We start from the raw sequence: 71,630 nt of genomic DNA, 5'->3' as shown, positions 1-71,630 counted from the left end.
AGATCGGTCATGTCAATCAAATGGCCATTGGAACGATTCGTGACATCCAAACAAAAGCAATGCATCCTACGTGCAGAATTTGTTCTCGGTTGGAACGTTCGGTTGTTTGCTGGTGTGGTTCGAATTGTGGCTGGCCTAAAACCCATAGCCATGGTTCAAATCATTCCTTAGGATGTTTGTAAGAGGTTATGGTCGGTGGTTCAAGCCCCAATGACCATTAGCCTCGCAAACGACACAAGCAACCCAAGCGCAGCTGCTGGAATTTCTGGACAGCAGCTTGCTGCGTCGGTTCGGTGGCTCGTTCAAGTTCTTGGTTGGCTTTTAGCCTATGGCCCTGAACTGGACAGTGCCTCATTGAGTTGGAAAGGTCATGTTTTTTACCGTTTGTCATTCGGATCATTTTTTAGGTCGTACGAGAATTTACGGTGCGATGTGCCAAATTGACTCTCGAAAGAGCGTTTCATGTTTTGGCCTCCATTCACCTAGATTATGGCCCTCACCATTTTAGGAGCATTATTTTATCATTTTAGGCGTATTTTAATCATGACTACATGATGATTCAGTGTTGGTTCGGGTTGGTTCGGAGTTATGATTAAATACGAAGTCATTAGGCACATTTGTCTCAGTTTTTGGTTTTTAATTGCATGGTTTTGTCAAGTAAAAACTATTGCATATTTTTCATGGCATATTTAGGTTGCAGCGAGCCTGGGAGCGATCCAATCCATTCAGTAAAATTGTTACAGGATATTTATTTCAGTTATTTAATTATATTACGTGCAAAAATACAAATTTTGAGATTTATGCGATATGGCTTGTGGTCACTTTACAATCATGATTAAATCCGGTTGCCAGTTACCGGTTCGGTCGTCAGTTACCGGTTATGAGAGCATTACTAAGTCCTGTCGCCAGTTACAGGCCCGGTCGCCAGTTACCGGTCAGTTCAGTTCAGGGACCACATGCGTAGACCATAATCTCACCAGAAAATTATTACAGGCTATTTCAGTACAGGGCTCCAAGGAGCAAACGTTTTCACTATGATTTTTAGTTCAATTATGCACGTATTATAATTAATCATGACACAACATTTTTACGTTATGCCTCATGACATGATATTTTCACTTGCATGCAAGCTTATTATTTATTTATTTACTTGCTATTTACGATATATGCATGTTGATTCTTTAGACTCACTAGACTTGATTGTTGTAGGTGCTGATGATGTCAGGACCGAGGACGGGGACCAGTGAGCAGGCTCGAGTCGGCAGTAGTAGGACCCGAGGACCTCAGTTTCAGCACTTGCCATTTTATTTTTGATGCTCAAATATTTTATCAGTTGTTGAATACTTTAACTTGTTATTTTGGCAAGTAATAATTTCTTCCGCTGCAATTTTGAACGTTAAACATTTTATCAGTTCAGTTATGAATGAGGCAAATTTAATTATTTAAAAGAAAAATTTTAAATTTTCCGCAAATTTTCAAACAAGGATTTTCGGGCCTTTACAGCTGGTATCAGAGCAATGGTTCTGTATAGGGTTGTACTACTACTGATCTCGAGAAGCTCATGAAGTCACGTCTTCGGTCTTGAGTTTTACATTTACGCATTTCATTTAAAACATGAATTATTTTCAACAGCATGATTTCATGATATATTTTACGCCCAGATTTTTATTGCTAAGTATTTAAATTTAAATTAATGATGGAATTATGCATGTTAGTTACGTATGGGTTATGTATGGAACAGTGTGCCCCCTAGGCGCATCCTCGAGCGCAATAGAGATGAGGAACCTCGCCAGGAGGACAGGGAGGAGCAGAGACAGGAGAGAGACCTACCACCTCCACCACCGCCTCCACCGGACATGAATGCCCAGATGCTGGCTGGGATGACTCAGTTCTTCGCACAGTTTGCGGGGAACAATGCGGTGGCGACCAGGCCGACAGGGCCCGAGGCTGTTTACGAGAGATTTATGAAGATGCGTCCGAAGGAGTTTTCAGGGACGTCGGACCCCATGATTGCCGAGGGCTGGATCAAGTCCCTCGAGGTTATCTTCGAGTTTATGGAGCTTGGAGATTCAGATCGAGTTCGTTGTGCCTCTTATCTGTTCGGAGGAGATGCCCGCTTATGGTGGGAAGGAGCTTCAGTAGCCCTTAACTTGGCTACGCTGTCTTGGGCACGCTTCACGGAGGTATTCTACTCCAAATATTTTACAGAGGAGGTGCGCACCAGGTTGACCACTGAGTTCATGAGCCTGAGACAGGGAGATTCGACTGTTACGGAGTTCATCCGTAAGTTTGAGAGGGGTTGCCATTTTGTGCCCCTGATCGGGAATGATGCCAGAGCTAAGTTGATGCATTTCTTGGTGGGTCTACGGCCGATCTTGCACCGTGATGTTAGGGTGTCTGACCCTACTTCTTTTGAGGTCGCTGTCTCCAAAGCCTTAGCCGCATAGCAGGATCAGCGGGACATCGAGAGAGACCGTCAGGGCAAGCGCCCAATCCAGGTACCACACCGCCCTCCTCCTTAGCAGCATCAACATCATAACAAGAGGTCGTATCACGGCCCGCCCAGAAACAGAGGAGGACCTCAGCAGCAGCAGCAGTAGGGACGTGCCGTCCCGAGGACCTTTGAGCATCCGGCTTGCCCTAAATGCTCACGCCGCCATGCCGGAGTATGTATGTTTGGCTCAGGGAAGTGTTACAAGTGTGGTAGCCCAGGCCACACGCTGCCGTATTGCCGATGCCAGAGTTTGACATCATCCTAGGGATGGACTGGCTATTGCGGAACAGAGTTTTGATTGACTTCCAGAGGAGATCTGTTTTAGTCCGACCGCCTGGAATGACGCAGTTCTTATTTGAGCCAGACAGGTACTTTCCTTTACCGCGCATTATTCCATATGTTCAGGCTAGGAAGCTCATGCATAGAGGGTGTCGGGCGTTTCTAGCGACATTTGTATCTGTCCCCGAGGCACCTAGTCAGTCAGCTTCAGATGTTCCGATTGTTAGAGACTTCTTAGACGTTTTTCCTGAGGACGTCTCTGGTATGCCACCTGAGAGGGAGGTGGAGTTTTCTATCGAGCTTATGCCAGGTACGGCTCCGATCTCAAAAGCACCGTACCGACTTGCACCGACAGAGATGGCAGAGCTTAAGAAGCAGATTCAGGAACTTTTTGACAAGGAGTTCATTCGCCCTAGTTTCTCATCGTGGGGCGCTCCAGTCTTGTTTGTTAAGAAGAAAGATGGCTCTATGAGACTTTGTATTGACTATCGGGAGTTGAACAGGGCTACAGTGAAGAATAAATACCCAGTTCCGAGGATTGAGGATCTGTTTGACCAGTTGCAGGGAGCTTCGATTTTCTCCCAGATAGATCTGCGTTCTGGTTATCACCAGTTGAGGGTGAGAGATGCTGATGTTTCAAAAACAGATTTCGGGACTCGTTATGGCCACTACGAGTTCCTTGTGATGCCGTTCGGTTTGACCAATGCGCCAGCAATCTTCATGGATCTCATGAACCGCGTATTTCAGCCGTACCTCGATCAGTTTGTGGTAGTGTTCATAGAAGACATTCTCGTCTACTCCAAGAATCGGGAGGATCACAGCAGGCATCTGACCATAGTGTTGCAGACATTTCAGAAGCACAAATTATTCGCAAAGTTCAGTAAATGCGATTTCTGGTTAGAGAAGGTGGCGTTCTTAGGCCACATTGTTTCCAGCAGTGGCATTGAGGTAGACCCCGCGAAAGTTGCAGCAGTCAGAGATTGGGTTGTGCCGCAGAATGCTTCAGAGATCCGCAGTTTTCTAGGCTTAGCAGGATATTATCGGAAGTTCATCAAGGGATTCTCCTCGATTGCAGTTCCACTCACAGCACTGACCAAGAAGAATGTGAAATTTGTTTGGAGCGAGGAGTGTCAGAAGAGCTTTGATACTTTGAAGCAAGCTCTTATATCAGCACCAGTTTTGGCCGTGCCGTCAGGGTCCGGTGAGTTTGTACTGTATACCGATGCTTCGAAGCTCGGTCTTGGCACCGTATTGATGCAGCATGGGAAGGTGATAGCATATGCTTCTAGACAGTTGAAGACTCATGAGAAGAATTACCCTACCCATGATCTAGAGTTGGCCGCCGTAGTTTTTGCACTGAAGATTTGGAGGCACTATCTGTATGGAGAGAAATGCCAAATCTTTACCGACCACAAGAGCCTCAAGTATTTCTTTACGCAGAAGGAACTGAACATGCGTTAGAGGCGTTAGTTGGAGCTGGTGAAGGATTATGATTGTGACATTAGCTACCACCCGGGTAAAGCTAATGTAGTTGCGGATGCACTGAGTAGGAAAGTTGCAGCGATGGCCCATTTGACAGTTTCGAGACCTCTTCAGTTTGAGATGCAGAGGTTTGATCTTGAGACTTATCTTCGAGGTAGAGTTCCTTGTCTATCTACCTTGACCATTCAGTCTTCCCTTATGGACCGTATTCGCAGTGGTCAGTCATCAGATGAGCAGTTGGCCAAGTGGAAGCAGAGAGATGAGGCCAAGGGCAGTCTCTTGTATTCAGTCAGTGATGGTATTGTGAGATACCGAGACAGGATATGGGTTCCTAGCAGTGATTCTGTCCGAGCAGATATTCTATCAGAAGCCCATATGTCGCCATACTCTATTCATCCAGGGAGTACGAAGATGTACAAAGATCTGCAGCTATTGTATTGGTGGCCTGGTATGAAGAAGGACATCAGATGATTTGTATCCGAGTGTCTGACCTGTCAGTTAGTGAAGGCCGAGCATCAGAGACCAGCAGGGTTACTCAAGCCTCTTCCTATTCCCGAGTGGAAGTGGGAGAATGTTACCATGGACTTTGTGACCGGATTGCCGAGGTCAGCCAGAGGATCGAATGCCATCTGGGTGATTGTAGATCGTCTTACCAAATCAGCGCACTTCTTGCCTATTAAGACGACTTTCACCATGGTTCAGTATGCGGAGTTGTATATTCGGGACGTAGTCCGACTCCATGGTATTCCAGTTTCTATCGTATCTCACAGAGTTCCCAGATTCACTTCCTTGTTTTGGAAGAGTTTACATTCGACTATGGGGACGAAGTTGCTGTTTAGCACAGCTTTCCATCCGCAGACAGATGGGCAGTCAGAGCGGGTTATTCAGATTTTGGAGGATCTTCTTCGTACTTGCGTCATTGATTTCTCAGGGAATTGGGAGTCAAACTTGCCATTGGTAGAGTTCACCTATAACAAGAGCTTTCAGTCGTCGATAGGAATGGCTCAGTATGAAGCTTTGTATGGTCGCAAGTGCAGATCTCCTGTTCACTGGGATGAAGTAGGAGAGAGAGCAGAGTTGGGTCCAGAGATTATTCAGCAGACTGTCGACGTAGTAGCCCGGATCCGTGACAGAATGAGGACTGCTCAGAGTCGGCAGAAGAGTTATGCAGATCAGAGGAGGAGAGATTTAGAGTTTGTTGTCGGCGACCATGTCTTTGGGAAGGTGGCACCTATGAAGGGTGTCATGCGATTTGGGAAGAAAAGGAAGCTTAGTCCGAGATTCATTGGACCATTTGAGATCCTCGACAGAGTTAGGACGCTAGCTTATCGTGTGGCTCTTTCGCCGAATCTGGCCGGAGTACACAATGTCTTTCACGTCTCTATGCTGAGGAAGTATATGGCGAATCCTTCGCATGTCTTGAACTTCGAGCCGTTGTAGCTTACTCCGAACCTATCTTATGAGGAGAGGCCAGTGCAGATCCTAGACAGCCAGGAGAAGAAGATTCGGAACAAGCTGGTTAGGCGAGTCAAAGTCAGATGGCTCAACCATTCAGAGGAGGAAGCTACATGGGAGTCTTAGCCGGAGATGAGAGATCGTTACCCCGAGTTATTCGGTGAGTCTTAATTTCGAGGACGAAATTTCTTTTAAGGGGGGAAGGATTGTAGAACCCGTAACTTAGACTACGTATAAGCCATGCATAATTCTAGTATTTAAATTAAAATGATTTTATTGCATGAGTATTTAAATTTAATTATTTTATGCAGTCGTTTAGATTTTTATCATTTCAGTTAATTCAGAGAGGCCGGACTGGAGTTGGAGTTTAGAAATAAATTTAAGATTTAGGAAAACATTCCCAGAACTTATTTTAGCTAATTAATAAGTTAATTTCAGTTAAATGGAAGTTTAAGGAATTATTTAAGTTACTTGAGGTGAGTAGAAAATAAATTCATTTAAGTTCCTTAAATGAGGAGTTAGTTACCTAAATTAATTAAAAGATAGGTGAGGCTTTTAAGGGTTATAAATTTAGTAAATAATCAACATTCTTCCCTTCATTTTATTCCAAGAATTCGGCCACCCCCTTAGTAGATTAAACAAGGACTTCCAAACTCACATTTGACCTATTCTTTGTTGAGTTAGCATACTAATCTTTTTAATTATTGATCAACCTTAATTAATTAATTAATGAGCATTATCCTAGTCTAGATTAGCAAGGAAAATTTCGGTCACCTCCTTCTAGATTCATCCAATGATCATTTGTTAGCAAACCAAATTCAAATTTCAAAAAGAGTAGACTTGGTCTTGATTTCTTTCCCTATATTTTGCACCCATTCTCCTCACCCTCTTAACCACCATTCCCCCTCCCTTAGTCTCGAAATTCAGAGTGATTTTGGAGAGAAAAATCGTGGCTAGCACTAGAGAAAACAAGAGAGAAAATCGAGAGCAAGAAAGGTAGAAAAGATAGCGCTCCACCTCCTCCGCGACGGATCGTTTCGTTCTTTCGTTTTTCTTTCAAACGAAACCAGGCATGCATATATTCTTCCTTGACTCTTCAATCAAGTCCTATTATCATTATTTTTACATTTCATGATCATTACTTTCATGCTAAAACCGAAATGTACCAACAATTTTCATAAAATTTAACATGCAGAATTTTCGGTTCCATGACAAGCTTCACGGTTTTTTTTGTTTCCATGGTTTCAGGTATTGGTTCGATTCTAGGCTCCTAAGGCGATATCTAGACATGTAATAGGATGCATTAGGACCATGTTGGTCCATTCATTTAACCCCATGCACGCTGGAAAACATGAAAACGACAGCAATTCCACCTCTTGACCAATTGAGCTTTTCGAAAATTCAGTTTCTGTCATTTGGGAAATGAAAATGATCATGGCTGCCACAAGGCCTATAGCCATGGTTAGATCACTTCCCTAGCATGTCTAAGACGTTACTAAGTCGCCCTTTTGGTGGCTTGGTCCATGGTGAATCGGTTTTCAAATGAAATAACAAGAACAGCCCCTTCCCCTTCGGCTTCTTCCTTTGTACATCATGTGTTTTTCGAAAATGGTGGAATGGTGTGGATCTTGGTTGGCCTATGGCCCTTAGCCACGGTTCATACCATACCCCTAGATGTCTAGATCGTGTCATGGTCAATCAAATGGCCATTGGAACGATTCGTGACATCCAAACAAAAGCAATGCATCCTACGTGCAGAATTTGTTCTCGGTTGGAACGTTCGGTTGTTTGTTGGTGTAGTTCGAATTGTGGCTGGCCTAAAGCCCATAGCCATGGTTCAAATCATTCCTTAGGATGTTGGTAAGAGGTTCTGGTTGGTGGCTCAAGCCCCAATGACCATTAGCCTCACAAACGACACAAGCAACCCAAGCGCATCTGCTGGAATTTCTGGACAGCAGCTTGCTGCGTCGGTTTGGTGGCTCGTTCGAGTTCTCGGTTGGCTTTTAGCCTATGGCCCTGGACTGGACAGTGCCTTATTGAGTTGGAAAGGTCATGTTTTTGACCGTTTGTCATTCGGATCATTTTTGAGGTCGTACGAGAATTTACGGTGCGATGTGCCAAATTGACTCTCGAAAGAGCGTTTCATGTTTTGGCCTCCATTCACCTAGATTTCGGCCCTCACCATTTTAGGAGCATTATTTTATCATTTTAGGTGTATTTTAATCATGACTACATGATGATTCAGTGTTGGTTCGGGTTGGTTCGGAGTCATGATTAAATACGAAGTCATTAGGCGCATTTGTCTCAGTTTTTGGTTTTTAATTGCATGGTTTGGTCAAGTAAAAACTATTGCATATTTTTCATGGCATATTTAGGTTGCAGCGAGCCTGGAAGCGATCCAATCCATTCTGTAAAATTTTTACAGGATATTTAATTCAGTTATTTAATTATATTACGTGCAAAAATACAAATTTTGAGATTTATGCGATATGGCTTGTGGTCACTTTACAATCATGATTAAATCCGGTCGCCAGTTACCGGTTCGGTCGTCAGTTACCGGTTATGAGAGCATTACTAAGTCCTGTCGCCAGTTACAGGCCCGGTCGCCAGTTACCGGTCAGTTCAGTTCAGGGACCACATGCGTAGACCATAATCTCACCAGAAAATTATTACAGGCTATTTCAGTACAGGGCTCCAAGGAGCAAACATTTTCACTATGATTTTCAGTTCAGTTATGCACGTATTATAATTAATCATGACACGACATTTTTACGTTATGCCTCATGACATGATATTTTCACTTGCATGCAAGCTTATTATTTATTTATTTACTTGCTATTTACGATATATGCATGTTGAGTCTTTAGACTCACTAGACTTGATTGTTGTAGGTGCTGATGATGTCAGGACCGAGGACGGGGACCAGTGAGCAGGCTCGAGTCGACAGTAGTAGGACCCGAGGACCTCAGTTTCAGCACTTGCCATTTTATTTTTGATGCTCAAATATTTTATCAGTTGTTGAATACTTTAACTTGTTATTTTGGCAAGTAATAATTTCTTCCGCTGCTATTTTGAACGTTAAACATTTTATCAGTTCAGTTATGAATGAGGCAATTTTAATTATTTAAAAGAAAAATTTTAAATTTTTCGCAAATTTTCAAGCAAGGATTTTCGGGCCTTTACGGAATATTTCATGAATATATCACATAACTACCTAATCTAATATGCAACCCTCGATGAACCAATGTTTGCAGATTCGATCGGGATATATGAGATGAAGGGACCTTACTGTACGTTAATCATAACTAATTGGTTCTTGCAGGCACTATCGGTGATACCTAGTGAATCATGAGGCGATTCTTCTAGGCGTTCTTACCAAGATTCAATGGGTTTAATAAGAAAATTATTTCTGACATTCTCATGATCAAATGTTAGTACTTGAGAAAGGAAAATTAGGGTTGGCACAAATAAAGGAAAATGTCCTAAATCACAAGGAGTTGTGAACCCACGGCTAGTTGTATCTCTGAACCATTGAGGGTCACACAAGTACTGGATATTTTTTTTCCCTTTGAGATAATAAATTCAAAGAGTTTATTTTATGTAAAAATCATAAGGTAATAAATTCAAAGAGTTGAAATATGATAATTAAATTTGGAGAGATTAAATTCAAGGAGTTGAATTTATGGAAAATTGATAGTTTAAAATATCAAACTCAAAGGTTGAGTTAACAAAAGATTAAATTAAATATAATGAGAGCGTGTCTAATAGGCTTGTAGAAGTATAAGTCCAACATGCTAATTAATTAAAGTTTTTCATAGAATTTGAAATATTAATTTATTAAATTAATTGGCCTAGTCAAATTAAATAACTAAGCCCATTAGCGTTTTATTTAATCATGGAGCCCTAAACCTTTAATTAAGAAAACTAACTTAAGGACTCATGTTTTAAAAGGCAACAAACCCTAGCCTCCACAAATTATTATTTTCGAAAATTTACTCTCAAATTCTTTCAAATTTTCGACCAACTCCAAAAATATTTTAGGGTTCGAGCTGTTGTTTTGTTTTGTTTTTTTATATCAACATTAAATTTCTTCTAAATTTTCTAGTGCAATTTAGAGGAGTAACAGAAATTTTGGTCATGGACTTGATTGAATATTGAAGAAATGATTCAAAAATATCGTTAGCAGGGAATACTTCAAGAGCTATCTACGTCAATCCTGGAATAGTTGGTGATAAGTGATTTAATCACTCAAGTTATATTCATAAACCCCCTATGAATGAAAATTATTGTTCAAACCATACGAATGTCCAAATACGTTATTTGAATGTCAAATTAAAATTTTCGCTGCGTTTTGAACATAAGTAAACCGATTTCTAACAATACATAATGGGGAAGGTGTACATCGATCTGCAGGGAAGAAAATGTGTGAGTCCTAATTGGAATTACACTTAGTGCTCGAGATAATGGGGGGAGAGTTTTTACTTTATTAAATAAATATTTCGAAATAAAATATCACTTAAAAATTTAAGTGAAACTCGTTTTTTTAATCGATCAAGTCGAAGTAAAAACTGACGAAATATTTTTCAAAAATCTACTATTATAATGGTTTTTATTCTCATATATATAAAAAAATGAATATGCATCGTCGAACTATATATGCGCACCATCGTTTTATAAATTATGAATCATCACCCAAAATCATATATAATTATAAAATGATCGTGTAATCTCTAGAACACCATAAATTACAAAAATAATAAAAAGTTATCCTACATAAATAACAGTTTAATTAGTTTATATATCAGAAAATTTTTTAAAATTCAATTTTTTTTTAAACTTATAAGAGTTGGTTAATGTTAAAAAATATTATAATAACACTAAATTTTTATTTTTTTAAAAAAACATAAACCTAATTTATTGGTGCATGCAAAAACGTTCTTGGTTTTACTATAATTTTAATATATCAAGTGAACGAACAATGAACACATAAAGATACAAATTTTTTTTAAAAAATGTATAAATATTAGTTTTTTTTTTTTACTATCAAGAAAATATTATGTGCTTTCAGATTTTTTGAAATCTAAAAATATTATTCAATCAAATATTTAATATTTAAAATTGAAATTCAACAAAAAAGTTAAATCAAATTTAGTTAGTTTTTTTATTTTTCATACTTAACGTAGTGAATCTTAAATTAAACATTTTTTTTTATTTTTTTCCCGCACATTTTAGAAACTCACCCTCTTGAGTTCTAAAAAATTCACTTATGGGATTTGGTTCCCGAGATCGCAAATTTGCCTAAAAGCGCATTTGGTCCTTCTCTATAGATAAATCGTGCGACTGACGAGGACGCTCGAGTGAATCTCAAATTTTCACTGATCGAAACTGCTCTCGCTGTGAACTTTCTGCAGGTAACTCTTGGCTTTATCATTTCGTTTCCCTGTCACTGGATTTGTTTTCCGTTTCCGTATTTTACTGGTTTGGATTGGGTTTTAACTAATGAATATCAGATTATGGATCTCTCTGTTTTTGCATCAAATTCGGTAGATTATGCTCAAATTTACTTGATTCAAATTGTGTTATTACGGTTATGCCTTGTTCTGAATGCCGATTTTTTCTCTTCTGCCGCTTGATTATTTTTTTTTGGTTGTATACTTGCTCTTGTGTAGAGATCCTCTCGTGATTCTATTTTGGGTCAGCAAGTTCGTTTTTTCCAATTACATCGGACTATCTAAATGTCAATTTACCCTTGAAATTTATTGTATAGTATGGTTTATGCTTATTTGGAATCGGAATTAAAAGATTGGGGAAGAAGTTTGAATCGTTTTTTTGTTTTTGAATTTTTTAATTGGCAGTTGGCTTCGCACAGTAATTTTACCTCGGTTGATTGTGTTCGAGGAGGGCATAACCGTAATAAGCATCGTGGTTCAGTTGTTTTATCCATGTCTTTGCTGAAAGAGAATGATGTTTCTTCTACCTCTGAGGTAATCAACTCTGAAGTCATTATTGTAGTTTAATAGAATTAAGGTGTTTGTGGGGTCAAAATATCTTATCTTTCCTATGTCCACATTTCGTGGATCTTTATCTCCTCCCATCAAAGCATAAGATGTTATTTTTGCCCTTATTAGGTGCCAGACTTTTGTTTACAAAGATGAACTGTTTCTGTTTTTTGTCCATCTACGGTTACTAATTTTTTAAAATGAATAAGGTGAAAATGTTGATCATTTGCGCATGTTATCCTAGAATAGAAGCCTTGCTAATCTTCTCCATATAATTTTAATTTTATCAGTTATCTCAAGTTGTACTTTGATCCAAGAGAATTGCTTTTTGGCCTCTGTTTTTGCCATGCATTCCCAACTTTAGAATCAGTATACCACTTGACCTGTTTCCTTAGCTACATCCTTTGATTTTTATGATTAACAATTTCATAGATGCCTCAAGTGTGTGGTTAAGATTGAATGTCAGTTGTTTCATTCTTTAGTAATTATATCTAGGTTTGATGAGGTGCCTTTCTTGTGGTTTTTGTTTACTATAATGAGCATGATTGGGATTTTCTTGTTATTTGGTTTGATTTGCAGTTGTGCTCTGACGTTTTCCGAGACCTTCTTGATTCCATCATCATTGATGTTGCATCGGAGTCGCACCGTATTGCCAGACTAGGACTTGATCGTAAGTTGGACCTAAAGGAAGAAGAATTAAGGTTGTCTGCCGAAGCACGAGCAAGGGCGTCTGATCCAAGTCATAGCGGCGAAGCCAATGGAAAATATGTTGTTGATATATTTGGGCAAACTCACCCTCCAATTGCAAATGAAATATTCGACTGCATGAACTGTGGGAGGTCTATTATGGCTGGAAGATTTGCGCCACACTTGGAGAAGTGCATGGGCAAGGTTAAACATTCTTTCCAACCATGCTAAATTATAGCTGCACTCTCCTTGAGCATGATAGAATTCGTTTTCACCCTTAATTAATTTGAAACCGTTAGTTTTGATAATATCCCAAGCACCCCACTCCCACACATACGCACAGAAATTGCAATCATTTTTCTACAGGTTGTAACAAGTCACAGCCTGAACTGCAAATTTTCGTACCACTTGACCACCCCTTCATTTTTTAAAAGGCAACATGAACTTTGTCCTCTAGTTCTCTTGTCCACTGTGGCAATTGATACAGCATGTCATCAGTTACATTACTTGGCAGACTGTGTTACCCATGACTCTTCAATCACTTGACGACAGGGTAGGAAGGCTCGTCTCAAGGCAACAAGAAGTACTGCAGCTTCACAGATCCGGCAGACACGAGGAAGCCCTCTTTCCGCTCAGCCAGCAAACATTAACGTCAGCCGTGTATCAAATGGAAGTTTTGGAATTGCAGGGGATGAATACTCTAATGGCACACTAGATGAGCCATGATGCCCGGCCTTCAAGATGAAATCAACTCCTTGAGCCCTAAGGCACACGTAGAGAGGAACAAGTTCATATTGTTAGAGTAGGTGTCCAGCGAGCCAACTTGTGGCTAAGGTTTTATGATTTTTATGTAAAAACAATATTTAATTTAATAATATTTTATGATTTTATCCAATTGTGACATTTATTTTGTCTGTATATTCATGCAAGCTGCATAGATAAATTCATTGAATATGCAAATTGTACCATGAGGTTTGTCTCTGAACGTAAGATCATGAAATTCCTTAGAAAGTATACCGTATATTCTAAACATGTTTCTAGTCGAATCAGCCTTCTAAAATTAGGATAAAGCTCGCTTGAACTTGAGATTAGCATATGTGATGTAAACGTATGTTTCATTGGTAAGGACATGAAGATGTTCATTCATACAGATTAATGATCATTTGATGAATATTGTTCTATATTCCCACAATGCATTAACCAATTTGCTGGCTCAAGAATTTTCTTAATCTCCATATTTGACACTTCTAGTTGACCACTAGTTTGAGGATGATAAGGTGTTGTCACCTTGTGAGTGACCACATACTTGGCCAAAAGAGATTCAAAATGATGATTACAAAAATGTGTTCTCTCATCGCTAATAATGGCTCTAGGTGTGCCAAATCTTGCAAGAATATTTTCTTTACAAATCGGATCACCACCTTAGTGTAACGTCTTCTTATTTTAAAATTGTACTGAACATTTTTTTTTTGCAATGGCCGAAACCATGCACACATAAATACATAAAATTCGAAATATGCATTTGTAAAATCAACACACTGCTGAATAAAATAACTACAGTTAAAATTATAAAAAGAGCAATCAACCTAAACAATTGCCGTTTAAAAATATAAAACCTCAAGCATATTAAAATCTGTCAAAACCCTCGAAAAAATAAAATTATCAACCATTTAAAAAACTGTTTAAATGTATTATCATAAAATCATATTCTTGCGAAAAAATACAAGGTCATCGGGTTAACATGCGCCACCATCTCCGTCCATTCAGTCATCATCACCTCCAGTCTCTTGATCAAAATTCTCACATGCATCATTCACACCTAGTGAGTCTAAAGACTCAGAATACCTGTAACATCAATAGCAAGTACATATACATAACATGCAACAGTGAAAAATACTGTAATCAACATACATTCCACAAGCATTAACGTAAACATGTTGTATAATAGCATAACGTGTCAAAACATGTCTCATCATATAATCATATACGTATACATTTTCTTTTATTGAATTCATTTCATTAGTTGTGACTTTTGTATCAGCTCTATTCGATGGATACATCTACGTATAACCATGGTATCGAGCGGTGGGGACATCAGCGACAATTTTACCCGTAAACTGATCCTCGGCCTATCGTATCATCATATCATGTCAATGGAAATACGATCGTAAGGCTCCCTCTGGAGCCTTCTCCCGTAAACGGGCTCCCTCTCGGGCCTTTTCTATCACGATATCTCCAATCATATCATCTTATACATATATCATCAGTCACAACCAACTCTCATCATGTTGGAAACTGAATTTCGGATGTTTGACAAACTGTGTGTCTAACTGATATAAAAAGAATGATAACTAATATAAAACATGTTCCCATTAACTGAAGAAAAACACGCAGGCTCTCAAAGGCAACTGAACCAGCAACTGAACTACGCAAACAACTGACTGATCAGTTGGAACTGATCAGTTACTACAAATAGTTGTGAACTTCTCAACTACATTCAATCAGCTGATCCCTCAACTATACACGTCATCAGTTAAGACATTCAACTGACAAAAGCTGACTACAACAAGTAGTGGGATCGTCGGATTACAGAAAGCTGCAGTGTACGACTATCAGAAGAATGTTGATGTGGCATGCAATGGATAGAAAGGTTCAAATTGTAATTAATATTACCGTTGGAGGGAAGCCTATAAATAACAGAGAAGAGCAATTGAAGAGAACTCTCGAACTACTGAATCATTGAACATTTGAATTCTTGAGCACTCAAAATCTATTCAGTTACTCTGCTGAAATTTTCGTAAACAGAAAAGCTCACGCTTATTGTATACATTCATAGCTGCTAGGCTATAATTCAAGCTTTCAACACAAACTGTATTACTCGATCTAGAAGAGATCAGTTGTGTTATATTTATTCAGTTCTATTGAGTTTTGAAAAATAGTTTGTAACTAAGAGTTTCAGCTTGGCATTGTTAAGTCCAACACTAAAGTGGGTCTGTACAAGTGTTTGTATCGATCAAAGTCTTTTAGTGTATATCATATCCTTGAGATAGAAGGGATGACGTAGGAGTGTTTGAAATTTTCGAACATCCATAAAATCATGTGTCTTATTATTTCATTTTTTATTATATCTATCGGTCAGTTTATTTCCGCACAACTATTTGTTAACTGATTGATATTGACTTACAAGATTCTCGAGTATCAGTTCGAAAAGGTTTTGAAAATTGTGAGTGATTATTCAACCCCCCTTCCAAACACTCTTTCACCCTTAACCGAACCTATCAAGTGGTATCAGAGCAGTTGAATCTTGTTCCAGAATAATTTCATATACAAACTGATCTATATGTCTTCTATAAGGTCCAAAATTAAGACGACGTAATTCAACTGCATGCAAATCTAAGAAATATGAAAAATGGTTAATTAATTTATTTTAATTTCTTAATTAATTATGTGACATGTTTACATGACTTTTTAGTAGTTTTATACTTACATGCATTAAAAAGGTATTTTTAAGGGTTATTCGAGTTGCGATCGAGGAACGGAGACCGATGGCTGAAAAAATAGAAAATGTATTTATTAAATGATTGTTTTTAATTATTTAAAATAAGATTGATGCTATTTCAAAGGTAATTTTATACGCCGGGACGTAAATTTTTATCGGTGTTGGTTTTTCAACAAAAATACAAACATTTTGGCAACTCGGCTAATAAATTCACAAACTTATTTAAACAAAATTATTTTCAATATTTTAATTAAGCACTAATGGGACTAATTAACAAGTTTAATGGGCCTAAACTTGGTTAGTACTTTATTAACTATTTAATATGTAATTTTGACCCCATAACCTACACATCGCATGCCCACCACCCTTTTTACAATTCAAACTCTCCCCACCACCATCTTACACGACACTCACACCTAAATATTCAAGATAAATTTCGAAAATTTCAAGGGAAACTCAGCATAGGGTTCTTGTCGCCGTTCTTCGCATCGCAACGGATTTTCGTGCGTTATAAATGCAATGGCATACATATTTCTTTCCTTCAAATATCTATCACACCATAATATGAATTTAATCAAGTTTTGTATGAAAAACAAATGAAGTTATTATTTATTCTCGTTTTTACATGAACATGAATTTTTAAAGCTTTGTTTTTGTTTCAAAATCATGTTTGTATGATGAAAAAGGGACTGCCATGAGTTAGGGATTGAAAAAGCATGCTTTTACACTAGTAAGGTCTTAAGAACGCCACCCATAGGTTGCACAACATGAAAAAAAAATGGAAGCTGGGACCAGGTTGCTGTCATGGTGTTTTGAGGGGTTCGATTTTGATCATGGGGGCTTGGCTTTGTCTTGGCTTGGGACCAGGGCTAGCAATGGTCGTGGTTGAGTCAAGGGAAGAGTCCTAGCCACGCTAGGACTCGTACACCAGGGTCTGGGAGGAGTCGAGAAGAAGCGAGCATCACGCGTTGGTTGCGCAGACTTGCAGGAAGTCAGGGACTTGGCCAGGGGGATCGAGCTGGGCTAGGTCAAGGGGTTAGGGTCCTAGGAGGGTGCTTGAAGTGATGTTTCATGGGCTGGCTCGGTGGGTAAGGTCCTAGGCGCACAAACAAGGGTCCTTGTCATAGGGGGTTCTCGGCCATGCAAGAGCTGGAGTTGGGGCTTCGGTTTCTGTGGCTGGGGTCAAGTCCATGGGTTCCCAGGGTCCAGGAGGGTGCCCAGAGGGGTTGGTCAGGGTTTGGTCCAGCATGGTTGGAGGGTGGCTCGTGAAAATCGGACCATGGCTCGGGGCTAACTTTTATGGGTCAAGTTAGGGTTTTAAATGAACAAATTAATCGAAACACGTCTCACGGGGGTCGAGTCGGGGTTCATGATGGCTAAAATAATATAAAAAGTCTAAGTTTTGAATTTAGGAATTTTATATTAAAGTTTGAAATTATTCGGGATTAAAACGCATTAAAAACGAATAATTAAAGATAAATTAAAAAGCCTAGTATTTAAGCTAAATAAAATTTTGGGAAATTTAATTTAAGCTTAAATAATTATTTGGGACATGTTAGAGTCCATGAAATTATGAAAAAGTCTAAAATGTGAAATTTTATGTTCAGGGGTAAAACAGTAATTTTACACCTAGAAATTTGTAAACGTCATAGCAGTGTCCTGAATGCTGTTTTATATGCTAATATGATTATTTCAAATTTTTATGAATTTTTATATGTTAAATTATAATTTTTACATGTTTATGGATTTTTATGATTTAATATGGACATTTAAAAGACACGTTGCATGCTTAGTTTAAAAGAAAAACGTTATATGCATGTTTAAATTTTATAAAGTGGTGATAATACGAAATGTTAAAGGAAGTGAAGTAATTGTGACTAATACGATGATATGTTTGAGATATCGTGAGGGTGAAGGTCCCAGTGGGAGCCCGACGATACGGATACGATGATAATACGTAAGGCCAAGGCTCAGTTGACGTGTGAGAGTGTCGTTGATGTCCCTGCCGCCCAGTACTATGGTTACATGTAGATGGATCCATCGACCAATACGTAGACAAACACGAAAGTAACAATTAACGATCTGAATTCAACTAAAGGAAAAAGGAATACGTATATGTTGATGAAAATATGTATATGAATATGTTGAGGATGATATAAAAATGTTCATGAAAATGTTTAGGTTTGCAGTTTATGCATGTCATGAAAAGGTTATTTTTACGTAAAAGTATTTTCACTGTTATTTTCAGTGTTGCTAGTACTTTTTAAGCAAAATGAATAGGAGACGTTTCAGTTGGAATCAGAGCAAAGGTTCTGTAAAGGGTTGTGCCACTATCAGCGCCGGAAAGGTCAGTTGTCAAGCCTCAATCTGTAAGTTTACATGCTTTATATGATGTATTATATGATGTTACCTGCATGATTACATGAATAATATGTTTATGTCACATGTATACTAGCTTTTTGAGTATATATGCTTTAATTGATAAAATGAATTAGGATATGTTACATGATTAGAGAACTTAGATTTAAATGCATATTGGTTTTGTTTGAATTTGGAAAACATTCAGATATAATGCCTCCCAGACGCCAACCTCTTGATAGACAGACAGAGACCACCGAGGATCAGAATGTTAATGCACCACTGCCTCCTAATGGGGATGCTGCTACTCGTGCCTTAGAGGGGATGTCTCGTTTCTTCGAGCAGCAGTTACAGCAGCAGTAGTTACAACAGGCACCTAGGCCACAACATGACGTGTATGATCAGTTTCGGAGGCTAGGGCCGAAGGAATTTTCTGGCACCACCGATCCCTTTGCTTTTGAAGCTTGGATTCGTGCACTCGAGGTACACTTTCGTTATTTGAATATGGGGGATGTTGACCGTGTGAGGTGTGCCACTTACCTGTTTAGGGATGATGCTTCTTTATGGTGGAAAGGAGTCGAGCATGGTGTTAATCTTGCTACAATTACTTGGGCTCGATTCAAGGAGATATTCTATGAGAAATATTTTACTACTGATGTTAGAGGGCGATTGAAGAGGGAATTTATGACTCTCCGTCAGGGAGACGCTTCTGTTGCTGAATTTGTGAAGAAATTTGATAGGGGTTGTCACTTTGTACCCCTTATTGCGAGGGATCCTGCAGAGAAGTTGAGGCACTTCATGGATGGTCTACGACCTACCATTAGAAATAATGTGATGATGATGCATCCTTTGGATTATGCTACTGCTATGACTTATGCATTTCAATTTGAGCAATCTTTGAAAGACATCGATTTTGAGATGCAGCGCAAGAGAGAGCAGCACCAAAATAATAATCAGCCGAATAAAAAGCCATATACAGGTCTTTTTCAAGGTCGATTTAGGGGTTTTGGTTAGTCGATGATTTATGATTTATTTTATGCACTTGAGATTTCATATGTTAATTTGTTATTGATTATTAGAAATGCTAAGTTATTTATTTTAAAATTTTCGAGTTTATGAATTATAATTTTAAAAAAAGTCGAGGTCGTTTCATAATGCCTCCTAGACGCGCACCTATTGTCGATGGGCAAGCCGAGAATGTTGAGGATCGTCATGTTAATGAACCCCCTCCTCCTAATGGGGATGTTGCTACGCGTGCACTGGAGGGCATGGAAATTTATTTGAGCGACAGTTTTAGCAGACTCCTAGGCCACAACACGACATTTATGATCAGTTCCGAAGGCTAGGTCCGAAGGAATTTTCTGGCACCACCGACCCATTTGTTGCTGAGGCTTGGATTCGAGCACTTGACGTGCACTTTCGCTACACTTACTTAGGAGCAATTCAAGAATATATTCTATGGGAAGTACTTCACTGCTGACGTCCGAGGACGATTGAAGAGGGAATTTATGACTTTCCGACGGGGAGACACTACTGTGGCTGAGTTTGTGAGGAAGTTTGATAGGGTTGTAACTTTGTACCCCTTATTGCTAGGGACTCTGCTGAGAAGATGAGACACATTCTAGATGGTCTACTACCTACTATATGTCGTGACGTGATGATGATGCGTCCCTTGGATTATGATACTGCCCACTGTCTATGCATTTCAAGCCGAGCAAGCTTTGAAAGAGATTGATTTTGAGATGCGGTGTAAAAGAAAGCAACACCAGCAGCACTCTCAGCCAAATAAGAAGCCTTATATGGGACCTCCTAGACATCAAGGGCAGCAAAAGCGCCAAGTTCAAACAAAGAAGTCAAGACCACCAAAGCCACAAGGAGGAAGGGTATAAAGTTGTTGATTGCTCGAAGAAGAATGCACCCACTGTGGGACGAGCTTATGTTATGCATGCTGAGGAGGCTGAAGAGGAGGCAGACACGACCCTTATCACCGGTAACCTAATTATTTAACGTTTTTATATTGTATTTATTTCATGAAATGTTAAACTGGTTTTCAAATTGATTTGGATTAAGGATAACCCAGTGAAAATTAGGTTGTATGCTCTATCTTAGTTGGAATTAAGGATTGATGTTAAAAACCATAGAAATTGGACTTGATTTTTGAGCCTTAATTTATGTAAAGAATGTAATAATTCCAAATGAAATTTTAGTGCTTAAATTAAGGAAGATTAGAAACCAAGGGCATGATTAGGAATTTTCAAAATTTTGGAAGGACTAATATGCAATTTCCCAAAATTTAAGGATCGAAATGCAAATTTTCAAAAATAAAATTACCGAAATATAATTAACCGAAATTTAGGGGATAAATTGTGATTACAGAAAGTTTGAGGAACAAATTGAAAATTTCGAAAACGTAAGTGGCTAAATCATAATTTCCGAAATTGTTAGGACCAAAAGTGAAATTTTCAAAATTTTAAGGATCAATGTGCAATTTCAGAAAAATTTATAGGGACTAAAATGTAAATTTTGAAGAATTGAAGGGTCAAAATGCAATTAATCAGAAATTATAAAGGGAGAATTATAAATTTTTCTAGGAATAATAGGATCCAATCAATCATCTTCATGAAATTTTTGGAAAATTAATTATACGAATTCCTTAAGCTTCAACACGAATAATCTAAAGCGTCTTCGCCGCAGGGAGGATATTCATGCTAAGTGTAGCTACATATGCATTGCTGGATTCGGAAGCTACACACTCTTTCATATCCGAGATTTTCGTTAAGCGGCTGAATATTACACCTGAGGATATGGGATTGGGTTTCAAAGTTTCTATTCCTTCCGGTGACCAAATGATCATGTCTAGTATTGTGAAGAATCTGGAGCTTCGTTTATTTAAAGATGTGGTTCGGCAGATCTTATCGTACTCCATATGCCTAAATTTGACATCATACTCGGTATGGATTGGTTATCAGCAAATGGAGCTTCGATAGATTTTCGTCAGAGATCGGTGTCTATTCGACCGCCTAGTGGGAAATCTTTTGTTTTTGAGGCGGTGAGGAACAAGCAAATGCCGCACATTATCTCTTGTCTGTGTGCGAGGAAGCTTGTGAGATGAGGATGCCAAGCTTTTCTAGCATGTGTCACTACCGCACATGCTCCTATCAGTCAAAAGTTGGAGGATATTGAGATTGTCATAGACTTTCCTAGTGTCTTTCCTGAGGGCGTTTCTGGCATTCCACATGACTGTGAGGTAGAATTTTCTATTGAGTTGATGTCGAGTACTGTACCCATTTCTAAAGCACCTTATCGTCTAGCACCCGCTAAAATGAAAGAATTTAAAGATCAAATCCAATAATTGCTAGACAAGGGTTTTATTCGCCCTAGTTACTCTCCGTGGGGCGACCGGTATTATTTGTGAAGAAGAAGGATGGTACTATGCGACTCTGTATTGATTATCGAGAGCTGAATAGAGTCAAAATCAAGAATAAGTATCCTCTACCAAGAATTGAAGATTTATTTTATCAATTGCAAGGAGCATCGATATTCTCGAAGATTGATCTTTGTTCTGAATACCATCAGTTGAAAGTGAAAGAGTCCGATTTTCATAAGAAAGCGTTTCCGAGTGCCAAGACAGTTTTGACAAGTTAAAGCAAGCCTTGATTTCAGCGCCAGTGTTATCTATGCCATCGGGGCAAAGAGAGTATGTTCTTTATACCGAAGCTTCTAAACTTGGTTTGTGAGCAGTTTTGATGCAAAATGACCGAGTTATAGCCTATGGGTCGAGACAGTTGAAAGTTCACGAGAAAAACTACCCCACTCATGATCTTGAGCTTGCGGCAGTAGTTTTTGCACTGAAGATTTGGAGACATTACTTATGTGGGGAGAAGTCCAAGATTTTCACCGACCATAAATTTTTGAAATATTTTTTCAACCAAAAAGAATTGAATATGCGGCAGCGAAGATGGCTTCAGTTGGCGAAAGACTACAACTATGAGATTACCTACCATCCGGGAAAAGCTAATGTAGTGACAGATGCATTGAGTCGAAAGGCGGCAGTTATTACTCATTTATCTCTTCAAAGACCACTGCAGCCCGAGGCAAGGCCCTTAACCTTGCCACATTGGCAGCACAGTAGACTTTGAGAGATAGAATCAGTGAGGTACAGTCTACTGATGAGCAATTGCGAAAGTGGAGAGTGAGAGATGAAGCCAAGGGCCGGAAGTTGTATTCTGAGGTGGATGGTGTAGTTCGATATCGAGACCGTTTATGGGTTCCTAGTGACGACTTTTTGAGAGAGCTGATTATGAATGAAGCTCATGACTCACCCTATTCCATTCATCATGGAAGCACGAAAATGTACAAAGATCTTCAGCTATTATATTGTTGCCCGGGCATAAAACGAGACATTCTGCGATTTGTGACCGAGTGTTTGACGTGTCAACAAGTTAAAGCAGTGCATCAGAGGCCAGCGGAGAAGCTTAAGCCACTTCCAATTACCAAGTGGAAATAAGAAAATATTACTATGGATTTTGTGGTGGGATTGCCGAGGACTATCAAGGTGTTTAATGCTATATGGGTGACAGTGGATCGTTTTACGAAATCAGCGCATTTTCTACCTATCAAGATGACATTCACCGTGACATAGTATGTTGATTTGTATATTCGAGAGATAGTTCGTCTGCATGGGATTCCTGTATCTATTGTTTCTGACAGAGATCCGAGATTTACATCATCTTTGTAGAGGAGTCTGCATGCAGCAATGGGGACTAAATTGTTATTTAGCACAACATTCCATCCTCAAACCAATTGTCGAGGCCCGAAAATTCTTACTTTGAAAATTTGCGGAAAATTAAAAATTTTTCTTTTAAAATAAATGGAGTGCCTCATCCATAAAATCAACTGATGAATCAAGTTCAATGTCAAAAAAAAAATTATAGCAGCGGAAGAAACTAAAGTTTGCCAAAAATAACAATTCAAAAAATGTCCAACAACTGGTAAAAATATTTGAGCATAAAATGACATGTGCTGAAACTGAGGTCCTCGGGTGCCACTACTGCCGACCCAAGCTGGCTCACTGGTCCCCGCCCTCGGCCCTGGCCTCATCAGTACCTACAACAATCAAGTCTAGTGAGCCTAAAGACTCAGCATGCAAATATCGTAGGTAACGAGAAAATGTAATTTGCATGGATAAAATATCATGTCATGAGGCATACTTAAAATAACTTGTACTGAGCAATTATAATACGTGCATAACTGAACTGAAAATCATAGTGAAAATGTTTGCTCCTTGGAGCCCTGTACTGAAATAACTGATAAAAATTTTTCTGTTGAGATTATGGTCTACGCCTGTGGCCCCTGCACTGGACTGAACTGATCGGTAACTGGCTACCGGGGAGTATCAAATTGAACTGAGCTGACCGGTCACTGGCGACCGGGTGGTACCAAACTGAACTGATCGGTCACTGGCGACCGTATAAAATAATGCTCCCATAATAGTGAATTGACCACAAGCAATATCGCATAAATCTCAAAAATAAGTATTTTCTATTTTCATGCACGTAATATAATTAAATGGCATAATGAAAATATCCTGTATATTTTACCAACTGGATTGGATCGTTCCCAGGCTCTATGCAATTAAGTTTGAAAATGCGACAATTACGTCTAACGACTTCGTATTTAATCATGACTCCGAACCAACCCGAACCGACACTGAACCGACGTATAGTCATGATTAAAATACGCTTAAAATTATGAACTAATGCCCCTAAAATGATGAGGGTCGAAATCTAGGTGAAATGGAGGCCAAAACAAGAAACGCTCTTTCGAGAGTCAATTTGGCACATTGCACCGTAAATTCTCGTACGACCTCAAAAATGATCCGAATCACAAACGGTCAAAAACACGACCTTCCTAACTCAAAGGGACACTGTCCAGTCTAAGTCCATAGGCTAAAAGCCGACCGATAACTCGAACGAGCCTCCGAACCGTCAGAGCAAGTTGCTGTCAAATTCCAGCAGCAGCAACTTCGCTTTGATCGCGTCGTTTGCGAGACTTTTGGCCATTGGGGCTTGAACCACCGACCATAGCCTCTCAACAACATCCCAAGGAATGATTTGAACCATGTCTAAGGGCCCTAGGCCAGCCACAATTCGCCTCATTCTAGCAACCACCCGAAAGTTCTTACCGAGGGCCCTCATGCGTGCGTGTGTGGTGTTGTGCTTCGCTTGCTGTCTCGACTCGTTCCAGTGGCCATTGGTTGACCATGGCACGATCTAGACATCTAGGGGCATGGTATGAACCGTGGCTAAGGGCCATAGGCCAAACAAGATCCACACCATTCCACCATTTTCGAAATGCACATGCTGTACCAAGAGAAAGCCGAAAGGGGGAAGGGCTGTTCTTGTTGTTTTATTAAAAACCGATTCACCATGGACCAAGCCACCAAAAGGCGACTTAGTCACGTCTTAGACCTGCTAGGGGAGTGATCCAACCATGGCTATAGGCCCCTAGGGCAGCCATGATCAGATCCTTACCCTTGGACAACAAAACTGAATTTTCGAACACAACTCTACACCTATGGGGAGCTTGCTGTGATTTCGGTTTTCCAGCAAGCATATGGTCCTAATGCATCCTATTACATGTCTAGGAGCCGCCTTGGGTGCCTGGAGTCGAGCCATCCACCTGAAACGTCAAAACAAGAGAACCCATGAAGCTTGTCATGGAAACCGAAAATCTGCATGTTATATTTTTCTGAAATTTCTTGGTGTGTTTCGGTTTATGGCCAAAGAAATCATGATCATGCAATGAAAATAATTGATAATAGGACTTGATTGAGGTTTGAAAGAATCTAGACATGCCTTGGTTTTCGTTTGAATGAAAAACGAAAGAATACGACGACTCGGCGCGGAGGAGGTGGAGCGTTTTATTATCTTGCTTCTTGCTCGATTTTTCTCTCTTGTTTCTAGCTATGAGGGTCACAATTTTTCTACTCTATAAGCTCTGATTTTCGGTCATGGGGGGAGGAAGAATGATGGTTAGGAGAGTGAGGGAAGTGGGTTCAAGATATAGGGGATAACTGAAGACCAAGTCTTCATCTTTTGAATTTTGAATTCTAGTTTGATATCAAATGATTTGTTGGTGCCTGTTGGGGTGAGGTGGCCGATCAATTACCATCTAGACTAGGTGAGGATAAGGTTGATCATTAATTAAATGGTGCTCCCAAAAATAAAAGAATTATCCTACTAATTAAATACAAAGAAAGGGTCAAAGTTGTTGAGTTGGCATATCAATGCTTAATCAACTAAAGGTGGCCGAAATTACACAATAAAAATGAAGAAAAAATGTTGTTTAGTTGATAAATTTTAATACCTTAAGAGCCTTACCTATCCCTTAAATAATTTAGTGAACTAACCCCTTAATTATGGAACTTAAATGAATTTATTTTCTACTCACCTCAAGTAGCTTAAATAATTCCTTAAACTTTTTTATTAACTTAAATTAACTTATTTGCTAGCTAAAATAAATCCTGGAAATATTTCCTAAATCTTAAATTTATCTCTAAACTCCAACTCCAGTCCGGCCTCACTGAAATAACTGAAAGAATAAAATTAAACTGCTGGCTAAAATAATTAACTTCAAAGAAAAACAATAAAATAATCATGCAATGAAGTCAATTAAATTTAAAATACTATAATTATGCATGACTTATATGTAGACTGATTTACGGGTTCTACAATCCTTCCCCCCTTAAAAGAAATTTCGTCCTCGAAATTAGAACTCACCGAATAACTCGGGGTATCGATCTCTCATCTCCGGCTCAGACTCCCACGTAGCTTCTTCCTCTGAATGATTGAGCCATTTGACTTTGACTCGCTTAACCAACTTGTTCCAAAGTTTCTTCTCCTGCCGGTCTAGGATCTGCACTGGCCTCTCCTCATAAGATAGGTTCGGAGTAAGCTGCAATGGCTCAAAGTTCAGCACATGCGAAGGATTCGCCATGTACTTTCTCAGCATGGAGACGTGGAACACATTGTGTACTCCGGCCAGATTCGGCGGAAGAGCAACACGATAAGCTAGCATCACAACTCTGTCAAGGATCTCAAAGGGTCCAATGAATCTCGGACTGAGCTTTCCTTTCTTCCCAAATCTCATGACACCCTTCATAGGTGCCACTTTCACAAAGACATGATCGCCCACTGCAAACTCTAACTCTCTCCTCCGCCGATCGGCATAACTCTTCTGTCGACTCTGAGCAGTCCTCATCCTATCACGGATCTTGACTACTACATCTGCCGCCTGCTGAACAATCTCTGGACCCAACTCTGCTCTCTCTCCTACTTCATCCCAATGAACAGGAGATCTACACTTGCGGCCATATAGTGCTTCATACGGAGCCATACCAATGGAAGACTGGAAGCTGTTGTTATAGGTGAACTCAACCAATGGCAAGTTCGACTCCCAACTCCCTGAGAAATCAATGACGCAAGCACGGAGAAGATCCTCTAAGATCTGAATAACTCGCTCTGACTGCCCATCTGTCTGCGGATGAAAAGCTGTGCTAAACAGCAACTTCGTACCCATAGTCGAATGCAAACTCTTCCAAAACGAGGAAGTGAATTTGGGATCTCTGTCGGATACGATCGAAACTGGAATACCATGGAGTCGGACTATCTCTCGGATATACAGCTCTGCATACTGAACCATGGTGAAAGTCGTCTTAATAGGCAAGAAGTGCGCTGATTTGGTAAGACGATCTACAATCACCCAGATAGCATTCGATCCTCTGGCTGACCTTGGCAATTCGGTCACAAAGTCCATGGTAACATTCTCCCACTTCCACTCGGGAATAGGGAGAGGCTTGAGCAAACCTGCTGGTCTCTGATGCTCGGCCTTCACTAACTGGCAGGTCAGACACTCGGACACAAATCGTCTGATGTCCTTCTTCATACCAGGCCACCAATACAATAGCTGCAGATCTTTGTACATCTTCGTACTCCCTGGATGAATAGAGTACGGCGACGTATGGGCTTCTGATAAGATATCTGCTCGGATAGAATCACTGCTAGGAACCCATATCCTGTCTCGGTATCTCACAATACCATCACTGACTGAATACAAGACACTGCCCTTGGCTTCATCTCTCTTCTTCCACTGTGCCAATTGCTCATCTGCTGACTGACCACTGCGAATACGGTCCATAAGGGAAGACTGAATGGTCAAGTAGACGAGGAACTCTACCTCGAGGATAAGTCTCGAGATCAAACCTCTGTATCTCAAACTTAAGAGGTTTCTGAATCGTCAAATGAGCCATCACTGCGACTTTTCTGCTCAATGCATCCGCAACTACATTAGCTTTACCCGGGTGGTAGCTAATGTCACAATCGTAGTCTTTCACAAGCTCCAACCAACGCCTCTGACGCATGTTCAGCTCCTTCTGTGTAAAGAAATACTTGAGGCTCTTGTGGTCGGTAAAGATCTGGCATTTCTCTCCACACAGATAGTGCCTCCAAATCTTCAAGGCAAAAACTACGGCGGCCAACTCTAGATCATGGGTAGGGTAGTTCTTCTCGTGGATTTTCAGCTGTCGAGAAGCATACGCTATCACTCTCTCATGCTGCATCAGAACTGAACCTAAACCGAGCTTCGAAGCATCGGTATAAAGGACAAACTTGCCGGGCCCTGATGGCATGGCCAAAACTGGTGCTGAGATAAGAGCTTGCTTCAAAGTATCAAAGCTCTTCTGACACTCCTCGCTCCAAACAAATTTCACATTTTTCTTGGTCAGTGCTGTGAGTGGAACGGCAATGGAGGAGAATCCCTGAATGAACTTCCGATAATATCCTGCTAAGCCAAGAAAACTGCGGATCTCTGATGCATTCTGAGGCACAACCCAATCTCTGACTGCTGCAACTTTTGCTGGGTCTACCTCAATACCACTGCTAGAAACGATGTGGCCTAAGAACGCCACCTTCTCTAACCAGAATTCGCATTTACTGAACTTTGCGAATAATTTGTGCTTCTGAATTGTCTGCAACACTGTGGTCAGATGTCTGCTGTGCTCCTCCCGACTCTTGGAGTAGACGAGAAATTCATCTATGAACACTATCACAAACTGGTCAAGATACGGTTGAAATACGCGATTCATGGGATCTATGAAGATCGCTGGCGCATTCGTCAGACCGAACGGCATCACAAGGAACTCGTAGTGGCCATAACGAGTCCTAAAAGCAGTATTGGAAACATCAGCATCTCTCAACCTCAACTGGTGATAACCAGAGCGCAGATCAATCTTGGAGAAAATAGAAGCTCCCTGCAACTGGTCAAACAGATCCTCAATCCTCGGAAGTGGGTATTTATTTTTCACTGTAACCCTGTTCAACTTCCGATAGTCAATACAAAGTCTCATAGAGCCATCCTTCTTCTTAACAAACAAGATTGGCGCGCCCCAAGGTGAGAAGCTAGGGCGAATGAACTCCTTGTCCAGAAGTTCCTGTATCTGCTTCTTAAGCTCTGCCATCTCTGTCGGTGCTAGTCGGTACGACGCTTTGGATATCGGAGCCGTACCTGGCATAAGCTCAATGGAAAACTCCACCTCTCTCTCGGGTGGCATACCAGAGACATCTTCGGGAAAAACGTCTAAGAAATCTCTGACAATCGGAACATCTGAGGCTGACTGGCTGGGTTCCTCGAGGACAGATAAAAAGGTCGCTAGAAATGCCCGACACCCTCTATGCATGAGCTTCCTGGCCTGAACATAAGGAATAATGCGCGGTAAAGGAAAGTACCTGTCCGGCTCAAATAAGAACTGCTCCATTCCAGGCGGTCGGACAAGAACAGATCTTTGCTGGAAGTCTATCAACACTTTGTTCCTCAATAGCCAATCCATCCCTAGGATGATGTCAAATTCTGGCATCGCTAGCACAATCAGATCCGCATAAACAAGATTACCGTGCAGCTCAAGGTCTATATCTCGTATAACATTGGTAGCTTCCATCTCCTCGCCTGACGGCAACACTACTGAAAAGGCTGTATCTAGCCCAATGGTCTGGATCTTGAGAAAGTTTGCAAAGACCTCCGAAATAAACGAGTGAGTGGCCCTTGAATCTATCAAGGCCTTGGTAGCGGAACCAGATATAAAATTTCTCCCTGAAAGAGCGGAGCTCTAAGTTGAATCCAGTAGTTACAAGAACTAAACTTATAGACATGCAATGGTCAAAGTTCTTCTAACTTAAATCCCCAAAATACTACTGAGTAGAGCATGCAATCCTATCACAGTTCTAAGTTCAATCTTAATCCTCATTCCCAAAATACGGAAATTCAAATAATAACTTAAAGTTTAAAGGTACCTGTCAACAACATAGTCTCCGGGTTGGTTTCCGCGGCATGGAGAGCAAAAACTCTGCCTTGGGTAGGCAGATTCCTCTGAGGGCACTGCAGCAACATGTGGTCTGGACTGCCACACTTAAAACACTTTCCTGAGCCAGACATACATGCTCCAGGATGGCGGCGTGAGCACCTGGGACAGACTGGGTGCTCATAAGTCCTAGGGGCTGGGCGTCCCCGCTGCTGCTGCTGTTGCTGGCCTCTGTTTCTAGGCGGTCCATGAAAAGGCCTCTTGTTCTGCTGCTGATGCTGATGAGGAGGAGGGCGGTGTGGTACCTGGACTGGGCGCTTGCCCTGGCAATCCCTCTCGATATCCCGCAGATCCTGCTCTGCGGCTAGGGCCTTGGAGACAGCAATCTCATAAGTAGCAGGGTCAGACACCCTAACATCCCGGCGCAAGATCGGCCGTAGACCCACCAGGAAATGCATCAACTTGGCTTTGGCATCATTCGCGATCAGGGGCACAAAATGACAGCCCCTCTCGAACTTACGGATGAACTCCGTCATATCTCCCTGTCTCAGGCTCATGAACTCAGTGGTCAACCTGGTGCGAACTTCCTCAGCAAAATATTTGGAGTAGAAAACCTCCGTGAAGCGTGTCCATGAAAGTGTAGCCAAGGTCAGGGCTACTGACGCTCCTTCCCACCGTAAGCGGGCATCTCCACTGAACAGACAGGTGGCACATCGAACTCGGTCTGCGTCTCTCAGCTCCATGAACTCGAAGATAACCTCGGGGGATTTGATCCATCCCTCGGCAATCATGGGGTCAGACGTCCCAGAAAACTCCTTTGGACGCATCTTCATGAATCGCTCGTAAACAGCCTCTGGCCCTGTCGGCCTAGTCACCACCGCATTGTTCCCCGCAAACTGTGCGAAGAACTGTGTCATCCCAGCTAGCATCTGGGCTCTCATGTCAGGTGGGGGCGGTGGTGGAGGTGGAGGAGGAGGAGGAGGTGTCTGCCTCTCTTGTCTCTGATCGTCATCGTCCTCGCGACGATGCTCGCCACTACCTCTCGGGCGTCCTACTTGACGTCTAGGGGGCATACTGTTCCAACATAACCCATACGTAACTAACATGCATAATTCCATAATTTATTTTAAATGAACACTGAAATGCTGAAAATCTGGTCGAAATTATTTCATGGAAGCATGCTGTCAAAATAATTCATGCTTTAAATAAAATGCTGAACTGTAAAACTTACAGACCGAAGGCGCGGCTTCGTGAGCTTCTCGTGGTCAGTAGTAGTGTAACCCTATACAGAACTTGGCTCTGATACCAACTGTCGAGGCCTGAAAATTCTTACTTTGAAAATTTGCGGAAAATTAAAAATTTTTCTTTTAAAATAAATGGAGTGCCTCATCCATAAAATCAACTGATGAATCAAGTTCAATGTTAAAAAAAAAATTATAGCAGCGGAAGAAACTAAAGTTTGCCAAAAATAACAATTCAAAGAATGTCCAACAACTGGTAAAAATGTTTGAGCATAAAATGACATGTGCTGAAACTGAGGTCCTCGGGTGCCACTACTTCCGACCCAAGCTGGCTCACTGGTCCCCGCCCTCGGCCCTGGCCTCATCAATACCTACAACAATCAAGTCTAGTGAGCCTAAAGACTCAGCATGCAAATATCGTAGGTAACGAGAAAATGTAATTTGCATGGATAAAATATCCAGTCATGAGGCATACTTAAAATAACTTGTACTGAGCAATTATAATACGTGCATAACTGAACTGAAAATCATAGTGAAAATGTTTGCTCCTTGGAGCCCTGTACTGAAATAACTGATAAAAATTTTTCTGTTGAGATTATGGTCTACACCTGTGGCCCCTGCACTGAACTGAACTGATCGGTAACTGGCTACCGGGGAGTATCAAACTGAACTGAGCTGACCGGTCACTGGCGACCAGGTGGTACCAAACTGAACCGATCGGTCACTGGCGACCGTATAAAATAATGCTCCCATAATAGTGAATTGACCACAAGCAATATCGCATAAATCTCAAAAATAAGTATTTTCTATTTTCATGCACGTAATATAATTAAATGGCATAATGAAAATATCCTGTATATTTTACCAACTGGATTGGATCGTTCCCAGGCTCTATGCAATTAAGTTTGAAAATGCGACAATTACGTCTAACGACTTCGTATTTAATCATGACTCCGAACCAACCCGAACCGACACTGAACCGACGTATAGTCATGATTAAAATACGCTTAAAATTATGAACTAATGCCCCTAAAATGATGAGGGTCAAAATCTAGGTGAAATGGAGGCCAAAACAAGAAACGCTCTTTCGAGAGTCAATTTGGCACATTGCACCGTAAATTCTCGTACGACCTCAAAAATGATCCGAATCACAAACGGTCAAAAACAAGACTTTCCTAACTCAAAGGGACACTGTCCAGTCCAAGGCCATAGGCTAAAAGCCGACCGAGAACTCGAATGAGCCTCCGAACCGTCAGAGCAAGTTGCTGTCAAATTCCAGAAGCAGCAACTTCGCTTTCATCGCGTCGTTTGCGAGACTTTTGGCCATTGGGGCTTGAACCACCGACCATAGCCTCTCAATAACATCCCAAGGAATGATTTGAACCATGGCTAAGGGCCCTAGGCCAGCCACAATTCGCCTCATTCCAGCAACCACCCGAAAGTTCTTACCGAGGGCCCTCATGCATGCGTGTGTGGTGTTGTGCTTCGCTTGCTGTCTCGACTCGTTCCAGTGGCCATTGGTTGACCATGGCACGATCTAGACATCTAGGGGCATGGTATGAACCGTGGCTAAGGTCCATAGGCCAAACAAAATCCACACCATTCCACCATTTTCGAAATGCACATGCTGTACCAAGAGAAAGCCGAAAGGGGGAAGGGCTGTTCTTGTTGTTTTATTAAAAACCGATTCACCATGGACCAAGCCACCAAAAGGCGACTTAGTCACGTCTTAGACCTGCTAGGGGAGTGATCCAACCATGGCTATAGGCCCCTAGGGCAGCCATGATCAGATCCTTACCCTTGGACAACAAAACTGAATTTTCGAACACAACTCTGCACCTATGGGGAGCTTGCTGTGATTTCGGTTTTCCAGCAAGCATATGGTCCTAATGCATCCTATTACATGTCTAGGAGCCGCCTTGGGAGCCTGGAGTCGAGCCATCCACCTGAAACGTCAAAACAAGAGAACCCGTGAAGCTTGTCATGGAAACCGAAAATCTGCATGTTATATTTTTCTGAAATTTCTTGGTGTGTTTCGGTTTATGGCCAAAGAAATCATGATCATGCAATGAAAATAATTGATAATAGGACTTGATTGAGGTTTGAAAGAATCTAGACATGCCTTGGTTTTCATTTGAATGAAAAACGAAAGAATACGACGACTCGGCGCGGAGGAGGTGGAGCGTTTTCTTATCTTGCTTCTTGCTCGATTTTTCTCTCTTGTTTCTAGCTATGAGGGTCACAATTTTTCTACTCTATAAGCTCTGAATTTCGGTCATGGGGGGAGGGAGAATGAAGGTTAGGAGAGTGAGGGAAGTGGGTTCAAGATATAGGGGATAACTGAAGACCAAGTCTTCATCTTTTGAATTTTGAATTCTAGTTTGATATCAAATGATTTGTTGGTGCATGTTGGGGTGAGGTGGCCGATCAATTACCATCTAGACTAGGTGAGGATAAGGTTGATCATTAATTAAATGGTGCTCCCAAAAATAAAAGAATTATCCTACTAATTAAATACAAAGAAAGGGTCAAAGGTGTTGAGTTGGCATATCAATGCTTAATCAACTAAGGGTGGCCGAAATTACACAATAAAAATGAAGGGGAAATGTTGTTTAGTTGATAAATTTTAATACCTTAAGAGCCTTACCTATCCCTTAAATAATTTAGTGAACTAACCCCTTAATTATGGAACTTAAATGAATTTATTTTCTACTCACCTCAAGTAGCTTAAATAATTCCTTAAACTTCTTTATTAACTTAAATTAACTTATTTGCTAGCTAAAATAAATCCTGGAAATATTTCCTAAATCTTAAATTTATCTCTAAACTCCAACTCCAGTCCGGCCTCACTGAAATAACTGAAAGAATAAAATTAAACTGCTGGCTAAAATAATTAACTTCAAAGAAAAACATTAAAATAATCATGCAATGAAGTCAATTAAATTTAAAATACTAGAATTATGCATGGCTTATACGTAGACTGATTTACGGGTTCTACACCAATGGTCAGTTAGAGAGAGTTATTCAAATTTTAGATGATCTAATTCGAGCTTGAGTGATCGATTTCCAAGAAATTTGGGAACCGAAATAACTTCTAGTGGAGTTTACCTATAATAATATCTATCAATCATCTATGGGATGGCTCCTTACGAGACACTATATGTAAGAAAATGTAGATCACCTATTCATTGGGATGATGTTGGTGAAAGAAGGGAAATTGGTCCTGACGTCATCGAGCAGAAAATCGAGCTAGTAGTCAAAATTCGAGATAGAATGAAGACTGCACAAAGCCGACAAAAGATCTATACTGACAAGCAACGAAGAAAGCTAGAGTTTGTAGTGAGAGACCACGTTTTTGTTAAAATAGCACCTATAAAGGGTGTTATGCGATTTGACAAGAAAGGTAAACTTAGTCCAAGATTCATACGCCCGTTTGAGGTTTTGGAGAGAATTGGGACACTAGCCTATAGAGTGGCATTGCCACCGATGCTATCTGGAGTACACAATGTGTTTCATATCTCGATGCTGCGAAGGTACATGTCGAACCCTTCAGATGTACTAAATCATGAATCTCTACAATTAACTCCAAATATGAATTACGAGAAAAGACCTATACAAATCTTGGCTAGGCAAGAAAGAAGACTCCGAAACAAAGTCATTCCAATGGTCAAGGTCAAGTGGCTAAATCACTCGGAGGAAGAAGCTACTTAGGAATCCGAGAGGGACTTGAGGAATCGCTACTTGGACCTATTCGGTAAGTTCTAATTTCGAGGACAAGATTTTATTTAAGGGAGTAAGAAATTATAAGGTCCAAAATTAAGACGACATAATCCAACTGCATGCAAATCTAGGGAAAATAGAAAATAGCTAATTAAATTATTTTAATTGCATAAATTGATTTTGTTTGAAATGTTTATATGGTTTTAAAATAGTTGTCTACTTGAATGCATAAAACTGTATTTTTAAAGGTTATTCGAGTTGCGATCGAGGAACAGACACCGAAGGCTGAAAAATTGAAAATATTTTTATTAAATAATTGTTTTTAATTATTTAAATAAGGTTGATGCTTTTTGTTAATTTTGAAAATAAGGAGTTTTGAGGTGATTTTATACGCCGATGCATAATTTTTATCGGTATGCGATTTTCAACAAAAATACGAACTTTTTTACTACTCGCCTTATAATTTCACGAACTTTTCTAAACGAAATATTTTATTAATGCACTAATGGGCATAATGGGCCTAACTAACCATGTTAATGGGTCTAAGCTATTATTAGGTGTTTTAATTAAATATAAAAGCCTAAACACTCCCCATTATTAACAAAAACTACACGCCTCCTTCTCCCTCACACACACAAACTCTTTCTCCATCAAAACGCACGCACACATGCATCAACCAGAGGAAAAAGTTGTCAGTTTTTTTGAATTCAGCCTAGGGTTTTCTCGTCGCCGTTCTTCGCATCGTCAACGTATTTTCGTGTGTTATATATGCAAAGGCACGCCATAATTCTTTTCTTTCTCATCTATCACACCCTAAATATGTATTTGAATATGATTTGCATGAAAAACAATTTTCTTTTTTATTATTTTCGTTTTTATGCATACACATGGGTTTAAAGCATGATTTTTGATCCAAAACTTGAGAATTATTTACACGAAGGGGCTGCCATGATTAGGTATTGTTTATGGGTCTTTTTAACCCGAGTTAAGGGTCCTGAGATGCACGAGTTAGGCTGAACACGAAGTAGGAACAAGATGGAATCGTTTATTTCATGTTTTGGGTCAAGGTGATCGGGTTAAGGGGTTAAACCATACATGGCTTGGCTTTGGCTCGACCAGGGCTGGGCTGGGACACGGTTGGGTTAGGAGAGGAATTCTAGCCACGCTAGGACTTGAGCGCAGTGGCTGGGAAGGATTCCTAGCTCTACCCGCAGCTGTGGAAGGTTGCAGCTATGCACAGGGACTTGTGGCTCGGCCAAGGTGGTTAGGGCTGGGTTATGCTAGGTCTTTAGGTCCTGACAGGGTTCACGAGGCGTTGGGTCAGGGGCTGGTCCGATGGTTAGAGTTCTAGCTAGGTTCGAAGAGTCCTAGTGCACTTGGGTTTCTCAGCCGCAGCATTTGCTGCTGGTGTATGTGGCTTCGGGCGATCTAGGGTTGAGTCCTAAGGGTCCAATGGGTTCAGTAGGGTGAGGTTTGGTCAGAAGTCGGCTCAAGGTGGCTCGGGCTTGGCTCGTGGAAACCGGGAGTTGGCTCATGGTGTTAGCTTAGGGTTCGACAATTAGGGTTCTAATGTTTAAGGCTTGAACCGTGGGTCCACATGGGTGGTCCATGGGTCACAAGGGTAGCTTAACTAAAAAGTCTATGTTTTAAATTTGAGAATTTTATATTAAAGTTCGAATTTAATTCGATTTTAAAACGTATTAAGAATTTACAATTAAAGAATAAATAAAAGGCAATGAATTTAAGCTAAATAAATATATTTGAAATTTAATATAATCTTAAATAATTATTTGGGATGGTCTAGAGTCAACAGAAATAAGAAAAAGTCAAAATCATTAAATTTTACTTCAAGGGGTAAAACAGTCCTTTTACACCTAGAAAATAGTAAACGTCATGGCAGTGTCTTGAATGCTGTTTTATATGTTAATATGATTATTTTAAATGTTTATGGAATTTTATGATGAAACGTTAACGTTAAAAGATATGTTGCATGCTTGGTTTAAAAGGAAAATTATTATCATATGCATGAATTTTATAAAGTGACGAAAATATGAAATGATGAAAGAAGTGAAGTAATTGTGACTAATATCAATATGATGATATGTTAATACGTAAGGCCAAGGCTCAGTTTACGGGTGAGATTGTCGCTGATGTCTCCGTCGCTCAGTACTGTGGTTACATGTAAATGGATCCGTCGACCCCTAATACGAAAGTCACAATTAATGATCTGAATTCAACGAATGGAAAACGTATACGTATATGATGAATATGAATATGTTTATGATGCTATGAAAATGTTTAAGCTTATGCATGATTATGAATTATTATTTTAAGTAAAAGTATTTTCACTATTGCATGTGATTTGTATACGTATTTTGCTATTAATAATATAGTATGTTGAGTTTTTAGACTCACTAGGTGTGATCGATGTAGGTGAGTATGATGTTGATGGTAGTGGAGGTCTTGATGGTTGAACTGACTGGAATGAAGGTGCACATAACTCGAGAACCTGCACTAGTTTTTTCGCACTTATGATTTAAAAGTTATGTTAACGATTTTTACGACTTTTTTTTAATGCTTTTGAGTGGTTTTTGAGAGGTTGTTAGTTTTAGATTTATTGGTAAGTTAGGATTTGCAAACGTATGATGATTTATGTTTTTGAACTATTTCCTTTGAATTTTCAAATATAGTTGGTTGTTTATTTTAAAATGGTGCAAGTTATATTTTAAAAATGTATATGTATTTTTTAATTAGGCCGATTCATTAAAAAAATAAAAATAAATTTCTAGTACTTTTTAAGAAAACGAGTAATGGATGTTTCAAAAAGGCTTTAGTTCTATGTCTCTTCTAGAACGGCTCGTGCAATGCTAGATAACACCTAGAAAAAAAACAACTTTTAAACTTAGGAATATACGTGAAATTAGAAAAATTAAATAAAAAGCCTAATCTCAAGAAAATAATAAATCCCAATATTAAACAATTTGATCCCTACAACGACGCCAAAAACTTGACTTAGAATTTCGGTTGTGAATAATTTTAGAAAGCGGACTAGGTCAAGTAATATTAATTTGATGTTGATTCCAGTTATTGTAGCCACATAGACCAATGTTTAAATACCAGAATATGAATTAATTGTTGTAATTTTGGCTAAAAAAATTTAAGTTAAATGAGATAAATTAATTAAACTAAATTAAAAAATTAAAATAAATTAACTAAAGCAAAGAAATCCAAACTAGAGACGAGAGAGGATTAATTTAAACAAAAATTCAAATTCTTAAAAATGATTAAGGCACACAATGGTAGCGAAACAAGTTTATAATCTATGTGTCAAATTCAATAAATCAAATTAATTAATTTACGAAAAATTCCCAAGATTATTTATTAAACGATTTCTCGAATGTGTAAACTTAATTAAATCTAACAGTCTAATTATTTCTAACTAGATTTAATTACATTTAACCGCATTAAGTCACCGTGGAATTTAAATTTTTTAACCTAAAGTCGCACATTAAAATCGAATATTATTTCTAGTTATTTTAATCATATGCTGATTGATGCAGTGAAGAAACTATTAATTCATCGTCTTCCGATTTATATAACGAATATGCAATTTGATTTGTCGGATTAAAAAAGAACGTAATAAACAACATCAATCAATTAATCAAAATAAATAAAAATCATATCAAACTCAAAACATCAAAAATAATTTTTCTTGGCCCTATCGTGGACTTAGTCTATAAAATTCTACTCCATAAATTCAAACACAAAAGTGAAAATCCATGTTTAAATTCATAGGCGAAAACATAATCAAAAAGGAATAAGATGAATTCTCAATAATTTTGGCGTGTATTGAGGTCTTCCTCCGACTGCTGCCTTCAGCCTCTACCTTTCTCCGCGTTCTTCTTCTTCCCCAATGTTGTATTCACTTCTGTTTTTTCTGTTTGTTCTCCTCCCTTCACTTCTATTCACATCTGTTCACTTCTCTGTCACCTCTGTTCTGTTCTCTCTCTTCTTTTACATTCCTGCTGTAGTTCTCCTTCTATCTGCCCAATCATCAAGATCTTTGAAGAGCATCTAAATTCAAAATTTTTTATAAGATTGCAGAGATTTTATTTTTAAAAAATGAGACTTTATCTCTATCAAGATTTGCCCACATTTTCTTCCAAATCTACAAGATTCTCACATTAATAAAATATAAGAATATTTTATTTCATTTCTTCTGATATTTTGTTGCTTTTGAAGTCTTGCACAATCATCTTATCTCCAAAATTTGGGTTTTTTCCTATTTTATTCAAATCCAAAAAATATCAAATTAAATCAAATAAGCACAAAATAAGGAACGGACATTCAAGGCAATCACTAAAATGAAATCCCTAAAATTCGATAAGAATTTGGACTTAACACTATGTTCGAATAAGAATTTATTCTGAATCATATGAATTTGTGAACCATGATTAGATGTATTCTTGAAACATTGAGAGTTACACAAGTATCAGATTATATATTCTCATTGATATAATCAAGGCCAAAGAGTTGAATTTAGCAACTGTACTTTGACGGAGATCAAACAAATTGCTTATAAAGGAGTTTATAAGTGGATTCCATGTATTGGAAGTTGTGGAAGTTATCCCAACAGCTAATTAAGTTAGTAGAGTGAATCTGCATGTTTTAGTAAAGGAGTTCACAAAACTGGTGGTTGTCAAAAATGGATTAGTGTAAATTTTGATATTCGAAATTTTCAATTTTCATTATATGAAGAAGATTTGCATCATCGGTACATCGGTGAAGTCTGATATTCGATCGAGATTATAATGAGTTCACAATTATTTATTTAGTAAATTTATAATCTACTGATTAAATAATAATATTAGAAATGATGACTACTACATGTACATGATTCTCATTGAATATTCTAGAATTGATTATTTTATTTATTAATATTTAATTAATAAATTAAACATGATAATTTTAATTAATTAATGAAAATTAGGAACCTATAGAGATTAAGATTATGAATCATAATAGGAGAAGAACTCTTAATGTGATCAAGAATCAAAGTTTATAAATATTTCATCAAGGGTTATATGAAATAATTAAGATAGTTTTTTGCACATAAAAATTTTGGTTAAATTTTTATTCTCTCTCTCTCAACCAAGTTTTCGGCCACCTTGAATTTTCGTAGGAAAAATTTCATGGCCACTTCCACGGGCACATCTCCACAAGAACTCTATAACTCCGATGATCCAGTATCAATGCAAAATTGTTTAAGATCCCTAGTTGATCTAAACAATGAATCCAGTTTTTTATCGAGGATATGATTAGGCAATCAAATAAAGAAGAACCGTTGGTAGGGATATACAAAATGGACCAACTCCGTTAATCCCGGACTGATTCGGTGTCCAGTGTTAAATACACAAAGCTAAATAAACTAAAACATCCTATGAATATTATAAATCATATGATGCCTAAGAAACATTTTTACGTTGAAAATAAAAATTTTAAATTTTATTTGTGTCTTTGGTAGAAAAAACGATAATTCTACACATATATGCCATTTGCCTTTTAACAACCATCAAGTATTTGATTCAACGAGAAATAACCCAAAAACATCTGTATTGGAATTTCCCCATCATTATGCAACAAGATTTTAAATCTAACATAAAGATCGGAATTTTTTTTATTCCAAATTGTGAGTAACGCTTGGTATGTCGTATGTTTGTTGGCAAAAACTTGTGTGAGAAGGTTTCACGAGTCGTATTTTGTGAGACGGATCTCTTATTTGGGTCATCAATGAAAAAGTATTACTTTTTATGCTAAGAGTATTACTTTTTATCCTAAGAGTATTACTTTTTATTGTGAATATCGGTAGGGTTGACCCGTCTCACAGATAAAAATTCGTGAGACCGTACCACAAGAGACCTACTCATGCTTGTTTATGTAATTAATTATAGTAGAATTTTTTGTTTTTACTTCGCCACTGGTTACTTCGGTGATTATTAATTTTGAAGTAGTATATACCAATCAACTTCGGTAATAACACCGGCGAAGTAAAACATTATTTTTTAATTCAATATTTCAAAAAAAGGGGCTTCACTTCTAATTTTTTGTGACATTTTACTTTGACAGAGTAGTTTTGATGAAGTAAAAAATTAAAAAAAAATAAATTAATTTATATTTAATGAAGTAAAAAAATGAACCATATTTAACTTTTAATTTCCCTTAATTACTTTGTAAAAGATGAACCGATAGTTAACTTTTAATCTCTCTCGATTTTTATTTCCCTTCACAAATTAAGCGGGAGTGAAAAATTGTAGCGCCTAAAATCTGGAATAGTCACTAGACCGCAAATTAAAAAAAATAAAATAAAATAAAATTTTAAAGATTTAAGTTTATTTGAAAGGGAGGTTAAAATACTTATTTTATTTACTGAATTAAAATACACTTTTTAAATTTAATCTAACAATTTAAAAGTCTAATATATACTAGGTCCAAAACCCACCCCATAACCCTAATCATGTAGAAACAGGAGATGAAAAAGAAAACAGAATAGTGAGGAGCGTCTAGGGTTCTAGGGTGAATGGCCAGGTCTTGAGCGGTATTTTGAGGGTTTTGAACGTATCTTCTCTTTGACGGAATCGCCTCCAATCTATCTACGCAAAAAAGATATAAAAATATAAGGTAAGTTTTAACCGTTCTTTTGACGTATGGATGAAAACGTATTATGTCCTTCATTGGTTCATGTTTGGTTTAAAGATCGATGCCATTTACGAGTTTTTAAAATAAGTATGATTTTCGCTTCTTGGCGTATCGATGATTTCATACTACTCTTCGATTTGTTCATGTTTTTGATGAAAGGCGATGCAGTTTTTGTTCTTTAAATTAGAATATGTTTTATTTTTATACGGATTACAAACATGAGGAGTGCGTACATGTGGAAGAGTTCAATTCGTTCCATCTGCAGAATGCGAAGATTGAAGTGCAATTTGCTCGTTTGTTTGTTTCTGATCCTTTGACTTTTGCTTCATTTTAATGCTCCAGACTTGAAAAAATAACAGAGAAAGCATATGCTTAATCATGATGCTTGGACTTGTTAATTTATGCTGGAATACAGTGGCTAGAAGATTTCTCCATTGAATGAGCAATCACTTAGCCAGAAATGAGTGCTTATGCAATTAGCCTAAAAATGCAATTCACACACTAGCATATGAAATTCGTGACTAGAAATACTTTCAACAAATTTGTTCCCTATTGCTATGCACGTGTACTGTTTAGAATTTATATATTCATTTTTGCGTGAGTGGTTTTTAAAGCAGGTTGTGGAAATATGCAATTTCATGAATTGTTATATGTATGTATATTGTTGGATCTTTGTGTGCTTGGATTGTGATTTAAAAAGGAAACAAAAAAAAGTGTTATACTTAAAGTGAGATGTACTCTGTGTGCGTGGGTTGCAAATGTGTGCTTTGTTGGTCCATGATGTTGAGAATATTCGAAGATAATAATAAAGGATTTTTCAAGGATATTGAAAAAACATTACCCATGGCATGCAAGTATATCTACTCGCTTGCTATTAGATTGATGAATGAATCGGAGATCATATACATAGGGTTTGAGGGTGCTATGTTTGGAAAAACATACGGTTGCTAAGAGAAGATAGTTTACGCTTTATGGAGATGAGAGAGATATGCGCCAGACAAATTTTGGCTTATATGGAGTATGTTATGTTTAACTTACTATGTTTTTTACATATTTAATATTTTATGTTGAACTTGTCCATACTTTGAAACATTTATAACCAAGTTATGTAATATTTGAGTGCAGTCACCTCTACAAATATTTGAGAGAAGAAGACATTGCCGATTATATTTCATTTGTGGATCCCGGAAGCATACCTACATGCCCAATTGGCAAAGATGGTCGCGACTTATCACGACATATTGCTGACCAGTTGGAAGCAGTATGTAGAGACACCATATGCCTTATCCCATACAACACTGGGTAAAAGTTTAATTATTTATTGATTTCTACTACATACTAGTTAATGCTTTATTTTCATTTTTGCAGGTACCATTGGATCTTGACTATCATCAATGAAGATAAAAATATGATATATTTATTGGACTTTACGGCTAAAAGAAACCGAGTTGATGCATGGAAAACTATAGTGACCAAGTAAGTAGTAGATTATGTTGCTTTTGAATGCTTTCACTTATAAATATGAAAAAAAATTAATTTTTATAATGTAGTGAGGTCAAAATGTACAATGCCTCGAAGGGTATTTCTCAAAGGTCATGTTTTAAACAATTGACGGTATGAATTGTGCGTATGTATGAAGACATGAATGGATAGTTCTTATTATTTGGATTGTGATTGTTGCATTAACTTTTCAGTTTCATTATATATAGGGTAATCTAAAACAAAGTGATTCTATTGAATGTGGATATTGTGTATGAGGTGCATGAAAGAGATAGTTGAATCTGAAAATCCACAGTTGGAGAAGATGGTAAGTTTCTTATTTATGATATGCTCTGGTTTACTATTGAGATAAACTGCTGTCATTGGGATATGTGCACATGAAACCTATATAATTATTAATTCCGGAATTTGTGCTATTAGAATTAATGGCTGGGATAATTTGTTTCCATTGGGATATTTATGCGTATGGTAGTATGCACTTTATGATAATTGATATGTTGTTTTACCCTTTATTTTGTAGTTTACGATATGATTAGTTTTGTTGTTTATATGCATATGATTTGGTCTTTATTTGTGACACTGGTGTGTATGATATATGCCCACTTTTGTTGTTTCTTTGTTGATATCAGTTTCTTGTTATAAACTTTACAAAGATTTGCCTTTAGAAGCTGGAATTAATATATAGATTTCAGTGTCTTGATTTCAGAATCTAGAATTACTGTGTCGATTGAAGTTTGGAATCTCCTAAAAATTAAGCTGAAATATATCATGAAACTGGCTCCGAATAATACATTCTCATTTGTGGATATTTTCATTTTTTTTGGAATGAATGATCTTATTAATCTAATGCATCTTGTACTTTTTACATTTCAGTTTTCACGATCAATCAAGAACCAATATTACAATTCTCAATATGATGAAGTCAGAAGTGAATGAAGAAAATTCGTCTACTCTTATGAAGGTGCTTAAATGGATCATGTGCGTCATTGTGTATTTTAGGATATACTTGTGGATGATATACACTTTTGGTTTTGTGGATATACTTGTGGATACATTTTTGGGTTATACTTGTGGATTTGTGAATATATATTTGTCGATTCGTGGATTTTCATCATTTTTAGATGGATAATTTATGAATCAAATGAATGTATTTAAGTTATATGTCTGTGTGTGTATAGTGATATTATTGTATATTTTAAATTATTTTGATAAAGTGAAAATTATGTTTTTACTTCACTACTTTATTAAATTAGTGTGGTGTTGATCAAGAATTACTTCATTAAATTAAAATTGTGTTGCAATAAAATATGATTATTTATTTCAACGCTAAACTAAAAGATGAAATAATAAAATACAAAATAATTCGTCATATTAAAATTGTGTTGAAGTTAAAGAAAGAATTTAATTCACCACAACTCAATAATTGTGAAGTCGTTCTTTATTAATTACTTCACTATAATACAAAAAAAATGAAGTCTTTTAAATCGATTACTTCGCCAATAAATGTAAATTGTGCAGTGAAAAAATACCAAATACTTCAACAAATAAAAATATGGCGAAGTTATAGAATATATTTACTTCATCATAGTTCTATAACAACGAAGTCGTTCGCATCAATTACTTCACTAAAATACAAAACCTGTGAAGTTATACATAGCATTTACTTCGTCAATCAATGTAAACAATGTAGTTATATATAAGCTATTACTTCTGCACTTTACGAAATCGATGAAGTAAAAGACGTTGTTTTACTTCGGCATCGGTCTAATTCCGGACCAATTTTCCCTCATTGAACCGGCCAAAGATTTCACTAATTTCTTGGATACGACTTCGGTTATAATGCGAAGTAAAATGGTACCCTATTACTTCACGTGCGTCTACTTCGGTAATTATCTAATGACTTCATTGAATATGCGAAGTAAATCAAGGAAATTCTACTAGTACAACTTCAAATTGAATTGCGCCATTTAAACCCCATAAAACAATTCAAGACAAAAATATCTTAACCAATGTGTTTTGAATAATTTTTTCATTAATTTAAGTTTATTTAAATCAAATATGCCTTAATTTATAATAAAAAGAGTGGTGCGAGCAATGCCCTATTCAATATGACTTCCATGAATTTAAATTTTTTTCATCATTTGTCAAAATTTTGACCCCTTTGATGATTTCGTGAGAGTGTCCGTAGGTAGATCCAATTATCCAAAACAAATTATTCATATGGAGTCAAGCATCTCATTAACAATTAGAACGACATGCAATATAATGTATGTTAGAGTAGGTGTCCGGCAAGACAACTTGTGGCTAAGGTTTTTATTGACTCTAATGTAAAACAATCTTTATTTTAATAATATTTTATAATTCTATTCGATTATATCATTATACTTTATCTGTATACCCAAGAAAGCTGTATAGATAAAGTCCTTGAATATACAAAAGGTACGATGAGGTCTGCGTCGCAACGTAAGATCATTAAACTTATTAGGAAGTGTACCATATATTCTAAACAAGTTTGATATAGGTGGATTTTACATATTTTTCATGTTATGTGATGTCTCTTTGTGTTGCACATATCGTTTAGATTGCATGTATTTTGTGGTGTCTTGTCATAATTTATGTTTTTTAGGTTATCATATGTCTCATGGTTGAAAATACAGGAAATTCGTGAATAAAAAGAAGAGAAGTGATCAAAGTGCGAGAGATATTTGCCCAGGAGGAAACTTATGTGCATCCGGGTGCCTGCAAGATGTGGATTGGAGAAGAAGCCCGTAAGATATCTGCCCGGGCAGAAACTTATGTGCACCCGGGCGCATCGATGGGAAAAATAAAAGAAAATTTACAAGGGACATCGGCTCGGGCGGAAACTTATGTGCGTCCGGGTACATTTGATATTTAGTAAAGATTCTAGGGTCGATGTTTTTCCTTGTTTTGGAGCCCATGACTGCTATGGAAGGGTTGAGGGACAAAATTCAGGAATTATTCAGCAGCCACCAAGGAGCTTTGGAGAAGAGAGGAGCTTGGAATTGAAGATTATCGAGATTCCAAGGATCGTTCTTCGCGTTTTTCTTCAAATCTAGTATTTTTAATTTAGAATTTATTGTTTAAACATTATTTTGCTTATTTTCACTATTAATTAGAGTAGCTAAACTTTCATATTTATTGGGATTTAGGGGATCCTACCCCGAATCTTTTGTTTAATGCATTAATATTTGATGTTTGTTTTATGTCTGAGTATGTTATTATGTTCATTGGGTTATTAAAGCGTAGCTAACTTTAATAATAATCCCATATCGCAAGTGAGTTCGAGAGAATAACTTGTGCTAGGAACGGGTAGCATAGTCCGTGAATCTACAATTTACATTGAATTATGAAATTGGGTACATGTTGATAGTTATAGTCCTAAGGGTTTAAATTTAGGAGATTTCATAGACCGAAATGCAATTCACCTTTGATAAATAAACAAAAAAATTAAATTACTTCACTGAGTGGAATTAGTTTGGTACAGCTCGAGAGGACGTGTTCAATTGTGTAGGAAATCCTGTCAAAAGCGTAAACAATTGTCGAGGTTAATTGGTTAAATTAGGGAGGGGTAGGTGAACAATTCATTTGTCATTGAATTTTAATTAATCATTTTAATCAATCATTTAATTTTTGAATATTGTAGTTAGTTATTAGTTGCACCATTTCAGTAATTAACTATCAATCCAAATATCGTTGCAAAAAGTTGAATAGTTGAAAATAATAATTGTATAAAACGGTCTCTGTGGGAATGATACTCGTACTCTCGTACACTATATTATTACTTGGTATCGTGCACTTGCGATTATTTCGAGCTTAAATATTATAAATTTTTACTAAAGATTTTATTGTGCAAGTTTTGCTCGATAAAGTTTTTGGGTTGATATAGGTGGATTTTACATGTTTTTCATGTTATGTGAAGTCTCATTGCGTTGCATATATTGTTTAGATTGCATGCATTTTGTGGTGTTTTGTTATTTGTTATGTTTTTTTTAGTTGCTCATATGTCGCGTGGTTGAAAATGCAGGCAATTCGGGAATAAAAAGAAAGAAGTGATCAAAGGCCGAAAGATATCCGCCCGGGCGAAAACTTATTTGCTCCCGGGCTCTTGCAAGATGTGGATTGGAGAAGAAGGGCGAAAAATATCCGCCTGGCCAGAAATTTATGTCTGCCCGGGCGCATCGATAGGAAAAATAAAAACAGATTTATGAGGGACATCTGCCCGGGCTGAAACTTATTTGCGCCCGGGCGCTTTTGATTTTTTGAAAGATTCTAGGGTCGATTTGTTTCCTTATGTTGCAAGCCATGTCTGCTATGGAAGGTTTTTAGGGACGAATTTGAGGGTAAGGAGAAATTATTCACCAGCCAAGGAGTTGATAAAAAGAGAGAAAAGCTTGGAGCAAAGTTTTGGAGAAGAGAGGAGCTTGAAGTTGAAGATTATCGAGATTCCGAGCATCGTTCTTAGCGTTTTTCTTCAAATCTAGTATTTTTAATTTTGAATTTATTGTTTAAACATTGTTTTGCTTATTTTTACTATGAATTCTAGTAGCTAAACTTTTATATTTGTTGGGATTAAGGGGATTCTACCCCGAATATTTGGTTTAATGCATTAATATTCGACGTCTGTTTTATGTTTGAGTATGCTATTATGTTCATTGTGTTATTGAAGCGTAGCTAACTTTAATAATAATACTCATATCGCGAGTGAGTTCGAGAGAATAACTTGTGCTAGGAACGAGGTAGCATAGTCTGTGATCTACAATTTACATAGAAATATGAAATTGGGTACAAGTTGATAGTTATAGTCCTAAGGGTCGAAAGCTAGAGGATTTCATGGACTTTAATGCAATTCACATTTGATAAATAATTAAAGAGATTTAATTACTTCACTGAGTGAAATTAGTTTGGCACAGCTCGAGAGGACGTGTTTAATTGTGTAGAAAATCCTGTCAAAAGCGTAAATAATTGTCGAGGTTAATGGTTAAATTAGGGAGGGGTAGGTGAACCAGAATTCCTAACAATTTCATTTTTCATTAAATTTTAATTAATCATTTTAAATCAATCATTTAATTTTTGAATACTGTAGTTAGTTATTAGTTGCGCCATTTCAGTAGTTAACTATCAATCCAATTATCGTTGCTAAAAGTTGAATAGATGAAAATAATAATTGTGTAAAACGGTCTTTGTGGGAATGATATTCGTACTTTCGCACACTATATTATTACTTGACATCGTACACTTGCGATTATTTCAACTTTAATTATTATAAATTTTTACTAAGGACTTTACAGTGGAAGTTTTGCTCGATCAAGTTTTTGGCGCCGTTGCCGGGGACTGTTAATTCACAATTTTATTTTTAGTTATTTTCTTTAGCATCGTTTTATTTTTCTCGAGCCAACACGCCCAATTCTATTCCAGATATATTTTCTGGTACATGCCAAAGTCACTTGACGTGGAGCTTGAGCAGTTTGACCCTGAAATTGAAAGAACTTTCTATAGAAGAAGACAGCAGTAGAGACTTACTGATGGAGAGGCACGAGCGCGAACCTGAGGAGGAATACCATAACAATAGATATGTTGAGGTGCCACGCCGCATACCGATGCTAGAGTATGCCCAACCTTCTTTGGATGGTTCACGCCCCAACCTTGTGAGGCCTATTGTGCGATCGAACCAATTCGAAATCAAGCCAGCTATAATTCAGATGATCCAGAATATGGTCCATTTTGGGGGATCTGCATTAGATGACCCAAACACGCACATCCCAGTAATTCTTGAAATTTGCTATACTTTTTAATTTAATGGACTTTCTGATGATGATGTTAGATTGCGTTTATTTCCTTTCTCCTTACGTGACAAAGCTAAAGCCTTGGTTAAATTGTTTGCATGTAGGTTCTATCACCACATGGGAGGACATGGCGAAAGCATTTCTCATTAAATACTTTCCTCCATCTAAGACCATGAAGCTGCGGGCAGACATCACCACATTTGCTCAATTCGAGGAAGAGTCTTTATATGAGGCATGGGAGCGTTTCAAATATTTATTACGCAGATGCCCGCATCACGAACTGCCACTTGGGTTAGTCATTCAAACATTTTATTATGGCTTGCTTACTCCTAATCGTACTATGATAGATGCTGCTGGTAGTGGAAACCTATTGAAAAAAATTTCCGAAGAAGGTTATGAGTTGTTGGAGGAGATGGATTCTAGCAGCTATCACCTTCAATCTGAAAGGAACAACAAGCGGAGAAGTGCAGGAGTTCACCAGGTAACTGACCTTTCTGTTATTACTAAGCAACTTCATGTCCTGATCATTAAATTGGACAGCTTGAATATGGGTTGCACGGCTATGCGTAATCAAGAGATATTTTGTGATAAATGTGGAGGTGAACATTTTGCGAATGACTGTCAATATGGCAATCCCTTTTATTTGCAAAATGAGACACCGGTAAATCAAGCGGGGGTCCAAAACCGTCCAAAGAATGATCCGTATTCGAACACATATAATCCTAGATGGAGGCAACATCCCAACTTCTCATGGGGTGGCAAAAACAGTCAGAGTCGACCAAATGGAGGACAACCATATGGAAAACAACCGATGTACAGATCTGACCCTCCTAGAGAAGAAAAGTCCAATTTGGAGCAGATGATGTCTATGTTTATCTCATCCACCAAAACTAGACTCCAAAACCAAGATTCATCAATAAAGGGGCTAGAGAATCAGATTGGACAGTTAGCTAAGATGATAGCAAGTAGAGAGCCAGGCACTTTGCCAAGTAACACAGAGACCAATCCAAAAGAGCAAGTGAAGGCCATCGAGTTGAAGAGTGGGAAAATTTTAGAGTCCAAAGGAAAGGAAAAAAGTCTTTTACCGGATGAACAGACTGAGACATCCAAAAGTAAGTCTTCTAACTCTACACTAGCACCTACTGCACAATCCAAAATTGTTATACCTCCTCATTTTCCTGCGGCATCGAAAAAAGCAAAACTTGATGTGCAATTAGGTAAATTTCTTGAGGTATTTAAAAAATTGCACATCAATATTCTTTTTGCCGATGCTTTGATTCAAATGCCTAGTTATGCTAAATTTATGAAGGACATCTTAGCGAATAAGAAAAATTTTGAGGATCACATGACAATAAATTTAACTTAAAATTGCTCTGCTTTGGTGCAAAATCAGATCCCACTGAAACTTGAAGATCCAGGTAGTTTTTCTATTCCTTGCATGATTGGTGGTGATGTTTTTCATAAACCCTTACGTGATCTTGGTGCAAGTATTAACCTCATGCCTTTCTCTGTGTTTAGGAAACTTGGATTGAGAGAACCTAAGCCAACAAGGATGTCTTTACAGCTAGCAGACAGATCTGTCAAGTATCCACGAGGACTTATTGAGGATGTGCTCGTGAAAGTGGACAAATTTATGTTTCCTGTAGATTTTGTGGTACTTGACATGGATATGCCGTTGATATTGGGGAGGTCATTCCTTGCAACTGGAAAGACCCTAATTGATGTGCAAGAAGGGAAGTTGAGATTGATAGTGGGGGAGGAGGAGATTACTTTTGATGTCTTTAATGCACTTAAGCACACAAAACATTCTGATAGTTGTTTTAGAATTGATGTTTTTTATTCGCTTGTGTGTAACTATATGCAGGATGCTATTATAGACCCTTTGAAAGCCACTCTCACTCCTGAATTGAGAGAAGACAAATTGGATGAACAGAAAGCTGAAATAGTGGCATACCTTAATGCCAGCCATCCATGGAAAATGCTAATAAGAATGAGATTAGAGGACCTGGGGGATCAGAGAGACTTGACCCCTCAAAAGTCAAGCATAGAGGAGTCACCAACTCTTGAACTGAAGCCATTACCTCCACATCTGAAGTACGTCTATCTAAATGAGAATAATAAACTTCATGTGATTATTTCTTCTTATTTGACAGATGTGATGGAGGGCAAACTGCTGCAAGTTTTGAAAGCGCACAAGGGTGCATTTGCGTGGAAGGTGCCATATATCAAAGCGATCAATCCATCAATCTACATGCACAAGATATTGATGGAAGACAAGTACTCACCTCTTGTGCAACCTTAGAGGAGATTGAATCCAAAGATGCAAGAGATAGTAAAAGCAGAAACTATCAACCTCCTTGATGCAGGTATTATCTATCCTATATCTGATAGTTAACGGGTGAGCCCTTTTAAATGTGTGCCAAAAAATGGTGGGATTACTGTTATCACAAATGAAAAAAATAAATTAATACCCACTAGGACAGTCACGGGATGGCGTGTGTGCATCGATCATTGATCAAATGATTGAGAGGTTAGCGGGTCATGAGTTTTATTGTTTTTGGATGGGTATTCAGGGTATAACCAAATCATGATTTTGCCGGAGGACAAAGAGAAAACCAATTTCACTTGTCTTTATGGCACCTTTGCTTTTAGACGGATGCCCTTTGGTTTGTGTAATGCTTCTGCCACTTTTCAACAATGCATGACCGCTATATTTCATGACATGATAGAAACTTTCCTTGAAATATTTATGGATGACTTCTCGATCTTTTGCTCTTCTTTTGATGACTATTTGTAGAATCTTAAGGTGGTGCGCCCAGGCACCTGCAAGATGTGGATTGGAGAAGAAGGCCGAAAGATATCCGCCCGGGCAGAAACTTATGTGCGCCCGGGCACATCGATGAGAAAAATAAAAGCAGATTTACGAGGGACAACCGCCAGGGCGGAAACTTATGTGTGCTAGGGCGCGTTTGATTTTTTGGAAAGATTCTAGGGTCGATTTGTTTCCTTATTTTGGATCTCATGACTACTATGGAAGGGTTGAGGGACGAAATTCAGGAATTATTCAGCAGTCACCAAGTGGTTCTCACTTATCGAGTGAAAATGTCCTAGTTTATGGTTGTACACCATTAGTCCTTATGACCCGGAACAATATTGAGACTCTATATGCTAGCATTGCACTTTGACTTGTTTACCGACTCATATGGGGTCATCAGGTGGCAAGGTTGGGTGTTTTGTCGAAACATATAGGAGTCAATGCATTGTAGTCGAGGATTCATCGCTTACCTTTGGGTACGGATATCCTATGTGTATGTAGTTTGAAATCTCTGATCAGAGTATGGTGGTTATTAAGAAAGGGGTTTCTTAGATTACACCATCGATGAAACTACGACATGACACATAGTATCGATTCTTTGACAGCTCTCGATATACAAATATTTGTCGAATCGGTTGGGATATATGAGATGAAGGGACCGTACTGTACGCTAACCATAATTGAATGGTTCTTGCAGGAACTATCATTTGATACCTAGGGAATCATGTAAGCGATGCTGCTAGGCGTTTAACATGATTGGTTGGGTACTATATGACTTGAGTTCTGACGTTCTTATTATCAAGGAGTTGATAATTAAGAATGGAGCAATTGGGATATGCTCATATAAGGACATGTTTAATCCCGAATTAAATTAAGATGTGAACTCACGGCTAGTTGTATCAATGAACCATTGAGGGCCACACAAGTGCTAACTTTTAACATCCCGTTGAGAAGTGAAATAGTTCAATGTGTTGAACAACTTATAAAAGAGTTTATAAGCACAAGAAAAATTAGAAGTATGACTTAGTAGTTCAATGTGATTTTCATAAACATTATTATGGACTGAATTAAATTAATTCAAGTGTTGAATTAATTACACTAGTGGACCTAGTAGAGTCCAAATAATTAAATTAATTCAAGTGTTGAATTAATTAAATAACATTGGGCCTTGTAGAGCCCAATTACAAATAATTATTCAACTAGTGGGCTTGAGTAAAACTAAGTAAAATTTAAATCGTCTCAAATGTGTTTGAGATATTTAAATAAATGTTCATGGGCATTGTAATTGTTACAAGCCCAAATAAAATGCATGCTTGGAAGGTGAAGGGTTGAAGACAACTTTTTCATAAAACAATGCATGGCATGCTCATGCACTTTATCACCTTTTCACACAACCAAGAAAAAAAAATCCTTCTCTCCTCCCACACATGCTTGGCCGAAATTTTTTGACTCCATTGTCATTCATTTTTGCTTCTTCAATTGTTGAAGATTGCATAATCTTCTCAAAGAAAAATCCTCTAATTTTTCTAGTGCAAAATTAGAGGGGATCTTTCTTGTTGGTAGTGGGCTTAATTTTTGAGCAAGGTGTGCTCTTAGAAGCTTGAAGATTTGTCTTGCCATTGAAGAGCTTAGTTGTTTGACAACTAAGTTGGAGCCATCATCAATCTTTTAAGATTGATAGGTAATTTTCTAAAACACTCTATGAATGTCATTTTGTGTTTATTCGGGATTTAATCGCCGCACGAAACGCATATTAACGAGTTAAGATTGATAGGTAATTTTCTAAAACACTCTATGAATGTCATTTTGTGTTTATTCAGGATTTAATCGCCGCACGAAACGCATATTAACGAGTTAATTGAAAAACCTAGTTTTATGCTTTATAAAATTATGGAAAATTAGGTTTAAGCTTAAATAATTATTAAAAGTCTAATTTTTTAATTTGGGAATTTTATATTAAGGTTTGGTTTAATTCGATATTAAAACGCGTTAATATGTCTCATTTAAAGATTAATTTAAAAGTCCTCAATTTAAGCTAAATAAAAATATTAGAAAATTCATGTAGGCTTAAATAATTATTTTGGACATGTTAGAATCAATGAAATTAAGAAAATGTAAAAAACGAGGAATTTTACGTCCATGGGTAAAACAGTCTTTTTACACCTAAAAATTAGTAAACGTCATGGCAGTGGCCTGAATGCTGTTTTATGTGCTAATATGATTATTTTATATAGTTATGGATGTTTATGGAAATTTTTATGCTAAAATGATATTTTAAATGTTTATGGGATTTTATATGTTAAAATGATATTTTAATGTTTAGGGAATTTTATATGTTTATACTTTAAGATGTCAAAATGTTATTTTAAATATTTTGAGGTTAAAATGTCATTTTAAATGTCCATGATTAAATTATGATTTTTAAATGTCTATGGGATTTTTATGATTTAAGGAAGGCATTTAAAAGACATGTTGCATGCTTGGTTTCAAAACAAAATTATATGTTATGTATGATTTTTATAAAGTAATGAGAATGTAAACGTTGAAGGAAGTGAAGTAATTGTGATTAATTCGATAATGTTGGAGATATCGTGAGGGTGATGGTTCCAGTGGGAGCCCGACGATCGTATTTCCATTATTACGAATATGAGGTAACGGTATGTGGTAACGGTAAAAATGGAATATCGTGAGGGGAAAAGGCCACAGAGGGAGCCCATTTATGGGAAAAGGTCCCATAGGGAGCCCCGACGATCGTATTCTATTCAAAGAGGATAGACCAGGGCCCAGTTGACCGGTGAAAGTGTTGCTGGTGTCCCCCGCCGCCCAGTACTGCGGTTTCATGTAAATGGATCCATCGACTTTTGAGGTTTAAGAAAAGTCACAATTAACGATCTGAATTCAACAAAGGAAAAAAAAAAGGAAAAATGTTTATGATCATGAAAAAGATTTTATGTTATATCATGTTGAGGAAAAAGAAAGGAAAAGGTTAAGCTTTATGTGATGCCTGTCATGAAAATATTTATGCTTAAAGTTGATGCATCATTATGAAAATGTTTCTATTTAAAGTTCATGCATCATGAAAAGGTTTACGAAGATGTTCATCTTTGAAGTTTATGCATCTTCATGAAAACGATATTTTAAGTACAAGTATTTTTCACTGTTATATGTTGACTCTATTACGTATTACTTGTTACCAAGATTATGGTAGACTCACTAGGTGTGATGGATGCAGGTGAGGTTGAGGGTGGGCTTGACGGATGATTTGACTAGACTGAAGGCGCACACAACCCGAGGACCAGCGCTTTTACTTTTTTGCGCTTTTACGATTTATGAATCATGATTTATGTTAAAGATTTTAAGACTATTTATTTATGCTTCTTGATATATTTTTGAGAGGTTTATTATGGGCTATAATTTTCAAACTTATTGCTTTTTAGATCGGGTGAAACAGTTGACAATTTCATTTTATGACTATTGCACTTGATCTTTTAAAAATGCTAGTTGGTTGGTGTTTTATTTTAAAGGGGAAAATATTTTCATGTGGGAAAAGTACATGGCCGAAAATTTGAGTGTTTATAAAAAAAAATTTCTAGTACTTTTAAAGCAATAAAAAGGGTAGACGTTTTAGTTGGTATCAGAGCGAAGGTCCTGTAAAGGGTTATGCTACCATCAGCGCCGGGAAGATCTGTGGGGCCCTTAGCTCCTAATCGTTATTACAATGCAATCTGATTAGGGTTAACTAATTACAACGGAAAGCGAGTTTAAAATTTCTTTACAATGAGCCCAAATCATTTTATTTGAATACTAAAAATAGTATTTCATCTCACGTCTTAAACATGCCCACACGTAATCCAAAACCAATCATATACAAACAACTCATATCCTCGGGACATGCCCCGGTATGTAGATACATATACATATATACTGGGAACAAGACATAAACATAAAACCTCAGCCCAAGCTGTGGCTCCCTCCAGAAGTACCCTCTCCGGTCTCCTGATATCCTGGAGTGCCTGATATTGTCCACACACAAAGACAACAACAGCCCCCCTTGGGGGTGAGCAAAGCTCCGTATGGAACAACCAATCATATATACCACAGATATCTAAACGATGATATATGGTATGCAATGCATGTATGTCGTGGAGGTATCAGGTCAAATGCCCATCCACTGAGCACATGTCAGAATCAATCGAATCGCTATCAAATCAATGCTCGAGCTGGCACACCGGCCAATATGGGATACTCGTATGATAGCATCGGCAAAGCATCAAATCCCAAATCTCATATCCAATCATATGGGGCCACAATTGTCTATGCTTTACGGGTCATATAATACCGGCATAGCGATTGTGTTCACAAACCCCGGAATCCAATCAAATCATATCAGGGTATCCAAGGATCATAGCTCAACGTGCATGTCATGTATCGATGTATGCATAAAATGATGTGTGTTAACAAAACATTTATTTTATACATCGATATCTCAATCTCAATGTCATGTATGCCACATCAATCAACAAATAAGGCATATAGACACATAATCTCATCCCAATCAATCAAATCAATCCGACATATATCATATAATACAGATACCTGTCGTATGTTACCCGGTCGCAACATACCTCAATTCTTCGTTTCCAGTTGATGTAGCCTGAAGATATTGATATTACACTTTATCTACATCAATAACATACTCATTCCAATCAATAACATACTCCAAAATCATTAATATGAGTTTCAAATATCATTTGAAATTTCAAAAATTCATATCAAATCAAATTCATATCATAATTCAATTCCGACTTTGAATACAAGTTTCTTGTCGGTTATTCTACTACATATCAGAAATTCAACTTCAAATACATGCTATTCCAGCACTTTGATATTTCGAGCTGCTGGAACTAGAAGAAAATTACCTCAGTCAGAAGCTCTCGACGCGACGATCACAAATATATAATTTGTTTCGCGTTTAGACAGCGTTTTGAAGTCGATTTAGAAGGAAGAAAATCGAAATCTCTCGAATCCCCTCGAAGTTATCGTATAAGAAATGAAGAAAAAGAGGAAAATAACTTGTTCTTATCTTCACCGCTCTCGCGCTCGGACGGTAGAATTCTCGCGCCCGAGCGCGAGACATTCTGTCCCCAAGTGTTGCTTGTACCGCGCTCGAGCGGTCACAATTTACCGCTCGGGCGCGGCATGTTCTGTCCCATGCCACTCGCTTCGCGCTCGGGCGGTCACAAACTACCGCTCGGGCGCGAAGTGTTCTGCCCAAACACAGACTTCATATACCCTGGCGCTCGGGCGGTCATTTTCTACCGCCCGGGCGCCACCTCTTCTGTACAAATGTTTATGTTTGTACTATTTTGGCGTCCGGCCTTTCCAATCAAGTTCTTACAACGTCAATTCATATACAATATTCATTTTCTCAATTCCATTGTCATGATATACATCAAATCATAATCACATATCAAATTCCTGAATTATCGATAATCATATAGGATTTACGATAATACGATACATGGTCCTTACATTTCTTCCCCTCTTAAAAGATTTCGTCCTCGAAATCTCAAACATGTCTATATACATAACATTGGCAAACATACATATGTCACCAGTTATAGTACATATCAAAGCTAAAATCAGTAAAAGGATCAGAATACATCGAATACAATGGAACAGATGTTATAGAATCAAACAAATGCGGATACGAATCTCGCATCTTGCTCTCCAATTCCCATGTTGATTCTTCAACACCATGTCGTGTCCATTGCACTCGTTATAAAAGAATCGATTTATTTCTCAATATCTTTTCCTTTCGATCCATAATTCGAACATGTTGTTCGACATAGGAAAGAGAACGATCAAGTTCCACCTCATCAGGTGCAAGTACATGTGATGGATCCGGTTCATATTTCCTCAACATAGAAACATGAAATACATCGTGAATGGCAGATAGAGCTGGTGGCAATGCCAATCGATACGCAAGATCACCAACTCGATCAAGAATCTCGTATGGACCAACATAACGAGGAGATAATTTCCCTCGCATGCCAAATCGAACAGTGCCTCTAAAGGGAGATATTTTCAAAAATACTCTGTCACCTTTCTGGAATTCCACGGGTCGTCTTCGTTTATTCGCATAACTCGTTTGACGATCCTGAGCAGCTTTCATCCGCTGCCGAATCAACTGAACCTTATCGTTCATTTCCTGTATCATTTCAGGTCCAGTCAATTGTCTCTCACCAATCTCATCCCAGAATAATGGTGATCTACATCGTCTCCCATATAGAGCTTCAAACAGTGCCATACCGATACTCGTCTGAAAGCTATTATTATAAGAAAATTCGACCAATGGTAAGGCATCTTGCCATCCCATTCTGAAGTCCATCACAATCGCACGCAACATATCCTCTAGAGTCTGAATCGTACGCTCGGTCTGGCCATCAGTTTGAGGATGATAAGCAGTACTCATAGCCAAACGCGTACCCATCGCTTCATGAAAACTACCCCAGAATTTAAAAGCAAATCTGGGATCACGATCAGATACAATCGAGACTGGCACACCGTGCAGTCTCACAACATTCTCAATGTATAAACGGGCCATTCTCTTATAAGGATAAGTCCGTTCATACGGAATAAAATGCACAGATTTCAAAAACCGATCAATAATAACCCAAATAGCATCACAGCCCTTGGGCGAACGAGGTAAATGAGTCACAAAATCCATAGCAATATGTTCCCAATTCCATTTCGGGATTTCGAGACTATGGAGCAAACCTCCAGGTTTCATTCTCTCGGCTTTCACTTGCTGGCAGACAAGACATTTAGAAATAAACTCAGCAATGTCCTTCTTCATACGTTTCCACCAAAATTGAGGTCTCAATGTCAAATACATCTTTCGACCTCCAGGGTGAATACTGTATTTGCTACAATGTGCTTCTCGAAGAAGGGCAGATTTCAATTCAGAATCATCAGGAACTACCAGCCGACCATTAAGTCGTAAAGAACCATCAGAAGAAATCTGGAATCCAGACTAATGTCCAGCAGATACAGGTTCTTTCGACTTCTGAATCTGAGCATCGCTTCGTTGGGCCTTTCGAATCTTCGATATCAAGTTCGGCTCAATTTGCAATGCTGAGACAGTGACAGAATTCCAATTCAAGTGAAAAGTCCAGCTAGAAGTACATATATCCTCATGTACCTTGGCGACATTGACGGAAGCTAAAACAGAATCATAAACTTTACGGCTCAAGGCATCCGCAGTAACATTCACCGATCCAGGGTGATATTGAATCTCACAATCAAAGTCCTTCAAGAGATCCATCCACCTGCGTTGCCTCATATTCAAATCAGATTGAGAATAGAGATATTTCAGACTCTTATGGTCCGAATATATAACAAACTTTTCTCCGTACAAGTAATGGCGCCAAATCTTCAAAGCAAATACAATGACGGCCAATTCAATACAGCTTTGACCTTCGAAGGATCAACAGATATACCATGTCTCGAAATGACGTGGCCCAAAAATACTACCTTGTCCATCCAGAATTCACATTTGGACAATTTAGCATACAAATGACTAGTACGAAGAGTCTGAAGTACCAGTCTCAAATGTTCAACATGCTCCTTTTTCGATTTCGAATAAACAAGAATATCATCGATAAATACAATAACGAATCGATCAAGATATTCTCGAAAGACATGATTCATTAAATCCATAAAGATAGCAGGAGCATTCGTAAGACCAAAAGGCATAACCAGAAATTCATAGTGGCCATACCTCGTACGAAAAGCAGTTTTGGACACATCTTCGTCTCGAACTCGTACTTGATGATACCCAGAACGAAGATCAATCTTCGAGTATACAGAAGTACCTTGAAGCTGATCAAACAAATCATCAATACGAGGAAGTGGGTACTTGTTTTTCACAGTAGCCCGATTCAATTGCCTATAATCAATACACATTCGCATCGTACCATCTTTCTTTCGAACAAATAAAACTGGAGCTTCCCAAGGTGATACACTCGGTCGAATATATCCCTTATCGAGAAGATCCTGTAATTGTTCTTTCAGTTCTTTCAATTCCAATGGTGCCATACGATAGGGAGCTTTAGAAATAGGCGCAGTCCCCGGCACAAAATCAATACTAAACTCAACTTCTCGATGAGGAGGAAAATCAGGAATCTCATCGGGAAATACATCTGGGAATTCTTTCGCAACAGGAATCTCAGATAAAGAAGACTCCTTCTTCGAAATATCAATAGCGTAGATAAGATAACCCTCATCTCCCCTGGTCAACAATCGGGACATTTCTAAGGAAGATACCAATGGAATTTTGGCTTGGGAACCCTTGCCATAAAAATTCCACTTGGGTCCATCAATCGGTCGAAATCGAACCATCCCATGACAACAATCAACAGTAGCTCGATTTGTCGTCAAGATATCCATGCCAACAATACAATCAAAGTCGTGCATTGGGAGGACAATCAAATTCAAGAACATCACATTATCTTCATATATTAATACACAATTATGCACAACTTTTTCAGACAAGATAATATTCCCTGCTGGCGTGGCTATCGATAGGGTATCATACAACGGGGTACACTCAATATCGTGAGATGCAACAAATGCATGAGATATGAATGAATGAGATGCTCCTGTATCAAATAAAACACGTGCAGGATAATCGCAAAGCGTGCAAATACCTACAATCACGCCTCCAGGAGCTTCTCTCGCCTGATCCTCAGTCATGGCATACACTCTCACTTGGGGAGGAACTTGGGCACTCTGGCCACCCGGTCCTCGATATCGTGGGACACTCGACTGCTGAAATGATGGAACAGGAACAGTAGGTCTCAAACCAGGGCCACCTCTAAATCCTGGCTGGGGTTGAGCAGAAGTCGTACCCCTGTTCGGACATACTCGAGAGAAATGGCCTTCCTGCCCACATTGATAACAAGTACCAAACATACCTCGACACTGCTCGATAGTATGTTTACCCCCACAATGGCTACAATAGGGTGCAATCACAGGAATCCCTCGCTGTGATCCACTAGAGCTCGAAGAAGACGAAGAAACAAAACCAGTCTTCTTAAACTTCTTACCTCTCGGCCTCAAAGTAGGCTGCTGAGCTGACACCGGAGGTGGAGGAGTATACTGTGGACCTCCTCTCCTAAGTCCAGCCTCGGCTGCCTTGGCTCGTTCAACTGCCTCTGCGTAGCTGGTAGGCAATCCAGAAACAACATAAGTATATAAAGCAGGATGTAATCCATTTACAAACCTGTTATATTTTGCCCTCGCATTCCCAGCTACGTGAGGTGCATACTTCAGTAAAGTAGAAAACTTCGAAGCATACTCTGCAACAGACATCGTTCCCTGCTGCAGATTATTAAATTCATTCTCCTGTGCAGTATAATAAGATGGAGGAGAATACTGCTCCAAAAACTGGGCCTTGAAGACATCCCGCGTGACTTCAATCTCGTCTTCCTTCAGTCCAATCTCAGCGGCTTCCCACCAAGATTTAGCTCGGTCTTTCAGCTGATACAAAGAAAGTTTCAGTCTCCGAGCCTTAGAATACTCAACAATATTAAACAAGTGCTCGATATCCTTTAGCCAGGCCTCAGCTCTTTCAGCACTCTCAGTGCCAAAGAACCTCGGTGGTTTCAGATCATGGAATCGAGCCATCACTACATCCATGGACAATCCTTCAAATTGCCCAACAATCCTCTCAGTACTGCTACTCGCAGTTTCATTTGTGGGATCCATCTACAAATCAAAAGATGAATATCACAATTTCATAATCTCATCATCTCATATCATCAATCTCATCAGATACTTACTCGAATCAAATCAAGTAGGAGCAAGTAATACAAATAAATCAAACACATACGCACAATTCATTGGTTCCTATTCACGTGTACACAAGACTCAATCGAGCATTCCTAGCTATGCTCTGATACCATCTAGTGTGGGGCCCTTAGCTCCTAATCGTTATTACAATGCAATCTGATTAGGGTTAACTAATTACAGCGGAAAGCGAGTTTAAAATTTCTTTACAACGAGCCCAAATCATTTTATTTGAATACTAAAATAGTATTTCATCTCACGTCATAAACATGCCCACACGTAATCCAAAACCAATCATATACAAACAACTCATATCCTCGGGACATGCCCCGGTATATAGATACATATACATATATACTGGGAACAAGACATAAACATAAAACCTCAGCCCAAGCTGTGGCTCCCTCTAGAAGTACCCTCTCCGGTCTCCTGTTATCCTGGAGTACCTGCCATTGTCCACACACAAAGACAACAACAGCCCCCCTTGGGGGTGAGCAAAGCTCCGTATAGAACAACCAATCATATATACCACAGATATCTAAAAGATGATATATGGTATGCAATGCATGTATGTCGTGGAGGTATCAGGTCAAATACCCATCCACTGAGCACATGTCAGAATCAATCGAATCGCTATCAAATCAATGCTCGAGCTGGCACACCGGCCAATATGGGATACTCGTATGATAGCGTCGGCAAAGCGCCATCAAATCCCAAATCTCATATCCAATCATATGGGGCCACAATTGTCTATGCTTTACGGGTCATATAATACCGGCATAACGATTGTGTTCACAAACCCCGGAATCCAATCAAATCATATCAGGGTATCCAAGGATCATAGCTCAACGTGCATGTCATGTATCGATGTATGCATAAAATGATGTGTGTTAACAAAACATTTATTTTATACATCGATATCTCAATCTCAATGTCATGTATGCCACATCAATCAACAAATAAGGCATATAGACACATAATCTCATCCCAATCAATCAAATCAATCCGACATATATCATATAATACAGATACCTGTCGTATGTTACCCGGTCGCAACATACCTCAATTCTTCGTTTCCAGTTGATGTAGCCTGAAGATATTGATATTACACTTTATCTACATCAATAACATACTCATTCCAATCAATAACATACTCCAAAATCATTAATATGAGTTTCAAATATCATTTGAAACTTCAAAAATTCATATCAAATCAAATTCATATCATAATTCAATTCCGACTTTAAATACAAGTTTCTTGTCGATTATTCTACTACATATCAGAAATTCAACTTCAAATACATGCTATTCCAGCACTTTGATATTTCGAGCTGCTGGAACTAGAAGAAAATTACCTCAGTCAGAAGCTCTCGACGCGACGATCACAAATATATAATTTGTTTCGCGTTTAGACAGCGTTTTGAAGTCGATTTAGAAGGAAGAAAATCGAAATCTCTCGAATCCCCTCGAAGTTATCGTATAAGAAATGAAGAAAAAGAGGAAAATAACTTGTTCTTATCTTCACCGCTCTCGCGCTCGGGCGGTAGAATTCTCGCGCCTAAGCACGAGACATTCTGTCCCCGAGTGTTGCTTGTACCGCGCTCGAGCGGTCACAATTTACCGCTCGGGCGCGGCATGTTCTGTCCCATGCCACTCGCTTCGCGCTCGGGCGGTCACAAACTACCGCTCGGGCGCGAAGTGTTCTGCCCAAACACAGACTTCATATACCCTGGCGCTCGGGCGGTCATTTTCTACCGCCCGGGCGCCACCTCTTCTGTACAAATGTTTATGTTCGTACTATTTTGGCGTCCGGCCTTTCCAATAAAGTTCTTACAACGTCAATTCATATACAATATTCATTTTCTCAATTCCATTGTCATGATATACATCAAATACATAATCACATATCAAATTCCTGAATTATCGATAATCATATAGGATTTACGATAATACGATACACGGTCCTTACAAGATCAGTCGTCAAGCCTCAAAGTTGTAAGTTTTACATGCTTTATATGATTCAGTATGATGTTATCTGCATGATAATATGAAATAAGAAATCATTTGATTTTAATGCATGTTGGCATTGTGGTGGAAATTGGACCATGTTGAATTTTGGGTTTTAGTATTGACGTTCTACTTTTTGGGCCATAAGTTAACCATGAATATTATGAATGCTTTTGGGACACGTTGGTTTTCTAAGAAAATATTTATGATTTGTGGTTACCAGTGAATTAATTTTTGGGAATTAGACATAAGGAATAATGATTTGAGTACTGCGATTAACTTTGGGAGTGTAAAAATGTATAAATTGAGATTTTAAGCTTTGATGAAAGGTAAGATTGGTTATATGAATTGGTTTGTGGGTAAGTTTAAATTTTTGAAATTATGTTATGAGAAAACCATAAAAGGAAATTAAGAACGCCAAAAACTTATGGGTTAATCGTAGGATTTTTGAAATTAAGGATCAACGGGATAATTTTTGGGAAAATTAAGAATTTATTTTGTAATTGTTAAGGAAATTGAGGACTAATTTAGCAATAAACGATAATTTGATGGTTTAATTTGATAGAAATTTTTGATGATTTGGGCTAGAAAGAATATTTAGAACCTTGAGATATTTTAGTTATAATGTTATAAGGAATGTTAATCAAAGGTTTTTAAGGATGAATCGATATTAGGCTTGAAAAATTTAAGCGTTAGCGGATGAGTTTGGGATTTTAAGATTGGAATATGATAAGTTGACTAACATTTTGGATATTTAATATGGAAATTAATATAAGATAAGTATGGTCATCCATCTTTTTATTGGGGATTTTAAGGAAAGTTGATATTCGAGGTTATAATAGTAACAACACTAAGTCATTATGGGTCTTTTAATTAGTTGCAATTCGAAAATAAGGATTTAGAAGGAAAGTTTAATTGGGATCAAGGAGACGTAATGACCTTCCAGAATTTAAGTTTTATCAAAGTAGAGCAGCGGAAACGTGGATTTTTGGGATACTAGAACTGAATTTAAACCTTGGGTTATTAAGGATAAACGAATTTCAAAGACGAAATTCAATTTAAGGGGGGAAGATTGTAACGCCCCGAAAATTTTAAGGTCCACGCAAACCACGTGCATGCAATTATTAAATTCTTTTTATTTTAATTAAATTGTTTTAATTGCATAAATTAATAATGTGGTGCATATTTGCATGTTTAAAATTATATTTTTCTACATGGTTGCATTAAAATGCATTTTTAAAGGTTATTCAAGTTGCGATCGAAGAACGAAGACCGAGGGCTGAAAAATAGAAAAATGTTTTTATTTGTTAATTGTTTTTAATTATTTAAATTAAGGGTGATGCTTTTTATTATTTTTGAAAATAAAGGGTTTTGAGGTGATTTTATATGCCAGGACGTAATTTTTATCGGTGTTGGATTTTTAATAAAAATGCAAACTTCTTGGCAACCTGATTAATAAATTCACAAATTTATTTAAACAAAAACTTTGTTAATATTTTATTAAATTCTACTTAAGCACTAATAGGCCCAATTGGTATGCTTATTAGGCCTAAGCTTAATTAAGGATTTAAATTACTATTTTATATGAAAACTCACCTCAAACCCATGGAAAAGGCACGCCACTTTCAGAAATCCTTCTCACCCATTCACGTCACACACCACACGAAGAAATGAGGGAAAGTTGTGAGGTTTTGAAGAAAAAATTCAACCTAGGCTCCTACGTCAAAGTTCCTCACATCGCCGTTGTTTATTCGTGCGTTTAAAATGCAAAGGCACACCATATTCTCCTTTTACTCATCATCACACCATAGTATTTATTTTATTATGTATTGCATGAAAAACAAGTAAATCTTTCAAATAAATTCGTTCATGCATCAAAGGTTAATTTTTAAAACATGTTGTTGATCCAAAAATCATGAAATTCATGTACCTAAGAGGCTTCCATGATTACGAAGTAATATGAGATTGTTTTACACAAGTTTAAGAGGCTAGAAACTCGCACAAACATGAACAATACAAAGCTGGAACCGTATGAATTAATTAAGAATAGATCACCGAAGGTTGCTTGGCTTGTTGTGGTGCATAGGATCGGTGGCTTTGCATGGGGCCTTGGGGCTTTGCCAGGGCTGGCTGGGGCATGAGGAGGGTCATGGGTGAGGGCCTGGTAGAGTCCTAGGGGGCTAGGGCTCGCGCTTAGTTGGCTGGAAGAGTCCCTGCATGAAGGGACTCTCCACGCGTGAATTATGGTGGCCGAGAATCGCAGGGGCGGCGGCTCGGTTTGGGCTGGCTAGGTGGTCGGTCAGGGTCCCAAGGAGATGTTCCAGGGTCGGGGCATGGTCTGGAGTGGCTTGGGTAGCTGCTGGCTCGAGGGAAAAGAGGAACCCATGAGGTTCAAGGAAGTGGCGCATGTGTGCTTCTGGATTCAGGAGACTCATGCGCGGGGTCCAGGGCTTGGTTTGGTCTGGGTATGGTTTGGTCTTGGTCCAGGGAAGGTCAGGGTGTGGTGGGCTCGGTGGTGGCTCGGCTGGAGGTGTCCTAGTGTCACTAGGAATCTATAGGCTTGAGTTCTAGGATAGTGCAGAATTGGGTCAAGTTCAGTAGGCTTTTTTGAGCGGATTAGGGTCATGTTATTTGGGCTGGGCTTGCGCAATATGGTCACTAGGTGGGTTGGCTAGGTTTTAGCTCGAGGTGGCTCAGGGGTGGCTCGAGTAAATTGGGAGATGGCTCGGTGGGTTCGTCGATGTGTCAAAAACAAAAATCATAAGGCTAAAATTGAATTCATGGGTCCACAGGGGTGGCCCATGACTTGGAAGGATAGAATAAATCAAAAAATTGCTATGTTTGAAATTTGGAATGAAAATATGGAGTGTTGGATTTATTCGGGATTTAATCGCCGCACGAAACGCTAATTAACGAGTTAATTGAAACGCCTAGTTTTATGCTTTATAAAATTATGGAAAATTAGGTTTAAGCTTAAATAATTATTAAAAGTCTAAGTTTTTAATTTGGGAATTTTATATTAAGGTTTGGTTTAATTCGGGATTAAAACGCGTTAATATGTCTCATTTAAAGATTAATTTAAAAGTCCTCAATTTAAGCTAAATAAAAATATGAGAAGATTCTTGTAGGCTTAAATAATTATTTGGGACATGTTAGAATCAATGAAATTAAGAAAATGTCAAAAAAGAGGAATTTTACGTCCAGGGGTAAAACGGTGTTTTTACACCTAAAAATTAATAAACGTCATGGTAGTGCCCTGAATGCTGTTTTATGTGCTAATATGATTAATTTCTATAGTTATGGATGTTTATGGAAATTTTTATATTAAAATGATATTTTAAATGTTTATGCGATTTTATATGTTAAAATGATATTTTAAATGTTTAGGGAATTTTATCTGTTTATGATTTAATATGTCAAAATTTTATTTTAAATGTTTTGAGGTTAAAATTTCATTTTAAATTTTTATGAAATGTTCATGACTAAATTATGATTTTTAAATGTCTATGTGATTTTTATGATTTAAGGAAGACATTTAAAAGATATATTGTATGCTTGGTTTAAAAACAAAATTATATGTTATGTATGATTTTTATAAAGTAATGAGAATGTAAATGTTGAAGGAAGTGAAGTAATTGTGACTAATTCGATAATGTTGGAGATATCGTGAGGGTGACGGTCCCAGTGGGAGCCCGACGATCGTATTTCCATTATTACGAATATGAGGTAACGGTATGTGGTAACGGTAAGAATGGAATATCGTGAGGGGAAAAGGCCCCAGAGGGAGCCCATTTATGGGAAAAGGCTCCAGAGGGAGCCCCGATAATCGTATTCTATTCGAAAGAGGATAGGTCAGGGCCCAGTTGACCGGTGAGAGTGTTGCTGGTGTCCCCCGCCGCCCAGTACTGCGGTTTCATGTAGATGGATCCATCGACTTTTGAGGTTTAAGAAAAGTCACAATTAATTATCTGAATTCAACAAAGGAAAAAGGAAAAGGAAAAATGTTTATGATAATGAAAAAGGTTTTATGTTATGTCAAGTTGAGGAAAAAGAAAGGAAAATGTTAAGGTTTATGTGATGCATGTCATGAAAATGTTTATGCTTAAAGTTGATACATCATTATGAAAATGTTTCTATTTAAAGTTCATGCATCATAAAAAGTTTTACGAAAATGTTCATGTTTGAAGTTTATGCATCTTCATGAAAACGATATTTTAAGTACAAGTATTTTTCACTGTTATATGTTGACTTTATTACGTATTACTTGTTACCAAGATTATGGTAGACTCACTAGGTGTGATGGATGCAGGTGAGGTTGAGGGTGGGCTTGACGGATTAATTGACTGGACTGAAGGCGCACACAACCCGATGACCAGCGCTTCTACTTTTTTACGCATTTATGATTTATGTATCATGATTTATGTTAAAGATTTTAAGACTATTTATTTATGCTTCTTGAGAGATTTTTGAGAGGTTTAGTATGAGTTATACTTTTCAAACTTATTGCTTTTTAGGTTGGGTAAAACAGTTGACAATTTCATTTTATGACTATTGCACTTGATCTTTTAAAAATGCTAGTTGGTTGGTGTTTTATTTTAAATGGTAAAATATTTTATAAAAATATATTCATGTGGGAAAGGTACATGGTCGAAAAATTGAGTGTTTATAAAAAAAAATTTCTAGTACTTTTAAAGCAATAAAAAGGGCAGACGTTTCATGTTTACTTATTGTTGAACAATGATTTTAAGTTGATTTTAAGATATGTTTTGTTTGTACCTGATTTGGTTAAAAACATTGTTTCCATTATATGCTTAATAAAGATGGATATTCTTGTTTATTAAGCAAAGGTGCTTGCAACATTTACAAGAATAAATGTTTAATTGGTACTGGAGAACTTGAAAACGATCCCTATAACTTAAAATTGAAAGATATTCCACTAAACAATGTCCAAGCAATAACAACAACAAACAAACGAAAATAAGATACTATGAATTCGGCACAATTATGGCATGCTCGATTAGGACATATTTCCCTATGAAGGATGAACAAGCTAGTAGAAGTAGGCATGTTTGATATGTCTGATATTAATTCTCTCACGACTTGTGAATCCTATCTGAAAGGAAAGATGACCAAAATTCCCTTTAAGGGCCATGTGGAGCGAGCCAAAGGGTTATTGGATTTGATCCATACCGATGTGTTCGGTCTGCTTAGCATCACCACTAATCATGGACTTGCCTACTTCATTACCTTTATCGATGACTTTTCGAGGTATGGGTATGGGTATGTGTATTTGATGAAATACAAATTTGAAGCCTTTCAAAAGTTCAAAGAATGCAGAAATGAAGTAGAGAAACAGTTGGGATAAAGCATCAAGACACTTCGATCAGATCGAGGTGGTGAGTATTTGAGTGCCGAGTTCCAAGAGTATCTTAGGGAGAATAGATTTTCTCGCAGTGAACTCCGCCTGCTACACCACAGTTGAATGGTGTTTCGGAGCTTTGTAACCAGATTTTGATGGACATGGTTCGGTCCATGATGGGGTTCACGGAGTTGCCGTCATCCTTTTGGGGATGTGCGCTTGAGACAGCGGCACTGTTGTTGAACAATGTCTATTCAAAGGCAGTTGATAAGACGCCATATGAGATATGGATGGGTAAGCCTCCCAAATATTCTTATCTTAGAATATGAGCATGCCCTGCTTATGTGAAGCAGATAGTGGGAGATAAATTGGATAGTCGATCCATTTTATGTTACTTTGTGGGATATCCAAGAAATTCAGTTGGATATTATTTCTATCATCCCCAAGAAACAAAGGTGTTTGTTTCTAGGAATGCAACCTTTTTGAAAAAGAAATTTCTATTGGATAGGAAAGGGGAGATGACAGAACTCGAAGAGGTTCGAGAGACACACACAATTGTAGAACCCACACCCGAAGCGCCAAGAGAGGAGATACAAGCTCCTAGAAGATCCGAGAGAGTCTCGAGACCACCTATGAGGTAAGGTCTGCTTCTTGAAGAGGGCCATGATGAGCCTAACCATGGATGTGATCCAAGGACCTTCAAGGAGGCGTTATCTGATGCCGATTCATCCAAGTGGCTTGAAGCAATGGAATCTGAGATGAATTCCATGCATTCGAACCAAGTGTGGAATCTCGTGGATCCACCTGAGGAAACTGTTCCCATAGGGTGTAAATGGATTTACAAGAGGAAACTTGGGGCGGATGGTAAGATATTGACCTTTAAAGCGCGATTGGTAGCAAAAAGATATACTCAAAGACAATGAGTTGACTTTGAGGAAACCTTTTCTCCAGTTGCAATGTTCAAGTCTATAAGGATATTGCTAGCCATAGCTGCATGGTATGACTATGAGATATGGCAGATGGATGTCAAGACAGCCTTTCTTAATGGGGATATTAAGGAAGAGATTTACATGTCTCAACCTAAAGGGTTTACATCTGTCGGAAGTGAGCATATGGTATGCAAACTTCAAAGATCTATTTATGGTCTAAAGCAGGCATCTAGGAGTTGGAACCTTATATTCGATAGTAAAATCAAAGAGTTTGATTTTACTAAGAACCCTGTGTGTATAAGAAGGTCAGTGGGAGTACTGTGACATTCCTGGTGCTTTATGTTGATGACATTATACTCATTGGGAATTATGTAGGAATGTTGAAATCAACTAAAATATGGTTAGCGAGTAAGTTCTCGATGCAGGACTTGGGTGAAGTATCTTTTGTATTGGGAATACAAATCTATAGAGATAGATCAAGAAGATGGCTTGGTCTCACCCAGTCCACATACATTGATATCATCGTGAAACGGTTTTCGATGGATGAGTCCACGGGAGGACATCTACCAATGTGTCATGGTATGTCCCTATCCAAGACTGATGCAGAGATAGCGGCGATGACAAGCATTCCTTATGCATCTGTGATTGGTAGCATCATGTATGGGATGATATCTACATGTCCTGACGTGGCTTTTGCACTAAGTGTAATGAGTAGATATCAATCGAACCCTGGTCTTCCACACTGGAAAGCTGTGAAAGACATCCTCAAGTATTTGAGAAAGACCAATAAGTTGTTCTTGGTCTATGGGGGTGGAGTACTGAAATTGGAAGGCTATACCGACTCTAGCTTCCAAAGCAATATCGATGACTCGAAGTCAACTTCTAGGTTCGTATTCATGCTGAATGGTGCTACTGTCTCTTGGAAGAGTTCCAAGCAATACAGTACTGCGGATTTCACCACTGAAGAAGAATACATTGCTGCTTCAGCTGCAGCAAAGGAGGCTGTTTGGATAAGAAATTTCGTCCAAGAGTTGGGCGTCATTCCTAATGGATTTGCTCATTGCCCGGTGTTTTGTGACAACTCGGGAGCTATTGCTCAAGCAAAGGAGCCAAGGTCTCATCAGAAATCCAAACACGTATTGAGAAAGTACCACATCCTCTGAGAGATTGTGGAAAGAGGAGAAGTGTCGATTGACAAAGTCGGCTCCGCAGATAATGTTGCTGATTCGCTAACTAAGCCTTTACCTGGACCATTATTCGAGAAGCATTGCGAATCGATGGGTTTGAAGCATATGGGTAGTTGGCTCTAGTGCAAGTGGTAGATTGTTAGAGTAGGTGCCCTTCGAGCCAAGTGTTGGCCGAGGGTTCATGTTGAAACTCTATGTATAAACAATCTTTATTTTAATAATATTTGAATTTATTGTTTTGGCACATCTTTATCTGTATATCCATGCTAGTTGCATAGATAAAATCCATTAATATATAAATAGTAGAAAGAATATGAGATGCTCATACGATGAGTATCATGAAACTCATATTTGCAATACTATATATTCTAAACAGTTCCTAGTTGATTCAGCCGCCGCTAAGAAGGATATAGGCGGCTCGAGTTCGAGACTAGTATCTGCGATGTGAGTACCATGTTTCATTGGTAGGGGACATTGTGATGTCCGAACATGCAGATAGGTGCTCCTTGTAGAGTGCACTGAACAACCCTCCATAAAAGACTTTCCAAGTGGTTCTCACTTATCGAGTGGAAACGTCCTAGTTTATGGTTGCACACCATTAGTCCTTATGACCCGGGACAACATTAAGACTCTATATGCTAGCATTGCACTTTAACTTGTTTACCGACTCATATGAGGTCATCAGTTGGCAAGGTTGAGTGTTTTGTCGAAACATATAGGAGTCGATGCATTGTAGTCAGGGATTCACCGCTTACCTTTGGGTATGGATATCCTATGTGTATGTAGTTTGAAATATCTGATCAGAGTATGGTGGTAATTAAGAAATGGGTTTCTTAGATTACACCATCGATGCAACTACGATATGACACATAGTATCGATTCTTTGACAGCTCTCGATATACCAATATTTGTCG

At 38.2% G+C, this 71,630-nt stretch overlaps 2 protein-coding genes and 1 non-coding gene across 7 annotated transcripts; 2 read left to right on the top strand and 1 right to left on the bottom strand.

The window, feature by feature from the left end:
• The first annotated feature begins 10,981 nt into the window (after nt 1–10,981).
• On the top strand, nt 10,982–13,381 carry LOC142556447 (SAGA-associated factor 11-like). Of its 3 annotated transcripts, none has more exons than XM_075667908.1 (4): nt 10,982–11,121; nt 11,566–11,694; nt 12,289–12,600; nt 12,949–13,381. In XM_075667908.1, exons 2-4 carry the CDS (start codon nt 11,653–11,655, stop codon nt 13,120–13,122), a joined length of 528 nt encoding a protein of 175 aa, XP_075524023.1. In that variant the 5' UTR covers nt 10,982–11,121; nt 11,566–11,652; the 3' UTR covers nt 13,123–13,381. The 3 variants fall into 3 exon arrangements, with proteins under 3 accessions (XP_075524023.1, XP_075524024.1, XP_075524022.1); XM_075667909.1 differs by having other exon boundaries at nt 10,984–11,106; XM_075667907.1 differs by lacking the exon at nt 10,982–11,121 and adding an exon at nt 11,138–11,253.
• Nucleotides 13,382–41,109: 27,728 nt separating this feature from the next.
• On the top strand, nt 41,110–43,817 carry LOC142556469 (uncharacterized). 3 transcript variants are annotated; one of them, XR_012822626.1, is made up of 5 exons: nt 42,201–42,281; nt 42,389–42,565; nt 42,632–42,739; nt 42,973–43,070; nt 43,637–43,817. XR_012822626.1 is itself a non-coding variant. In XM_075667931.1 (4 exons), the coding sequence occupies exons 1-4, from the start codon at nt 42,235–42,237 to the stop codon at nt 42,980–42,982; spliced, it is 342 nt and encodes a 113-aa protein (XP_075524046.1). In that variant the 5' UTR covers nt 42,201–42,234; the 3' UTR covers nt 42,983–43,630. The 3 variants fall into 3 exon arrangements, 1 of the variants encoding a protein (XP_075524046.1); XR_012822627.1 differs by lacking the exons at nt 42,201–42,281; nt 43,637–43,817 and adding an exon at nt 41,110–41,245 and having other exon boundaries at nt 42,973–43,630; XM_075667931.1 differs by lacking the exon at nt 43,637–43,817 and having other exon boundaries at nt 42,973–43,630.
• A 4,926-nt stretch (nt 43,818–48,743) lies between these two features.
• Nucleotides 48,744–48,849, bottom strand: LOC142504646 (small nucleolar RNA R71). The gene has a single exon (XR_012804272.1). It is a non-coding gene; the product is annotated as a small nucleolar RNA R71 (small nucleolar RNA).
• Between the last annotated feature and the right edge of the window lie 22,781 nt (nt 48,850–71,630).

Source organism: Primulina tabacum, chromosome 9, assembly GCF_025594145.1.
Source record: "Primulina tabacum isolate GXHZ01 chromosome 9, ASM2559414v2, whole genome shotgun sequence".
NCBI classification, from domain to species: Eukaryota; Viridiplantae; Streptophyta; class Magnoliopsida; order Lamiales; family Gesneriaceae; genus Primulina; species Primulina tabacum.
Note: the sequence above shows the minus strand (reverse complement) of the source record. Positions and strands in the feature narration are given on the sequence as shown.

Excerpts from the sequence above, each read along its gene's own strand:
- LOC142556469 (XM_075667931.1), top strand. The coding sequence starts at position 42,235 with ATGGAGATGAGAGAGATATGCGCCAGACAAATTTTGGCTTATATGGA. Across the intron at positions 42,282-42,388 it reads CAAATTTTGGCTTATATGGA|TCACCTCTACAAATATTTGA; the intron begins GTATGTTATGTT and ends ATTTGAGTGCAG. Across the intron at positions 42,566-42,631 it reads CTTATCCCATACAACACTGG|GTACCATTGGATCTTGACTA; the intron begins GTAAAAGTTTAA and ends TCATTTTTGCAG.
- LOC142556447 (XM_075667907.1), top strand. The coding sequence starts at position 11,224 with ATGGATCTCTCTGTTTTTGCATCAAATTCG. Across the intron at positions 11,695-12,288 it reads ATGTTTCTTCTACCTCTGAG|TTGTGCTCTGACGTTTTCCG; the intron begins GTAATCAACTCT and ends TTTGATTTGCAG. Across the intron at positions 12,601-12,948 it reads TGGAGAAGTGCATGGGCAAG|GGTAGGAAGGCTCGTCTCAA; the intron begins GTTAAACATTCT and ends ACTTGACGACAG.